This window comes from Lathyrus oleraceus, chromosome 7 (assembly GCF_024323335.1).
Source record: "Lathyrus oleraceus cultivar Zhongwan6 chromosome 7, CAAS_Psat_ZW6_1.0, whole genome shotgun sequence".
NCBI classification, from domain to species: Eukaryota; Viridiplantae; Streptophyta; class Magnoliopsida; order Fabales; family Fabaceae; genus Lathyrus; species Lathyrus oleraceus.
In genome coordinates this window covers 187,524,035-187,596,123 of record NC_066585.1, presented here as the reverse complement: position 1 = coordinate 187,596,123, position 72,089 = coordinate 187,524,035, and the positions used below count along the sequence as shown (strand labels likewise).

General features: G+C 36.9%; 2 protein-coding genes across 4 annotated transcripts; both read left to right on the top strand.

Annotated features, from left to right (window-relative positions):
- The first annotated feature begins 7,821 nt into the window (after positions 1-7,821).
- On the top strand, positions 7,822-9,153 carry LOC127102814 (uncharacterized). The gene has a single exon (XM_051040145.1). It carries the CDS (start codon positions 7,822-7,824, stop codon positions 9,151-9,153), a length of 1,332 nt encoding a protein of 443 aa, XP_050896102.1.
- Positions 9,154-23,908: 14,755 nt separating this feature from the next.
- LOC127101331 (uncharacterized) lies at positions 23,909-40,333 on the top strand. 3 transcript variants are annotated; one of them, XM_051038712.1, is made up of 8 exons: positions 23,909-24,228; positions 35,845-36,164; positions 36,501-36,701; positions 39,021-39,110; positions 39,298-39,352; positions 39,662-39,753; positions 39,898-39,975; positions 40,158-40,333. In XM_051038712.1, exons 2-8 carry the CDS (start codon positions 35,874-35,876, stop codon positions 40,218-40,220), a joined length of 870 nt encoding a protein of 289 aa, XP_050894669.1. In that variant the 5' UTR covers positions 23,909-24,228; positions 35,845-35,873; the 3' UTR covers positions 40,221-40,333. The 3 variants fall into 3 exon arrangements, with proteins under 3 accessions (XP_050894669.1, XP_050894667.1, XP_050894668.1); XM_051038710.1 differs by having other exon boundaries at positions 23,912-24,228; positions 39,294-39,352; positions 39,603-39,753; XM_051038711.1 differs by having other exon boundaries at positions 23,913-24,228; positions 39,294-39,352; positions 39,603-39,753; positions 40,150-40,333.
- The last annotated feature ends 31,756 nt before the right edge of the window (positions 40,334-72,089 follow it).

Sequence of the window (72,089 nt, the reverse complement as noted above, 5' to 3'; positions counted from 1 at the left end):
TATGTTTCGTGTTTAGGTATAGTGAATTGAAGAAGAAATAGGAGCATGCATCAATGGAAAAGAAGGGGAAAGAAGCTTTCAGAAAAGCATCCATGGCTGCGATGCACACATGCAGGAAGTGAAGAAGAGGAAAAAGGATTGTCAAACCCTAACCAAGACAACCTAGCCTTTCAATCTGTTTCTGCTTTACCGTCCTTCACTATCTTCCACTTTTTTTTTTGCTCATTGTTTTATTATAATAAACGCAATTTTTTTAAAAATATTAATATTGGAAAATTAGTAGGGGTTTAATAACTGGGATTCCTCAAATAGTTCGTAGATTTTTATATAGGTTTATTGTAACTAATTTGTTTTAGTAATTTATAGTAAAAAATATCCTTATACCTGTAAGACCCCAATTTTGTCCCTAAGATCCCTCATGGCATCATATCATATCATATCATTGCCTCAAGGATCATTGTGCACCTTGCTTCCCTCTAGTGGGTGGGTTATCTTGTGAGTGCGGTTCTTGATCACCAAGCATGTCTAGCATTTGTATATCATTGCTTTTCATTTGTTTACTAACCAAAACTACAAAAATATTGTCATCTAACCATGTTACTTGCAGATGAAGCAAACTAGGTCAGAACAGTCAATACATTCATTGAGCAATGGATGGTGGCCATTCTTGAAGAATTTGGGCACCATGATCATTCATAAGAGATTCATATGAGTTGTGACATCATTTTGAATCAAGATCTCAAATGGAAGAGGCTTGAAATTCATCAAAGCATGGCTCAGTCAACCAAAACCCTAGCAAAGTCAATTGTGGTCAACTGTGCATTTAATCAGTGATTTGATGGTGGGAAATGGTTTGAGAGGTCTCGTTCATGTCCATACAAGCCTCATATAACATGTCAAACATCATCATTGAGGAATTGAAGGTCAGACAAAAAGTTTCCCAAAATAGCAAATGACCTGTAATTTCCAACTGCCAAAAATGGAAAGGTCTTCTCCTCAACTTAACACCATCAAGAAAGCTTCAAATCAAAATTTGTCCAACATGAAAGTTGAAGATCTTGCTCTTGCCTTTCCAAAAAGTCCAAGAACACTCATTTCTCATGTGTGGTTGGCAAGTTGTGATAAAATCATTTTCAAGAAAAGTTGAACTTCAAGGAGGCATAACTTTCAAACCATTTGGCCAAATTGAGTGAGGTTTCTTTGAGCAAATCCCATTTGACATGAAATATCATAATCCATCATCACATTTCATCAAAAATCATCACATAAAAAGGTCATTTTTCAAGTGAACCATTTAAATTTTGGTGGGAAAAATAGTGAATTTGGAAAATACACATGATTTTCACTCCAAACCAATGCCAATCATTTCAAAACAGAAATTTGGACTTGCTTCAACTGGTTTTGCACTGTTCCATTGGTTCTATTTGAAAAAGGGCATTTTTGCCAAATTGCATAACATGAGCATTCACTAATCCATTTCCATTTTGCTAATCATGATTAAGAAACTGGATTAAGAGGTGGTATATAGTCTTAATTGTAACAGAATTTCGAGATCACCAATCACAATCTCAGATCCAAACTGAAAATTTCTCAAATTCTCTCAAATCTTCTCAAAACTTTTTCTCATTTTTTCATCAAATTTCACGATTCTTCTTGCTTTCTTTTGTGCTAATCATCATTTACAGATGTTGTTGAAGAACTGTTGAAGCAATCGTGGCCAAATTCATGCTGGATCTTAACTGTTGAACATTGAAGTTTCACATGGCAGTTGAAGATTTCTGTGCATTCAAGATTTGTTGAGTTGTTTCCTTGCCTTCATTCATCTTCCTATTGATCATAGAAGTTCTGTTTTCACCATTGGAGCTTGGAATCCAACAATTCAAGATCTGCATCTTCCAATAGGTAAGAATTCGAATCCTTCAATTCTTGAAATCATGATATGGCTTTTGTAGATCCTAGTTCATAGATCATGTTGCAACTTGAATCGTGTAAATTCATTAAGTATTGATGAAGATATCTTGATTTGAAGTTTGAACACCAAAACTTATCTGATTCGAATCTTTTGCTGTGCATAAAATTAGATGAAATCATGATTAGATTAGTGATGTGTGTTGAATGCTGAGTCGATCCATATACGGTTTGCAAATTTCTGTGACTTTTTGTTCTTGATGATGATGAATGCTGAAGAACATGATGAACTTGTTTGCATTTCGTTCCCAGCGCGCGCTTTGATCCATATTGCCTTGCGTTTGCATGGGAATCGTGTTTGTGTAGCCATGAGCGAATAGTACTGTGCCACGTCCGTTAATGAAACGGAGCGTTTCATCCTAACGCGCCGTATTTACAAAATTGCCACTCGTTCATTTAATTTCATTTGTTTTCTCAAATTTTTATTTCATTTCATAATCAAACTTCAAAAAATCATAAAAACTTCATGGATAATCCAAATTGAGTGGGAATTTTGCATTGATCTCCATTTTTCCTCTAGTTTTTTATAGGCATGATAGCAAAAGTTGTGCACGGCTTGTTTTTACTTTGGTCTAATGGTTTTGATCATGTATGCTTTTTGCCTATGTTTTACCATTTTGATTGTGAAATCTTGATGCTTGCTCCAAAATGCTTGAAATTTTATATGCATGATCTAGACTCACTCCTGGTCATTTTGGTATATGGTTTGCTAATTTTGCATTTCTGGATTGTGAGATATGATGTGATCTTTGAAGGTGTGACAATGTATGTCACACCATGTCTTGTTCATGATCTTGATTTTATTTTCCATGCTTATGCTATGCCAATTGCTCTGTATTTTTTCATGCTAATACTTATGGATGTCTATTTTGCTTGTGATTTTTCCTGGAATTTTTGAATGCATTTTCTATTTGTTTGAGAATTTTTCCCCTATTTGACCAATTGTGAACATTTTGTGAGTCATGATACCATATGTTTTGGGAAATCCTTGGTGTTTATTGGATGACTTTGAAATTTGGCATGTGTATTATAGACATCTTGAAGTTTGCCATGGCTTTGATTTAATTCATTTATCATGTTTGGTTGCTGTTTTATGATTGCATGAACTTGATGTACCATTTAGTGACTTGTATGAGCTTGCTTGAACATGCTTTGATTTGTTGATTTTAATTGACTGGCTTCCCTTTATCCAAATGCCATGAAATTTGGTGTGTTGCTCATTCAATGTGTTCTGTTTGAGCATGATTTTTCCTGGAATTTATTGAGCCATTTTGGTATTGATATGCTTGTGTTCATTCTGTTTACATCATTGAGTTCTCAACTTGCCTAGTTTGACATGATTTGCTTATGAAATGCAATTGGTGTATAGTTTTGATATGGGACCAGCTGGAATTTGTTCTTATTTGATTAATCTTGATTTTGATCAACTTTCATGTTCTGTTTTAAATTTTTTCTCCTCTTGTGACCCTAGGCTTTGGCCTAAGGGTTTACTTCTCACATTTGAGTTTGTTTTCAGGTTGAAGAAGCAAATGCTTTAAGGAGATTAATTCAAGTTGATTGAGTTTGGTTTATTTGATTGTCATGAACTAACTTGGTTTGTTTTGTAGGATGCTAGCTCATTTCATTTGAGTTTGTGCTTTGCACATGTGATTGATTGTGTTGACTGTTGGTTCATATCTTGTCTGTTTTGACTTTGTGATTGGAATACTGATTATATTTGATTGATTTCAGGTACCATAGTTGCTTTAGTTCCTTTGTGAACTTGCTATTGCTTTGCTTTGCTTAAGCATTGAGGTAGAATCTCTTGTCTCCATGTAGTCTGGAAGACCTGGCTTGTTATTTAGCCAGGCACCTGTCTAAAGTCCTCCTTAAGAGGCAATGTTTGTGATTGTTTAATTTTTGTCCCCAAGCAGGTGAAGTCCTTTTAATAAGGCAATTGGTAGACAAAAGAGATGTATAGTCCATCTCCTACTATTCTGTGAGTCACTCACCTTGCTCACACCACATGTGTTGATGCATAGTGAGTAAAAGCCCAAGATCTATCGAGTCATTAACTTGTGGAGAGAGTTCCAACTTTCTGAACTCCCACACCTTCTGATATTCAATGCTCTCCCTGACCAGGGATAAGAGTGATGAGGCACACCCCTCATATCCTTTCATCTGCTTCACCTTGGCTCTCAATGTCAAGGTTAAGAGCACCATTTACCCTATTCCAGTTGACTTTTAAGTCTAACCCTTTGATTGAGCCTAATTGTTTGGTTATAGTGGGTGCTAAATGACTTTGTGTGATTGATTGATTACTTCATATGTACATGTTTGCTTGCATACCTTGGTGCATCTATCATCATTAATTGTTCATTATTGCATGATCATCATTTCATATCTTTGTGATCCATCTTTGGTTTACCCATTGAGGACAACAGTAAGTCCATTAATTGGCCATTGTTCCTATGATTTGGAAGGGATAGAGTGTAAGACCATTTCATTTGGCCACTTATGTCCATTGCTTACATCTTTTGATTTGTTTGTTGCATGTGAGGATGCAATTGTAAGACCATGTTGTTGGCTTTTGTACTCCTATGATCATCCTTTGGAGGTTGGTATAAGTCCAGATAGATTGGCATCTGACATCCATGTTTTGTTTTATTTTAGGAGATTGGTGTAAATCCATTTATTGGTATCCGGTATCCGCTTTTGTTTGTGAGATTGGTATAAGTCCATTAATGGCTTCCGGTATCATTATTTTGTTTTAGGAGATTGGTGTAAATCCATTTATTGGTATCCGGTATCCGCTTTTGTTTGTGAGATTGGTATAAGTCCATTGATGGCATCCGGTATCACCTTGCTTTTATTTGTTATTGCTCATTTGTCTATTCCTAAGGACGCACTTGAATCATCTTCTATATGATTTCAAGAGGTGAACCTTTCTAGGAAGTTTTACACTCCATTATCCATTCACCCTCTTTGTTCCTGAACCTTTTCACACTTTGCTTTCAAAAACTTTGAATTGTTGTGCAAACATCTTCATGTCTTTTTCAAATTAGAAACCTGGACCCTAAGTCCTTGACTTTTCAAACTCCATTTCATAACACTTCTTTGAATCAATCCTAATCATACCTTGACCATATTTTGTGAATACTCATAATCAGTTAACTTCACACATTCAATTGTTTTGTGGCTTTGTCCATTGTTAATACGTTTTCATACATTAGCCGTAGGTTTCAATTACCATAGTGGTTGATGTAAATCTTACCTTATCCTTAGTGAGTTGATTGTAAATCTTCCATACTTATTATAGGGTTAACCCCTCACTAGTATGTAGAAGCCGTCCTCGCATGGTGGATTGTTGGTATTGGTTGAGTTTTCTCCCATTGGTAATGAAAAGCCTTAGTGCTTGTGTTTTAAAATGAACTCACCAATTTTTGGAAATCTTTTAGCCGAACTACGGCGTTTTGATCCTTACCTTTGATGGAAGGTACGTAGGCAACGGGTTCATCCGTTCAAACACAAAAATAATAAAATTGTATATTCTTTTCTCATCTTCCCATTCATGTTTTCACAATATGTCATAAACAAATAAACATTTTCATACAACAAGTGTGAAAAGGGCTCCCTAGGAGTACCTAGGACGTGATGGGTGCCTAACACCTTCCCATTGCGTAATTTACCCCTTACCCAGACTCTCTGATCTTTTTATTGGTTTTCTACGTGTAAAACTTCTTAGGTTTTTGTTCGCTTTTTAACCATTCCTTAGGATAAATAAAAGTGCGGTGGCGACTCGATTTCTTTGTATGCTTTGCTTATGGTTTAATCAATAAATCATATAGCGACGAATACACCGCTACAATACCATTAACATGTTTTAACAATAAGCTGTAGTTAGTCTTATTAATTTACTAGCTTTTAAAAAATTTGTTTCATTAGCAATATGAGTCGTTGGTCAAAGTTAGATGAATGGTGAGGATAAAAGGTCCACTTGTTAGAAATCTTTGTTTTAAATTAAGAATTAGCTTTTTTTCTAAATAAAACTTAATTTTCTTTCTTATCGTTAAAATGCAAAAATTAAAATTAAAATAGATCTTCTTTTTTTTTGTAAAATAATTAAAAATATGACATGGGTTTTTCCTTAAAATAATAATAAAACCATAAAAAATTCAAAAATTGTATTTTTCTCTTTCAATTTAGCAGTTTCATTTTTGCCGTTGATTTATGTCTAACTTTTCACTAATGTTCTCTGTGTTTCTCCTCAGATCATGCTTAAATTCCGATTAATATTTATTCAGTTTATTTTGTTCTATGGATGTAATTCACGCGAGGCCATGGTCGCGGTTTATTTTATTTTGCATTTTTTTGGGATTTGTAATTTACGCGAGTGATCGTCGCGACAGCTTTCTGTACTTTCAGCACTTTATTTCTGCCATATAATATTTTGCCATGTTTGCATGTTTTACCGTTATTTTCCCTTCCGAAGGAATTAGGTCTAGCCGTTTGACCGCCGAGTCAATAGCCTTACCCTTTGAATGTTTCAAAACCCTAGTCAGCTTAGGCGTCCCGCCGCAGACCAAAATGCCCTTTACCTTAGCTTTAGGTCAAAGAGTCGCTGTACTCTGTTGTAGGGTTTCTCGCCGTGGAATCCCTAATAATTTCAACCCTAATTTTAATTACCAAGTTCAACGTAGATATTGGAGTCTCCGCTCTCCACGTAAGCGTGTCCTTAAGATACGTTTATTCCCCATTGAAACCTTGACCACATTCAAGACGTTTCTAACCTCCCTTACGAGGGGAACTACAATTACTCTGATTCCATTCCCGTCAGGATATGTAGGCACAAGATGCGACGTCTTGCCGAGTAAACTTAGGACTAACCCTTAGGTCTCTTTTAGGTCACTCTATCCTTTAGCTCAATACATATTCCAAACCGATAATAAAAATAAAAAGACAGACAATAAACAAAAGGTTCCTGTAGAGTACTACAGAAGTTTAGGGTGCTAGTACCTTCCCTAAGCTTAACCAACCCCTTACCTAGGTCTCTCCCCGCATTGTGCTTACGATGCAAGAATAGGTTTTTCCTCTTTTGACCTTTTCCTTCGGATAAATCAAAGAGCGGTTGTGAATTAAGAATGGGGATTCAAGCTAATTAATACTTTGATATCCTATTTTCACCGCAACAGAAAATGGCGACTTCACTGGGGACAAACATAATTAAGGGTTGCCCCTATTTTGTTTATTGTTAATTGTCTGTATCTATTATTTATTATGGGGGGTATCTTTGTTGTAAGATAAGTCCTACACCCGGACTTGAGTGGACTTATTATAGGAGGTGATAGATTCAACGAAGCTTATAGGGAGTTGAATCCCGACCAAGCCGACTTGAGAATCACCGCTCAGTTGAGGCCCTTTTGAAAGGTAGTTCTGTTGAACGAGTAATCGTGAAGACACTTACTATCTTCGATGGGAGCCTATGACACTGGGGACCGTAGTTACCTTAACACCACTTTGGTCTTATCTAGGACGTAGTGCGGGGACTATGAGGGAGTAATCCCAAAATAGTTGCTACGCGATACCACACTCAGAAGAGGTTCTCTTGAGAATATTATTAACCACCGAGTCAATTGGGAAATTGATAATATCCGAAAGATGGACTGATGACTTTGGGAACCAATTTAGAACCCTTGTTCCGCAGGTACAATTAACCCTATAGTATATACCTCTGTGGGATGGGTAGACCTTGACTTCCGCTCATATACCTTTAACCTAGGACTTTGTGTGTTTGTGTGCATTACATCCATAAAACATCACATTGCATTACATCTCATGGAATTCAAACTTTATTTATGAACATCGCAGGCTACCATGGATTACAATAAGAGAAACACCTTGAAATATTCTTTTAAGAATTTTAAGTTGGATGACCTAAGGAAGCTAGGAGCCTTGGTTGAAGATCAAGAGAGGTTCAAGGACAAATACGGAAGGCTTTTATCCTTATTGAGAATCCAAGTGAAGGATGGGCTTCTTTCTACGTTACTACAGTTCTATGATACGGATTACCATTGTTTCACGTTCCCAGATTATCAGCTATTACCTACCTTAGAAGAGTACTCTCAGTTGGTGGGGTTACCTATTTTGGATAAGTCCCCGTTCCCTTTCTTAGAGAAGGACCCTAAAGAGGAAGACATTGCTAAAGCCATATGCTTAAAGGTGTCCGACATCAAAGGCAATATGATCACCAAAGGCGGAACTGTAGGGTTACCTACGCATTTCTTAATCAAGAAAGCCCAATATTATGCCGATCATTTAAGCATGCCTACCTTTGAGACAATCCTTGCTTTGCTTATTTATGGAATGCTACTCTTCCCAAGTTTTGAAGGATTCGTTGACATTAACGCCATCAAAATATTCATGAAGAACAATCCAGTACCAACGTTATTGGGTAACACTTATCATTCCATACATCTCCGGAATTTTCATGGTGGAGGAATGATCACCTGTTGTGTGCCTTTATTATACAAGTGGTTTATTTCGCAGTTGCCTAAGTCTTTCTTGAGTCTTGACAAGGGATTTTGGTCACCAAGGGTCATGGCGCTGACACACTCGGACATCGTTTGGTATAATCGTGTGTATGATGGAATACTAATTATTGACAGCTGTGGAGACTTTGCCAACGTACCTTTACTTGGTTTTAATGGAGGAATCAGCTACAATCCAGTCCTAGCTCGCCGACAGTTAGGGTATCCCTTGAAAGAACCGCCTAAAGGTGTTCATGTGGAGAAAATCTTCTTTAAGGGTGACAAAGAACTTCAAGATCAGATTGTATCCGCTTGGCGTCATTTGCACAAGAAGGGCAAAGAAAGTCTGGGAAAGCCAAATTGTGTGTCTATGGAACCTTATCTTTGTTGGGTCCGGGAAAGAGCCATCAAGCTGAAGATGCCTTATTCGCGCCAAGATCCTTTACCTCCGAGAAGAGAACCTGTTTTAGTATTCATGTCTGAAGCTGAAAAGTTGGAAATCACTTTGAAGAGAGCACAACATGAGGCAGAAACGTGGAAAGATAAATATCAGGTTCTCGTCAGTGAGAATGAAGAGCTACAAAGGCAGCTGCAGGCGAAGAATGAAGAAGTGCTTTCCTACAAAAAGAGAAGAATCTACGAGGATTTATTTTCCTCCGACTCTCCGCCTACTCGTTGAAGTCGTGGGCTATGCTTCCTTAGGGCTTTCGTAGCTTTTATTTAGCTATTTTCTTGTTAAGATTTTTTAAGAATATTTATTTGTAATCCATTTTTCAAATCAATAAATAAAGATCCCAGTGGTATTCCGCGATATTCATAAATGCTTGAATTCCATGAAATCTTTCATTCGCATTTTGCATCACATTTTGCATTTCATGTGTCTCCCGGTTGTCTCATACTCGGTTCTCCCATCAACAGTTTCGTCACACTGAATCGATACAACACTAGAGCTCAAGCTCGAAGAAGGATGGAAGAGCACGCTCAAGAGATGGATCACGTTAACAATGAGCTAGCAGACCTTCGAGGGAATGTAGGAACAATTATGGAATTACTCCAGGTTATCAATGCAAAGATGGATACTCAGCCTACTGTGGTTTCTGAGATCAACACTACCGCTGCCGTAGATCCTCCGGTTGTTTCAGTTGAGAACCCGTTTCCTTATGGTCTTTCGCAGAGTTTCATACATCCGCCTGTTGTTACGTCAGTTCAACAAACTATGCCGGTTGCACAAAGTGGTCAACAAGCCATGCCCGTTATACAGAACGTTCAACAGACTGTGCCTTTGGTTCCCGAGCCTCCAAAGGCGATCCCTACCTTCACACAAGCTAATGTCCATACTCATGTGCAGCCTTATCTTAATGAGCCTGTTTATGAAATTCTGGATGATAATGATGAAGGGTACCAGCCGCGTGATAGGCTCCATGAGGAGGTTGTTACTATTGATAAAAGATTAAGAAAGATGGAAGGAGACCAGGTCTTTGGTGCTGCTGCTAGAGACATCTGTTTGGTTTCCGGTTTAGTTATTCCGCCAAAGTTCAAGACTTCGAACTTTGACTGCTATGAAGGGACTACATGTCCGAAAAGCCATTTGATAATGTACTACCGTAGGATGGCTGTCCACATGGAAAATGACAAGTTGATGATCCATTGTTTTCAAGACAGTCTTAAAGGTGCCTCGTCGAAGTGGTATTTAACATTGGGCCAATCTAGCATCAAGTTTTTTCAAGATTTGTCTGATGCTTTCATTAAGCACTATAAGTACAACATGGACTTGGCTCCTGACAGGAAACAACTTTTGAGTATGACGCAGAAAAATTCTGAAACCTTTAAGGAATACGCCCAACGATGGAGGGAAATTGCTTCCCAGGTTGAACCTCCATTGACTGATAAAGAATTAGCTGACTGGTTTGTTGACACCGTTCGTCCTGAGTTCTATGAAAGGATGGTGGGTAGTGTAACCACGAATTTCGCTGATATTGTTGCTGTTGGAGTAAAGGTTGAATTAACTATGAAGAGTGGAAGGATGTCCAGTGGTTCTAGCAGTATGAGTTCGAAGGACCAAGCTAAGAAGACTGTCGTCAATCCTCAGAGAAAGAAGGAAGGAGAGACTCATGCTGTGTCTTCAGATAGGAGAAGGAATAGGCAGTATCAATATCCGCCACAGTATGCCCAGCCACAGGGATACCCGGTTCAGTACGCACCACCGCCATACGTGGCTGCTGTTGCACCATCTTTTAACCAACAAGCTCCACAAGCGCCAGTTTATCAGCCCATGCAACAGATTCCTGGTTATCCGCCTCCGGTTTATCCTCCTCCGAATTATCAACAAGCATCCAACGCTCAGGCGAGTCAACAACCGAGGAACCAGGCACCTCGCCAGAATGCTCCAAGGAGACTATACAAGACTTGTCCACCGATTCCGATGATGTTCACGGAGTTGTATCCTTACTTAGTGCAACGCGGTTTGGTCACTACTCGAGCTTTGGGACCGCCTTCGAATCCTTTGCCAGCCAACTACAACGCCGCCGCTCATTGTTTATTTCATGAGGGTGCGCCAGGTCATGATTTGGAGAACTGTTATGCTTTGAAAAACCTTGTGAGGGATCTGATGGAAAGGAAAATCTTATCTTTCAACGATCCACCGCCCAATGTTAAGACAAACCCTTTGCCTGCGCATGAGGCTGCTGTTAATGCCGTTGATGACTCGTCCGATGAGAATCTTATCCTTGATGTATCCCAGATCAAGACACCTCTGAAGATGTTCAACTCGAAGTTGTTTGAAGCCGATCTGGTATCTGTGTCTCACATCCGTTGTGCAAGGTGTAAGGATTGTGATAAGGGTTGTGTTATGGTTCAGAAAGATGTTCAGAAATTGATTGACGACGGCTTCCTGCGAGTAGGTAACAAGGTGAAGAAGGCAGAAGTTGTTGCAGTTGAACCTATCTTCGATTTGCCCGAACCAAGAGGCGGGGTGCCGGTGTTTAACATGACAGGGACAATTTCTGCCATACTGGTATTCAGTATACCACAACCTGTTACTCCTAGGCCATTGATCATCCAAAAGCCGAGTCCGTTCCCATTCAGTGATCCCAAAGCTGTACCTTGGAAGTATGACATAACTGCGATTGACAAAGGATCTGGAAATGTCATCCCAAGAGAAGAGATGAAGGTCGAAGCTAAAGAGGTAACCAACATAGCTGGGGCAAGCAGGATGACCCGCAGTGGTCGTGTCTATACACCCCGGTTTGATGAAGTTCCATCTAAAGAGCCAACCACCAATACGGCCGTGCCTGCTAAAGATATAAGTAAGGAAGTTGTTACTAATGATGAGGATGCTGAGTTCTTAAGGATAATCAGGAAAAGTGATTATAAGGTTGTTGACCAGCTGCACCAGACTCCTTCGAAGATCTCCGTTCTGTCTCTGTTATTGAATTCACCCGCGCATAGAGCTGCCCTGCAGAAAGTCTTGACCTAGGCTCATGTCGCTCAGGACATTACGACCGGTCAGTTCGATCATGTAATTGCTAACATTACCGCCTGTAACACTCTCAGCTTCAGCAACGAGGAGTTACCGAAAGAGGGTCCGAATCATAACCGTGCCTTGCACATATCAGTGAAGTGTGAGGAGGATAATTTGGCAAGAGTGCTCGTGGATACTGGTTCTTCTTTGAATGTCTTACCTAAGAGAGTTCTCTCTAAGTTGGCTTACAAAGAAACTGTGGTGAAGCCTACCTCCTTAGTTGTTAAAGCTTTTGATGGTTCACGTAGACCAGTAATGGGAGAAGTTGAACTTCCAATTCTAGTTGGTCCTCATTTGTTCAATATTACTTTCCAGGTCATGGATATCAACCCTAACTATAGTTGTTTGCCTGGAAGACCTTGGATCCATGCCGCTGGGGCAGTGACGTCTACCCTGCACCAGAAGATGAAGTTTGTGGTTGATGATAAGCTGGTGATTATTCATGGTGAGGAAGATTTGATGGTTAGTAACTTGTCATCGTTTCGGTATATTGAGGCTGATGAAGACGCTTTGGAAACTTCTTTTCAAGCTCTTGAGATCGCTAATGCTGTTTTAGTGGAGGTTGAGGAGACTGTAGAAGGCCAGAGTAATCCATCGTTTGCATCGTTGAAGAGCACCAGATCAACAATTGACAGGGGCATTCCTGAAGGTTGGGGGGAGGTAATCAACGTCAAGACGAAGACTAATCGCCACGGGTTGGGTTACAGACCAACTCATGAGAAAGTTGCTACCTATGCCGAAGGGCGTCCGAAGATCTTCCAAGAAGTGTTTATCAGCGGAGGTTTTCAAGTTAATGCCATCAGCGATGGTGGTGAAGATGACGATTTAAGCAACCTGGTGTTCAAGAGTAGTGCAGCATTGAGCAACTGGGAGGCTATAGAGATTCCTGTTATTTTTCCAGTGTCAAAGTAATTTAATTTTTCATTTGTGTTTTCAAATCCATAGCTCTGCCCAAGGTTATTGGATCGCTTTGTAGGGCCACCTTTCATTTCAAACAATTATTAATAAATGCATTTTGTTCTGTTCCAAGTTGTTCCACTGATTTTTTTTTCACCTTTAAAAATGAAATTGGCAATCTTTTCAAAAACAAACTAAAATACATTTTCACTTCTCTCATTTTCATTAAACATTTAATAAAATAAGCCTTTCAACATGCAGTGACATTACAAACCTTGTTGAATCCAATGACGATACTGTCTCTCCTGATTGGGATTCACCCATTTATCAAGCTGAAGATGAGGGTGAGGAAGATTCGGAAGTACCCACCGAACTGACAAAGTTGGTCGAGTACGAGTACACGGAACTTCAACCATATAAGGAGCAGGTAGAATTGGTTAACCTTGGCACAGACGAAGACAAGAAAGAGGTCAAGGTTGGTACAATACTTGGGGCTGAGATCAAGCAGGGGTTGATAAAGCTTTTGAAGGGATATGTTGATGTGTTCGCATGGTCGTATCAAGATATGCTCGGGTTGGACCCAGATATTGTTGTCCACAAATTACCACTTAAGCCAGATTGTCCGCCTATCAAGCAGAAACTTCGAAGAACCAGACCTGATATGTCTTTGAAGATTCGAGATGAGGTTAAAAAGCAGTTGGATGCAGGTTTCCTTGCAGTTGCGAAGTATCCTGATTGGGTTGCCAACATTGTCCCAGTACCCAAGAAAGACGGTAAGGTCAGAATGTGTGTAGATTACAGAGATCTGAACAAAGCCAGTCTGAAAGATGATTTCCCTCTACCACATATTGATACACTTGTCGACAATACAGCTAGTTTTGCAATTTTCTCATTTATGGATGGTTTCTCCGGTTATAATCAGATCAAGATGGATCCAGCCGACCGAGAAAAGACTACATTTATTACCTTTTGGGGGACCTTCTGCTACAAAGTTATGCCTTTAGGTTTGAAGAACGCAGGGGCAACCTATCAGCGGGCCATGACTGCCCTCTTCCATGACATGATGCACAAAGAAATTGAAGTTTATGTAGATGATATGATCGCCAAATCTCGAAACGAAGAGGACCATTTGGATCATTTGATAAAGTTATTTGAACGACTCAGAAAGTACCAGTTGAAGCTGAATCCTGCTAAGTGTACCTTTGGTATTCGATCTGGAAAACTACTTGGTTTTATTGTCAGTCAGCGAGGAATTAAAGTAGACCCTGATAAAGTCCGAGCCATTCGAGATATGCCAGCTCCACAGACTGAAACACAAGTCAGATGTTTTCTGGGGCGTTTAAACTATATTTCCAGGTTTATCTCTAATTTGACTGCTACTTGTGAACCGATCTTCAAGTTGCTATGCAAGGGGCAGACAATTGATTGGAATCCCGATTGTCAGCGAGTGTTTGAAAAGATCAAGGATTATTTGCAAGAGCCTCCTATCTTGATTCCTCCTGTTCATGGAAGACCATTGTTCATGTACCTTACCGTTCTTGAGAAGTCTATGGGTTGCGTACTTGGGCAACATGATGAGACGGGAAGGAAGGAACATGCCATATACTATCTAAGCAAGAAGTTCACTGATTGTGAAAACAGATATTCACCCTTGGAGAAGACTTGTTGTGCGTTAGCATGGGCTGCCAGACGTCTCCGGCAGTACATGATTTATCATACCACAGTATTGATTTCGAAGATGGATCCAATAAAGTACATTTTTGAAAGGCCGGCTCAAACGGGGAGGCTTGCCCGTTGGCACATGTTGCTATCGGAATATGACATCCAGTACGTACCGCAGAAAGCTATCAAAGGAAGTATTTTATCAAATTATCTGGCAGATCAGCCAGTAGAAGATTATGAGCCTCTCAAGTTCGACTTTCCTGATGAAGACATCCTATTAATAAAGAGAGATTGTGAAGAGCCAGGTCCTGAGGAAGGTCCGGAACCGGGTCTCTAGTGGAGGATGATGTTTGATGGTTCTTCAAATTACAGTGGGCATGGCATAGGCGCAGTTCTGATGAATCCGAAAGGTGGTTTCACCCCTTTTACAACAAGGTTAGACTTTGAATGTACAAACAATGTCGCAGAGTATGAAGCATGCATTTTTGGCCTTGAAGCAGCTATCGACCTCCGAATCAAACTTCTCAAGGTAAGTGGAGATTCAACCTTGGTTATTTGTCAAGTAAAGGGTAAATGGGAGACGAAGCATGAGAATTTAATCCCTTATAGAGCCTACATCATCGAGTTGATTAAGTATTTTGACGAGATCAAGTTCGAACATGTTCCGAGATCTGAGAATCATGTGGCTGATGCTTTAGCCATGTTAGCATCCATGTGGAAGGTCAGATTGGTCAATGAAGCACCTCTCATTCGAATTGAACGCAAGACCGAGCCCGCGTACTACCAGGTGGTCGAAGAAAATGAGGTGGATGAAAAGCCCTGGTTTCATGATATTAAGAATTATGTGCTCAAACAGGAGTATCCCGAGGGTGCTTCCGGTCTTGACAAGAAGACGTTGAGAAGACTGGCATCCCGTTTCTTCATCAGCAATGGTGTGTTATACAAAAGAAGTTACGACATGGTTTTGCTCAGATGTGTTGACAAGCATGAAGTAGACATGTTCTTTCAGGAGATTCATGAGGGAACCTTCGGGACTCACGCCAATGGTTATGCGATGTCTAAAAAGATGTTAAGAGCTGGATATTACTGGTTAACGATGGAGTCTGACTGTATCCAATACACCCGGAAGTGTCACAAGTGCCAAATCTACGCTGACAAAATGCATGTTCCTCCTGCACCGTTGAACGTTCTGACTTCACCGTGGCCTTTCTCCATGTGGGGCATTGACATGATTGAGGCAATTGAGCCAAAAGCTTCCAATGGTCACCGGTTCATCCTAGTTGCTATTGACTACTTCATCAAGTGGGTAGAAGCTGCTTCCTACGCCAATGTGACCAAGCAGGTGGTTGCCCGCTTCATCAGGAAAGAAATTATCTGTCGTTATGGAGTTCCAAGTCGGATCATAACTGACAATGGTACCAATTTGAACAATAAGACTATGAAGGAGTTGTGTGATACCTTCAAGATTGCACATCATAATTCTTCTCCATACCGTCCTAAGATGAATGGAGCTGTTGAAGCTACAAACAAGAACATCAAAAAGATCCTACAAAAGATGGTTAAGACTTACAAGGATTGGCATGAGATGTTACCATTCGTTTTGCATGGATACAGAACTACTGTTCGGACTTCAACAGGGGCAACACCTTTCTCACTAGTATATGGAATGGATGTCGTTCTCCCCATCGAAGTTGAGTTACCCTCATTGAGAGTGTTGATGGAATCCAAGCTAGATGAAGCAGATTGGGTTCAAGACAGATACGACCAGCTGAATCTCATCGACGAGAAGCGCTTGACAGCGATGTGCCACGGTCAGCTATATCAGAATCGAATGAAGAGAGCTTTTGACAAGAAAGTTCGACCCCGAGAATTCCGCCAAGGAGAGCTCGTACTCAAGAATGTCTTGCCTGTTCACAAAGACATGCGGGGGAAATTGATGCCCAACTATGACGGCCCATTCGTTGTTAAGACAGTCTTTTCCGAAGGTTCGCTAATTCTTACGACCATGGACGGTGAAGAGCTCGCTCATCCTGTGAACTCCGATGCAGTCAGAAAATATTATGCCTAAAAGAAATATATATATATATATATATATATATATATATATATATATATATATATATATATATATATATATACAGCTCGCTAAGTCGAAAACCCGAAAGGGCGGCTTAGGCAAAAATGAGCGTCCCGGTGGATTGAAAACCTGAAAAGGCGATCCAGGCAAAAGTTAGGGACAAAGGCATTTCACTGCATCGGAAGACGCCGAGCATTGCAGATGCATTTTCAAACAAGATCCATTCCAAATCCAATCACTCTCTTCAGAAGCAGGGTTTTTGGGTAGTCTTAGTCATCAGAAGTCAGTAGGTCATTGGATTCAATGTAACCTTTCCCATATTGCCAATTTCAATTTGTAATTTTCCATGGAGCTATGCCTTTAGCAAGATACCATTCTTTAATAAAATTTGCCTTTGATATTCGATTTTCCTGTTGCATATTATCTCCATCTTATTTTGTTATGCAATTTGCTTTTGTTAATAAATGCTGATAATGAAAAGTGTTTTCAAAACCTTAAAATATTTTTCTCGAAAATACACTTGAAAATGACAGTTGCTTTGACCTATGGAAATCTATGAAGGATCTCTTCGTTCCCCAGTAAGTCTCATTGTCGCATAAGCATTGTTCATCGCCCACATCTTCCTCTGCTAATTATGATCCATACTCTCCCGTGAGGCACGCCGTATCCCCATATGAAAGTCCTGATACTATACCATCAAGTAGATTGTTTTCTCCCCAGAGAAGTGGGGATTTTGGAGGCAGGAATGGGTTCTGCCAGAGGTACCGTTGCAGAGGTCGCCAGGGTATACCCGTCGAGATGTTTATTTCATCTCCTGTCTCTTCTTGGGTCGGTTTTGTCAGTATATGCATAGGCCTTAGCCTGAACATAACATACTCATTACACGACATTTTCATACACAGGGACATACTCATCAGCATTTGCGTGTTTTCTATTTATACTTATCCGTTGTTGTTACCGCCAAGTAACTGGGTTTGTCTGCTCTCTCCAAGTAGTCATAAGCCCTAAGCATAAAAGACTATCTGGTTCCAGTTAATCCCCATCGAGTTCGACCCTCGTGAACGATGGTTATTTCTGTTACCTTTCCACGCTAAGATAAGGTATTCCCCATTTGAGCTCATTTCCTCAATGGAGCCTTGTTTGTCAATTCTTTCTAGCCCAATTCTAGATTGAACTTCGGTCCCGTTGGTCGACAAACATACCTGGATGGTCATTTATTTTGCACTATCTTTCAAGAAAACCCATTACAATCCTTTGTCGGTACACGACAGTTCACACCTGGGAAATCTATCAGTACATCTCGCAGCAACCGGTACGCGGTTGTTCTCACCCGAGAAGCCTATCGGTATATCGCTTTACAATCCTACACTTTACAATCGATCAACGACAACTCTCATACAAGAAGCTTATCAATTCATTGCAACTTTCATTACAATTTATATTACATGTTACAACCTCTACACGCAATGGTCATCCGCGAAACTTATCGTCGCTAATTTGGCGTATAAGTCATTTTTCTCGCCTGAGAAGTTTATCTTATCTTTATCATGGGTAGCAGCAAGTGGCCATCTCCATAGAGCAACTTGGTTTCCATTTCCTATGTCGTTAAGGAAGAAAGGAGAGGTAGGAACTGAATCATATTCAGGGCACCAGATCTTGAATTATGAAGGAGTTTGTTTCATCCTTTAGTAAAAGAAGGAGCTGAATCATATTCAGGAGAGCACAAAATCTTGAATTATGAAGAAGTTCGTTTTATCCTTTAGTAAAAGAAGAAACCGAATCGTGATCAGGGAGCACAAACCTGAGATGTGAAGAGGTTTAATTTTAATTTCCAGTCTATTATCCTCAGATAAGCAACAGTCTCTTTATTTGAGAGCTTGTCCGGTTTTGGCATCTAAGTCCCTTCCAACGATAAGTGACAGTTCTCTCCCGAGAAGCTTATCAGGGCATTTCCTATTTAAAGTCCATTTATTTTAGCATACAGTCGGTTTTACCCTAGGTATCTTGTTACAGATTCCCAAAATTCTATTTGATCCTGTCACGAGGGAAAGTTTCCAGAAGCTCGGATGTTATTCTTTACTCAATGCTCCGACAGTCTGGTATTCGATCCTACAGTCGTGCAGATCCAGTTTTATTTCTTTATCCTAGAAGTATCAGCCGGTCACGCCTGAACCTGTTGAACAATGACTCTTAGATATTCCGCCCAGTGGAGCCCGTCTCGCCGGTGCCATCTCCATTTGAGGATCCCTTTTCTTACCGTTTATCTCAAAGTGACAATTGGTCGCGCTCGCACCAGTTGACCATCGTTTTAGAATTCCCCAGTGTCGTGTTGTCATCCCCGCATGTCGTATTCCCCAGAGTGGTTTATTTGTCGCGTCTGTTACTTATGTCGTAGTGTCGTCTGCATCATTGCAATTATCATGCCATCATACACATCATACTAAATTCATGGCGTTGTCAGCATTATAGTCTGTTGTTTTGTCCATAGCATTGCATATCACTGCATCTAAGGGCAAAATTTTCGGTTATCTATATTTAAATCCCTTTCACCATGATTTCTCGAGCCTGCGTCGCTCAAATCATTCGACGAAGTTATTTAAATAGGGGCAACTGTAATACCCCAAATTTTGCCCTAAGATTAGTCGAATCATCTTGCATTCTGTTTCATTTTTGCATCTAACTAGTTACTAACAAGTTCTTGTAGTTGGTTGATTTTTGCAGGAAATATCGCGTGGTGTGCTCTTTAGCTTATGAAGGGCAAAACGGTCATTTGTTTACAGCCGGCCGTCAAGTTTGAATTTGAGCTGTAATCAGGAACTTTGGTTTGTTTGATCTGGTTGGGAGATTTTAATCGGAAATGGTGTCGGAAGCGAAGTTAGTCGGATAACCATATTGCATTGTACCGTCATTTTATTTTAAATTAATTTTATTTAATTCTATTTTATATTTCATTTCATTTTTAAAAAATAGATCATCTCATTTTAAGTTTATTTCATTTTAAAATAACTAATCCCGTTTTAAGTTTTCATTTCATTTTAGATAACTTCATTTAAAAAAAAAACTTTATTTCATAGTTTTATTTTAATTCTATTTCCAATTTTAAACAAACAGCATATGCAGTAGTTTTCATTTTGTTTTGCATAATCATAATAATAATTTTCCACAAAATAAGGAATTTTTATTAATTCTTTACACAAAAATAATAATACATAAAATTACAAAAATAATAAAGTATATTTTCTACAAAAAGAATCATAAAATTCTTAAGTTACTAAACTGTCCGATGTCTATTCGCTCCGATTCTCCTACTTTTTCGACATATCTTCAAACCTGCAAAATGAGCAAAACAAGTAAATTGAATCGGTTAATTTGACACCCTCAGAGATATCATCATCGGGTGTCCGGTTCGCGACCTCGGCCAGAACAGGGCAGATGTTTGTTCTTATCGAAAGGCACCGAAAGATGAAGAGGAAAATTGCATTGTGAGATTGCTTGGCCAAAAAGAGATTATACAGAAAAGAGCTTATTTGAAAAGCCGGTTTGAGAGGAAAATTGCATTTTGAGATTGCTTGGCCAAAAAGAGATTATACAGAAAAGAGCTTATTTGAAAAGCCGGTTTGAGAAGTGATTTTTCTCAGGAGGACGGTTTGCCCCAAATGGGACCTTAACTCCAATCGTCCTATGAAAAAACACAATTCCAACAAAAAGTCCAACAAGCTGAAATAGTTCAAACAAAACCAATTCAGAAAAATAGTTCAGAAAGCCAGTCCATCGAACCGGTTTAATTAACAAGTTTTCAAATCCAGTGGATCCGTTCAACAATCCAAGCAATAGTATTTTTCCAAAGAAAAGCAAGCAAATCTAAAAAAAAAACTTTAGAAAACCACACAAGATCCTGTCAAACTCAGCACCAATATCTCCTGAAAAAGAGGCGTTAAGTTCGCAACGGCATCGCAAAAATCGTCCAGGCCCATCAAACGGAAGTATAAGAGTTTCATATGGTTCTTCAAAAAAGGGGGATCGAAGAGAAGAACTCGCCGCAGCGGCTCAATAACAGAGGTTCAGAGGAGCCTCCTCTCCTTCATCATCACCTCGGATCACAAACGGAGAAAGAAAAATAAGCAAACCTTGAGAATAACGATCCGACGGCGCAAGTAGGAGTGAAGGCTCAGAAACTCTTCTGAGTTCATTATCATCATCACACGAAAGAGAAGAGGATCCGAACGGAAACGGCGCCAAACCCATCAAAGGAAAGCCATCGAACCGTCACCGTCGAAGCCGCAGCCAGAGGCCTCAGAAAGTTCTCATCACCGACCGCTCTTCACCATCAACAGGTATAGATTTTCGGTCATTAATAATTTCCGGATGATTTCTTTATGTTTCGTGTTTAGGTATAGTGAATTGAAGAAGAAATAGGAGCATGCATCAATGGAAAAGAAGGGGAAAGAAGCTTTCGGAAAAGCATCCATGGCTGCGATGCACACATGCAGGAAGTGAAGAAGAGGAAAAAGGATTGTCAAACCCTAACCAAGACAACCTAGCCTTTTAATCTGTTTCTGCTTTACCGTCCTTCACTATCTTCCACTTTTTTTTTTGTTTTGCTCATTGTTTTATTATAATAAACGCAATTTTTTTAAAAATATTAATATTGGAAAATTAGTAGGGGTTTAATAACTGGGATTCCTCAAATAGTTCGTAGATTTTTATATAGGTTTATTGTAACTAATTTGTTTTAGTAATTTATAGTAAAAAATATCCTTATACCATTAACATGTTTTAACAATAACCTGTAGTTAGTCTTATTAATTTACTAGCTTTTAAAAAATTTGTTTCATTAGCAATATGAGTCGTTGGTCAAAGTTAGATGAATGGTGAGGATAAAAGGTCCACTTGTTAGAAATCTTTGTTTTAAATTAAGAATTAGCTTTTTTTCTAAATAAAACTTAATTTTCTTTCTTATCGTTAAAATGCAAAAATTAAAATTAAAATAGATCTTTTTTTTTTTTGTAAAATAATTAAAAATATGACATGGGTTTTTCCTTAAAATAATAATAAAACCATAAAAAATTCAAAAATTGTATTTTTCTCTTTCAATTTAGCAGTTTCATTTTTGCCGTTGATTTCTGTCTAACTTTTCACTAATGTTCTCTGTGTTTCTCCTCAGATCATGCTTAAATTCCGATTAATATTTATTCAGTTTATTTTGTTCTATGGATGTAATTCACGCGAGGCCATGGTCGCGGTTTATTTTATTTTGCATTTTTTTGGGATTTGTAATTTACGCGAGTGATCGTCGCGACAGCTTTCTGTACTTTCAGCACTTTATTTCTGCCATATAATATTTTGCCATGTTTGCATGTTTTACCGTTATTTTCCCTTCCGAAGGAATTAGGTCTAGCCATTTGACCGCCGAGTCAATAGCCTTACCCTTTGAATGTTTCAAAACCCTAGTCAGCTTAGGCGTCCCGCCGCAGACCAAAATGCCCTTTACCTTAGCTTTAGGTCAAAGAGTCGCTGTACTCTGTTGTAGGGTTTCTCGCCGTGGAATCCCTAATAATTTCAACCCTAATTTTAATTACCAAGTTCAACGTAGAGATTGGAGTCTCCGCTTTCCACGTAAGCGTGTCCTTAAGATACGTTTATTCCCCATTGAAACCTTGACCACAGTCAAGACGTTTCTAACCTCCCTTACGAGGGGAACTACAATTACTCTGATTCCATTCCCGTCAGGATATGTAGGCACAAGATGCGACGTCTTGCCGAGTAAACTTAGGACTAACCCTTAGGTCTCTTTTAGGTCACTCTATCCTTTAGCTCAATACATATTCCAAACCGATAATAAAAATAAAAAGACAGACAATAAACAAAAGGTTCCTGTAGAGTACTACAGAAGTATAGGGTGCTAGTACCTTCCCTAAGCTTAACCAACCCCTTACCTAGGTCTCTCCCCGCATTATGCTTACGATGCAAGAATAGGTTTTTCCTCTTTTGACCTTTTCCTTCGGATAAATCAAAGAGCGGTTGTGAATTAAGAATGGGGATTCAAGCTAATTAATACTTTGATATCCTATTTTCACCGCAACATAGGTACAACACTCTTTGAGGCCTAAATCCTTCAAAAAATTTGCTTTTAGTAACTTTATGAAGATCATGGTTTGACCTTGGATTGCTATTAGCTGCCAAAGCATATAAAGAATTCAAATCTACCATTGATTTGTCAATTTCCAAGTATAGCCAACCAAATGTTTCCTTGTTTCAACGTATAAGTTTTTCTTTGAGTAATTTCAATTTTTCTTTAATAACAAACCCTTTCCTTTTTGAGATCTTAAAGGACTCCCAACATTCAACCACAAAATCATGAAAGTTGATGTGATCGATCTAACAATTATTAAATTTGAACGATTTTGACCCCTAATTTGGAGCATTCACCTTAAGCCAAATTGGACAATGATCGAAGATATCCCTATCTCCAACAAACTGACCAAAAACTTTTCAAGACTCTATCACTCCTTTTAGAAGTAGAAAATGATTGAGCCTACTCATTGAAATCCCCTCAAAGCCAAAACCATGTAAATTTCTTCCTTAACATCGATAAGTTTGATAATAAAATATCACTGATAACAGACTAAAACCTTCACATTCTTGCTTGTTGATTTGGCTTGACATACCTTTTCTTTCATTGTTGGTAGTAATGACATTAAAATCATCTCATATACATCATTCATTTTGAGTAATTGCCCTTTTAAATTACTTTAAGTCATTCTACAACTTCACAGTTTTAAATATTTGATTAAACCTTTGTAAAATTTTAAGTAGTAACAAGATATGTAAGTTACATGTAATTAAAAAGTAGACACGTCATTAGTTTTCAATATAAAAAATGTAAGTAAGAGATAAAATAACCTTTGTTGATCATAAAAAATATAAATTACACATTATTAAAAAGTTAAATATATCATCAATTTTGAGGTAAAAATACAATAAAAAAAATAAAATTAATAAAATTTAAAATAAAAACTACTTTAATAGATAAGATAAAAAATATATAAATTAAATTTATAAATTATCCAAAATAATACATTTAAACATGATTGAAATATTTTTCTCTATAACATACAAATTTACCTTTTAAAGAAGATATATATTTCTTTAAAATAGAAATGATAGTTAATAATAATGTTTTTATCAAATAACTTAATTTAAAAAATTATAAAAATTTCATTTTTAATCATAATCCAAGCCCAAATTCTCAATTTCTTTTTTAGAAACAAATTTAAAAGCCCATCATCTCTCAATCTACAAATTTAACCCATTTTTAACAGTATAAATTGAAACCCTAAAAGGCCAATGCGATCAAACTCATCATCTACCATCCAAAAATTGCAGCCGCTGCCGCCATTTTAGTCCTGTGTAAGAGCCAAGATACCGGCAGGAAAACGCAGCACCATCTCACGTAGTGGGCGCAAGGATGCGATTTCGCTGATTGCTTCTGCGATAGCCGCTCCTGCAATAGTCAATTCGACAGTGCTCCATTTAGGTTGCAACGGTTCAGATCTACCCTCCACACTACCTTTGTGGTGTGTTTTACAGCATAAACTGTACGTTCAATCTCTTGTTTTCATTTTCTCTTTTGCATTCATCTTCTTTGTTTTCAATCATGGTTTTAAAAATTTATCGTCACAAGTTCGGTCGGTATGTGTCGTGATATGGATTGTGGTTGTAAATTAACTATAATTTGTTTGGTATAGATTTCAAAATCTACGGATACCATTTTGTCGTAACTCTTTTCACTTTCGAAAACCTATTTTTAAAACCTTTTCTATTTAAATAGATATGAATCCTCTCATTTGGTTTTAATGTTTGTTGTGGTACACAATTTTCCATCTTAAACATTTTGATCACTTATAAAGTGATTCTCATAGAATCAAGAGCAAGTTTGTTTTAGCTTTAAAAAAATAGATTTTTTTTTTGTATTTTTAAAAATGGATTTTACAAAAATATTTTTGATAAATTAAAAGATTGAATTGTTTATTGTATAATATAAATATACATTATTGAAGATCAAAACATAATCAAAATCACAATTAAATTGTATCTCAAAAATAATTTTTAGAAAAAATTATTTGAAATAACTTCAAAATTAAGTGATTTTTTAAAAATTTGATATCTAAAATTTTTTTTGATAAAATGATAAAATATCTAAGATAACATTTTAAAAAAAACTATTTAAACAAAATTTTCATTTAAAACTTTTATGAAAAGTTTCTTTGTAAATTTTTTTTACATTAAAATATATAACACTATAAAAATCATTCTTAAAAAAAATCAAAACAAACGGACCCCAAATGGAATGAATTGATATTCTATTAATTCTATAAAGAAGGGTATCAAATGGAGTGAAACATTATAAAATGTACTTCATTATTTTCCCTTGGTGCAAGTTTGAAATTCTATCATGTTTCTCTCTTTTCCATTCTTTTGTTATTAATTTACCAAATGATTTGAAAGTACAAAGATAAAGGTAACTATTGAAATACATTCCATCATTTTTCTCTCTATTTCATCTAAATTTCAATCATCTTTCTCTTTATTCCATAGGTTTTTCTATGAAGTAGTAATAATCACTAGAAACACATTCTATCATCTTTCTTTCTATTTATCTATTTTATTTACAAAGTAGTAATAACCACTCTAATCTTTCTCTCTATTCTATTTCATCATATTCCATCAATGCCAATTCCTCTATCATCTTAGTAAGAAATAAACTAATAAGTGGTTTGAACTTTAGTGTTTGACATCCAATTTAACAATATAACTTTTGTCAATTGAGTTAGGATATGCTAAATTTGTTCTATACTTTTTATTGCTCCAGTAGCCTAGTGATTGATATTTCACCTCTTAAATGGGAAAAAGTAAGATGTTGTGGATTCAAACTCGCGCCTTGGCTTAACATGACCTATGTTGTTAATCTCGGAAACACGAAGAACCCCAAAATAGGAGTGGTGTGGGCGCTATTATAGCGACGCAGACACTAAATGCATACTAGAAAATAAAAATAAACTCAAATTTTATAAAGTCTTAAGCAATAAAATACTTTCAAATACATAATAGCATACTTCTAATTCCCTAAGTCTTAAGCAAAATATTTTAACATACTTCTAAATAGCAATATCCATAAGTCTTATGCAAAACATTCCAAACATACTTTCAAATAGCAATAAATTTCAAGAAAACAAACACTTAAGCATCTAAATCTTAAAATAACCAAACATCAAAATTCAAATGAAAGTTCAAGAATCATTAAAATCTAAGTCTTCATCATCACTTCCTCCGCTACTAGCGTCCTCTTCATCCTCTCCAATATATTCTTGATCACCAAACTTATCATCTAATACTACTACTTCTTTTGCTTTTGACTTAGATCTAGATGAAGAAGGTGGAGGTGGTGGAGGTGCAACTGCCTTACCAATTACTTCAACCATCAATTTAAATTTTTTTGAATTTGTTACATTAAAATCAATTCCATTTCAATAAAAGAAACGAGCTATGTACGCTCTTGCTTTCCTATCACAAGCATCATTCAAGCTTATTTGCTTTCCTGTTGTATTCTTCTTGGATGATAATGGTTGAGTAGAATTAGTAGGAGGAGGAGTTATCATGAGAGTTGGAAGAAAAAAACAGAAGAGAACAATAAAATATAAAACAGAGCAGGAGAGAAGAGAAAGCAAAGAAGGAAAGAAGCAGAAGAGGTAAGAAGCAGTGAAACAGAGCAAAATTCCTGAAGGCTGAAGCAATGGGGGAACATAGATGATGAGTAATGGATGAGGAAAAGTTGAATAGGAATCGAGATGATGATGATGAGCAAAGAGGAAGAACGAGGAAAAGAAAAAAAAGCAACTGCGATTGAATGAATAGGAACAGAAAAGAATTAGGATAAAACGGTCCGACCCGACCCTCTTTGAACCAAACCAAATAAACCGTCCGCTCCACTCGCTTTGAACTGCACCCGACCCCGCTACCTGACCCGAGATCGTGGCCACTCCTATCGCTTCACCATTTCGCGCCGTACCGGTACCATATGAAACAACCATGCCGGATTTTCCGCATCGCTCTGCCATTGCGGCCGCGCCGGCCGCTATTAACAACAGAGAATGTGGCAATTTATTCTATTCTATTTTATTATATTTCATTAATGCAAATTTACTCTTAAATTTAGGTAATCTAAACCTCTCTTTTTTATTTCTTAATGTTTTAATATTTTGTTTTGTACTTTATTATTTGAAATATTTATTATTTGAAGTATTTGAAATGTATGTTTGAAAATTTTAAGAATTATTTTACCTTTTATTTATTTATAATGTAATTTGATGTTGGAGAAATAAACTATCCTATTAAAAAATTAATTTCATTGTAGGGATGAGAGAGGGACGAGAATAGTTGAATTAACCTCGAATCCGTTTAGGACAAAACTATATAATAAAGTACAAGAGTCCCTATTTCTTGACCCGTCCCCATTAGGGGTGTACATGGGTTAGGTTGCACTGGATTTGGTGTAACCCGTTATCCAACCCGCTAATATTTTAATATTTTGAATTTATCGTTTAATCCGCAATTTAAAAGTCAAAATTGAACTTAACCAACCCATTTATTTATGGGTTGGGTTGGATTCACATGTTATGTTTTAAATAAAAAATATTATTTTAAATAATTTTTTCAATTTATATTTTTTTAAAAACATAATTCAATATTAATGCACAAATTTTTAACACTTAAATTAGATTAAAGACATCAATGTCTAATAGAATCCATCTACATGACATAACACTTAATAATAGAAAATTTCACAAAACATATAATTTTTATAAAATACATAAGTTGAAAATGATAAAAAAATAAGTAAGAAACAACACTTACTCTTAAAATTACATAAATTCATTGATCTAGTAGTATTATTAGCGGTGAATTAAAAACATTCTCATTGATCTAGTAGTATTATTGGTGGTGAATGAAAAATATTGGAAAAATTGTGTTTTGTAATGATATATTAATTTCAAACCAAAACTACACAGGTTGTTGCAGGTTGGGTTGGATACATCCGTAAATGAGCGAGTTCAGATAATTAGTGGGTTGGTTCGGTTTGGGTCGACGAGTTCACATGTTCGATCTGCACCCATGAATACCCTTAGTCCCCATACTGATGGATTAGAGTTAGGGGAGGGTTGGTTCGGTTTGGGTCGACGAGTTCACATGTTCGATCTGCACCCATGAATACCCTTAGTCCCCATACTGCATGGATTAGAGTGAGGGGAGGGTTTGAGTGGATATGAGTTCTGTTGTCATGTCTATTAATGACACTATTTTTGGATTTGCCTCAATCACCAACATATTCAAAATTACGTGTAGAGACAATAAATATCCAAATCGCCAGATGTCAAATGTCTGCTTCCAACATAACCTGCGATTTGGATCTTTATTACATCCACTAGGTTGTTGTTGACAAAAGCATTATGGATGTTTACTATTTAGCAACCAATTCTCAAAAGTTTGACTAGTCCACCACCTTGACCATAATTGCTTGCAACCAAGGTTGTCAAGATTCTATCTTATGATTATGCAATCTCACTCACCCCAACGATCTTGATTGAGGTAGAATCGTGTATTGGAGCAAGTTTGTTGCAAAATCTTAACCAAATTGAAAAAATTGTGATATAATTGATTTTGTGATCCTAGCCAACTCTAACCATGATCACCCGTTTTTTGGCCACCTCATTACAAGTCGAAAAAAACTTGGTAACTAGAAGTGAGAAAAATAAATGAAGGGTCAGATGACAAAATGCATAGGCATGTCTTTTGTAACTATTAAGGTTCTCATGTAAATACATTCCCTATTGTAACTATTGTGCACGAATTGCACAGGTAGATCCCATAACCTAACTAACTTCAACGGTAACTACTAAGCACGAATTGCACAATAGATCCCATAGCCTTACTAACTTCAACGGTTCCTTATATTCAAGGAAACTAATCCCTAGATTCTAGAACCTGACTAATAGTAGAAACACCCCAAGGTCCTGAGTCTCAGGTACTCCATCTCCTATTCAACTCATAAACCTTTTTTCTCCAAAGCAAGAACATTCCTTTTTGTAGTTTTTGTGAAGCTTGATTCAAAAGCTCCTCTATTATGGTGTCTACAAGTGAAACCTAGGATCAAAGCTCACAAACTCCATCATTTTCTTTTAATTTTTCACATTCCAGTGAAATTCACTTGATTGAAAACACGAATCACAATCACATCTCACATGAATTTGAAGCTTAGGAACAACAAGATCAACTTTTACTTGTATGGCTATAATTCACCATTTCCCATGACACGCTTCAACGTGTTATTGGCCTCAAAAGTTCATGGATGTTGTGGGACAAAATCCATGCCTATTTTCAGCAGTCCATTGCAGCGAAGCTCTCTCAACTTTGTTCAGAGCTCAAAGACACAATTGGAAAATTGCAAGAATTTAATTTCAGAGTTCTTGCTACAAGTTCAATAATTGATTAGTGCCATTAATGCGATTGGTGAAACTATCTCTCCACGCGAACACCTAGATGTGATTCTCGAAGGCCTGCGTCAAGATCACGAGTCCACTATCAACTTCATCAATGGCAAATTTGGCTCCATCTCCATCGAAGAAGTCGAAACTCTTCTTTGTAATGAGTGGCATTTGGATTAGTTTCGTAAAAACATGATAACTTTTGCAAATGTGAATGTCATTACATCTTCTACACCATCAAACACATCAACCTACTCAATTGATCCTCAAACTAATCTTACAGAGTTGACTTAGCATGCTTTAGATCTAGCGCAACCAGTCGACTTCCGTGCCCATGGTGGACGTGGTCGCATTTGGCGTAGCAGTGCAATGCAATGCAATGCCAAGTGTGCAGGAAATTTGGACACGAAGCTTCCATTTGTTTTCATCGGATTAAGTGTGATTTTGTTTCGTCCATCTTACAGGATGAGTCATGAGCGCCATATATGCTCCATTGTTTCCTACTTAGTTGTGGTCCATTTCAAGCGCCTCTTACACAAGAGCTTCAACTCAACGACATCGCTCTAAACCTCTACCATGGTCTTACTTTGCTTGCACCATTTTTGGCCCTCAATATCATGTTCCTTATCCCTTAATGTCTCTACCTTCCATGCCTTAACTAATGATGCCTTCCATGAACAAAACACATCAGGCTCCTTTGATTCCTGCCAATTTTAGTCTCCTCAAATGCGCTCCACGCCTTTTTCACAAGTTTATCACACAACTCCTGCCACGACACCTCGACTCTATATCTCAACTTTGATTGATCTCACTGGATCCACAAATTTTTATCCAAACTCTAGTGCATCGCATCATGTGACATCTAATGGCATAAACATTCAACACCATATAACCCTTTTTGAAGGTCTATATCAAGTCTACATTGGCAATGAACAATGTTTGTGTGTATCTTTCTTTGTCTCATCTAAATTCAAATCACCACTACACACTACACTACACTTCATAACTTACTTCATGTACCTAAAATCACAAGAAATCTTTTAAGTGTGGGCAAATTTGCCAAAGATAACAAGGTTTTCTTTGAGTTCCATCCTGACACGTGCCTTTTTAAATCACAAACTATGGCCTCTACATGTTCCTTAATCTACTATCTCCACCAACACCTATTACTTGTTCCATATCTACTATAACATCGGTTGTTAATTCTGGTTTAAATAAGAGTAGTAATTCTTACTCTTTGAGGTATAATAGGCTTGTACATCCTTGTCCTGAAATCCAAAAGTTTGTGTTTAACAAATGTAATATCCCATTTACTAATAAAGGAATGATGAATTTTTGTTCTTCATACTGTTTAGGGAAAGCTCACAAGCTCCCCTCCCACTCTTCTACCACAAATTACACTTAACCATTTGCACTTATATTTAGTGATTTATGGGGTCCAACTACATTAACTTCCACAAATGATTTTCAATACTATATCACTTTTATGGACGCGCACACCTGTTTCACTTGGATTTATTCTTCTATCCATCATAGAGTAATATGCCCTCACACTTACCATCAAAATGGAGTGTTGGAGCGAAAGTGTAGGCACATTGTTGATATTGGGCCTTATACGTCACTCTCGAGCCTCACTACATTTAAATAGTGAGATGCTGCATTTGGTACAACTATGTACCCCATCAACAAGCTCCCTGCATCATCTCTTAATTTTGAAATTCCATACACCAAATTGTTTTGCATTTGGTACAAGTGTGTACTGCATCAACAAACTCCCTTCATCATCTTTTAAGTTTGAAATTCCATACACCAAATTGTTTGGCATTGCACCTGATTACTTATTCCTCAAGACTTTTGGCTGCTCATGCTATCCCTTACTCAAGCTTTATAAGAAGCACAAGTTGCAAATTGTTTGGAATAGGGAACACATTTGCAAGTTCAAACACATGGGTTTGAAGTTGTGTGAGGATAGTAGTGAAGAAGACGGGGAAGAGTTGGTGACTGAACTAAGGAGTGAAGTGAAGGAGGTGGAGGAATTGAAGACACTGAAACTTTCATTACAAAGTCAGGCTGACTTCACCTCTAACAAATCTTTTAAGGTGTGGGTACAGATGGGAGGAAGATGCGTGGTGACCTTAATTGATTCAGGAGGTACATGGGTTGGATAAAACCAAATCCAAACCCAAAAAATCCACTTGACCCTCTAATCAGACATTTATTATTACAATTTTAATGATTTTGATGAATATTAACTTAGTTGTTGTAATTTTAGTCTCTTGAACATTTACTATTTTAGTGAACCATGACTTTAATTAATTTTGGATATTCCACTCTTTGGTTATTTTGATACTAATACGTTTTTATGTCATGCAATTTTAGTTTGTTGTTAGTATTTTATGATAGTTTTTATTAGTTGATGTATTATTTATTATTTTATGATGTTAAAAAATAGTAAAAATATGTTATCTAATTTTTTTAAGATAAAAATGTTAGAATAATTTTTATGAAAAATATGATGACTCATCATTTAGTCATTTAATATTAGTAAAACAAAAAAGTTTATTTGGGCAATCCATTATCCAATCAAACCTAACCCACAAATTAGTGAGTTTGTCCAAACTGATCCATTTATGTAGCGGGTGGTTATTTTACCTCCCTTAAACCAGAGTGTCATATATGGATGGGTATTGGGTTTGACCAAACCCAACACAAACCGGTCCATGTACACTCCTAGGAGTCACTATCAACTTCATAGTTACAAAACTGGTGGAGTTCGGATTGAAAGTAGTGGACACTCCTACTTATGTGATAGAGATAGGCAATGGAGAGAGGGTGAAAAATAAGTGAGTATGTAAAGGGTTGGAGTTCCAAATCCAGGAAGTAAAGTTCCGATAACATTTCTTCATTATGGATTTAGGAGGATCTGAAATGGGCTTAGGCATGAATTAGCTACCCAGCCTTGGTAATATTGAAGCAAATTTTGGCAATCTTTGTTTGAAGTGGGGGATGGAGGACAACCTTATTCAGGGTGATCCCACTTTGTGCAATAGGAAAGCTTCATGGAAAGCAACGATGAAAACTTTGAACAATGAGGGACTGGGATTCTTTGTTCAGGATGTTGGTGGAAGCAAGACTGTAGAGGTCAAGCCAGAGAAGTGGAGTTTGAGGATGTGTTCAAAATGCCACCAGGATTACCAACTATTAGGGATCATGATCATGCCATCTTGCTTAAACCTGAAGCAGAAATCCAAAATTTGAGGCCCTATAGATATTATACCCTTTTTTATCAGAAAAATGAGATAGAAAGGATCGTTAAAGATATGTTGCAAGCTGTAATCGTCAGGCACAACACCCGTCCTTTCTTTTTCTAGCCCAGTTCTTTCAGTAAAAAAAGAAAGAGGGGACTGTCTATGGCAAAAATTGCTTTTAGAACTCATGAAAGTCATTATGAGTACTTGGTTATGCTGTTTTGTTTAACCAATGCACCATCAACCTTCCAAGCTCTAATGAATGAAGTATTTAGGCCTTATTTGAGAAAGTTTTGTTTAGTTTTCTTTGATGTCTTTATCTATAGCAAAAACAAGGATGATCATAAAGAGCATGTGAGGAGGATAACGTTAAAATTAAAGGACCAAAAGTTGTATGTTGTTGACCCCAGAAAAATAGAGGACGTTGTAACCTTTAAACTTTATTTGACAGAGCTCAAAATAAATCAGTATATGAGAGGGAATTGATGGCCATTGTAGTTTCAATTCACAAATGGAGACCTTACTTGTTAGAGAGGCGTTTCAAGGTGGACACTAATCAAAAGAGCTTGAAGTTCTTAAATGAATAGAAAACTATGGGTGAAGACCAACAAAAGTGGATTTCTAAGTTGATGGGGTTTGACTTTGAGATCAAGTATAAACCTGACATAGATATCTAGACAGATGCAATGTGCTACAATCACAACTATGCAATGTGTAGCATGGGAGAGGCTAGTAGAAGAAATCCAAGGTGATGACAAGCTGATGGAGATAGCGAGGGATCTACTCAGTGACCCTCTCAGCCACCCAGGATTTCAATTAAAAGGGGGGAGATTATATCATGAAGGCATGACTGTGATTCCAAAGGGGTCACCAAGGGTGGATTGGGTTCTACACGAGTTCCACGACACTGCAGGGGTCATTCAGGGTATCTAAAGACTTACAAAAAGATTGCTAGAGTCATCTACTGGGGGGGATAAGGAGAAAAATCCAAGAGTATGTACAAGACTGTGAAGTATGTCAAAGAAATAAATACCAAACTTTAAGTCCGGGGGGGCTGTTACAACCTCTGGCAGTTCCCACTCAAATATGGAGTGATATCTCCATGGACTTTATTGGAGGGTAACCTAAGGTGAAGATCTTTGACACTGTTATGGTAGTTGTTGATATGATGACTAAGAATGCTCACTTCATACTTGTGAGTAACCCTTACTCAACTAGAGACATATCTGACTTGTTCATCAAGGAAATAGTAAGGTTACATGATTTCCATAGTTCAATTATGTCAGACAGGGATAAAGTGTTTCTAAGTAACTTTTGGTCAGAGATTTTCAAGCAAAGCAGACACTAAGCTGAAATATAGTAGTGCCTATCACCCCCAAATTGGTGGACAAACTTAGGTAGTAAATAGATGCTTGGAAACCTACTTATGGTGTGTGATTGGGAAGAAACCTAAGCAATGGCCACAATGGTTGGCATGTGCCGAGTACCGGTATATGCTTCACTGAAAACAATCCCTTTTGAAGCATTGTATGGGAGGGGTCCACCAATATTGGTGTGGGGTGATGTAAATATTTCAGTTGTAGAAGAAGTTAATAAGTTGACAGCAGAGAAGAATGAGATGTTGAAGGAGATGAGGGAACAACTATTGAGAGCATAGGGTAACATGAGAAATTAGGCAAACAAGCATAGAAGAGAGGTGGAGTACAACATAGGTGACATGGTTTATTTGAAGATAGTAGCATACAAATTGAAGAAGTTGGCTAAGAGAAATAATCAGAAGCTGAGCCCCCACGATATTATGGGCCTTATGAAGTGATTAAGAAGATATGCCATAGCTTATGAGTTAAAACTGCCAAGTGATACCAAAGTCCATCCATTTTTTCATGTGTCTTTATTAAAGAAAGGCATAGCTCCTAATGTCGAACCACAACCAATGCCATCCTGCATGAATGAGGAATGGTACTTGAAACCAAGCCCTGAGGATGCCTTAGATACTAGAAGGAATGCACATGGGGTGGTGGAAGTACTGGTCAAATGGAAGGGGTTGTCAGAGTTTGAGAACTCTTGGGAGCCGGTTGATAAGATGAGGAATGAGTTTCCATGATTCCTCCTTGAGGTCAAGGAGCATTTTAATGGGGGAGGAATTGATAGTTTTAGGAGGGTGTATAGGAGAAAACGTGGGCGCTAGGCTGTAGGGGATAATTCCCCTCGTAACTAACTTGAGGGAAAGCACATGACTAGTGTCAGGTGGCATAGGAGAGAGAAAGAAGATCTGAGTATTATATGCAAATAGAGTATTCAGTTGGGGGAGTATGCATGAATTGTGTAATCATTGCTTTGGGAGAGACTGAGCCTCTCGAAGAGCTTAGATTTATTTTCAGCATTTTACTATCCTATTTTACGACTGTATTCCCAGCTAGATCCCATTTGAACTCTAGCTATCACTGCTGCAATTCTTTCCGTTAATCAAACACCATGATACATTTGTAAGGTCGGAGATGTCATGATCGGACATTTGGAGCGTGATAACTTTAATGCTTGTAGCCCAACAAATTTGAGACAGGCTCCAATACCATCTCTTAGAATTTGATTTGTTACCATCTTATAAGCTTGTCTTCAAACTTATCTCATCCAATGTGAGACTCTCAGCACAAATAGTGTCAGAGATCATGACATCTCTGATTATTGTAGGGTTTAAGGTTTAAACCATGCTCTACATTATATTTCTTTGTACAAATGACTTTTATAGAACGGATAAACAATTCCTAGAAAAAGTCAATTTGAGGGGGATCAGCTTTCTCATGATCAAAGTTACAATTTACAAGAATGTGAAACTACACGGAAGAGGCAGAGGAATGAGAATTATGCTTCATGGCATTTTATGAGAGGCCTAATATGTTAAAATTAATCCCATAGCTCTTAATATGATTTTCTTAATTGAAAAAGTAAAACTACTTGCATTTTATCTATTTGTCTCTCGATGGCTTAGTTTGTATGTATATATCCCACACATAGTTAATGTGCCATTTAAATATTTCATTATGTAAATTTTCACTTTAAGGGTGCCTTTGTATATTTTTTTTACTAATGAATGTTTCACAATATTCCATGTTTCATAAAATTATTGTCAATATATCATTTACTTGCCATGAAAAAGTAAATTTTCATTGTGAATGACAACTGACCCAAATTGGTGTTGTCTCAGCTGTGAGGTGGTTGATATTCAAAATAGAAATATTTTTGCCAGAGTATAATAATTTCTATGAATATTCCATGTAACAAACAATTGCTTATATAAACTTTTCTTTTCTCTATCCAAATTTAGTTTAATTTCCTCTTTGATGTATTTTTGAAGCCCTTTCATTGACCAAATATTATTTGTCTCTGCTCGTTTCCCTTTAACTATGTTTTGTGTTTAATGCAGTTACTATTTGTTGTATTTCAAAATTTGCCATGTCAAATGCCCCTAGAAGAGTTGGGCCAGATTTCTTTGGCTATTATTCATCTGAAGTAGTAAATCTATTGTCCCAAGATGAGGATGTTTTGCCTGTCACTACCCAATTATCTGAGCTACCACAGAACAACTGTGGCGGGGGAGTAAAGAACCTTGTTAATCACAGTTATGATTTTTCTGGTCCATTATATAGCAATGTTGTTGGAGCTGGGCTATCGGACTTTGAAAAGGACAGATTAAAGTCACTGCTCAGACAGAGTGCTGTTACTCTTTCATCAGAAGTTGACGAGGTATGTCATGCATCTTGGTCCTGTTTGGTTGTTACTAAATGTTGGAACTGTCAGCATGGTCAGTGGTAGCTACATCTGACATTAGTAAAACTCTTACAAGATTTAAAATTGGACATGCAAATCACATGGTATTAATCAGCAAGCTTTTAATACATGCCATTGATGGAGATTGAATTTATGTAGTTATTGAATGTGCTAATAAATCAATTATAATGCTTTCTTTATTCAAAATTTATGCCTGTGCTTAGGTGCTTCAGTTGGCACACGGCATACTTTGCTGTCTTGAGGAGTTAATTTATGGAATTTAGATGTGTTGCTGACTGTAAACAAAATCAGGTGGTGGGCCCTGTTTTCACTATGTACGACTTGCAATCTGGGCTAAGAAGTAAAACACATTCCTTGAGTCTTGCAACAATGACATCTGATGATGCACTGCAAATTCCTTCTAAAAAGCAAAAGGTGTCCTCACCTTCTTCTTCAGCTAGGCCTGGTCCTCATGCACAAAATAGTGATGTCAATCCCCAAAGCAGTATGAAGGTATACTTTTGCTCATGCATTTGATTTGATTTATCCCCTGTCCTTGAAATCATAAAGTCTTAATAAAATACTTCGCTAACATATATAGGGATTCCTCCTTTTTGTCTACTTTATGCGTTTTGGAAAACCTAATGTTTTGTGATTGCTGTAATAGATATAAGAAAAGAAATACATTCAAATTGACTCTTTAGGCCCATTATATAAGTCATTCTACTTTTGGGTTGGGGGAGGAGAGGGGAAGGAAAGAGAATGATTTTATTAGATATTATTTTTTGTTTAGCCAAGGAAATGGGAGGGAAAACAATCATATCCTTGTTTCGTTCACGAGGGGAGAACTTTTCATAACATCTCAAGTTGCATTTTATGTAGGGATTCTTAAATAAGTCAATGAATTTAAAATATTTTGAAACTATTTTCTCTTCCTTTTGAACCCTTTTAACATTTGAGAGAACCAAAATTGAGTGAGAAATGTTGCTCTCCTCCAAAAATTTGTGTTAGATTTACTTGTTAACAAAGACAAAAGAGAGTATTGAAGTAAACAATTGTCACGCATTACCCTAAACAATGTAAATGTTAAAATAGCTATTTTCATGATTTCTAAAATCCATAGTGACTCATTTTAAAACCGTCACCTTGTTATAATGAACAGGTTCGGGAATGATTTGTAACATACAAGACAATTTTTAAGTATTGTCAACTATCCTCACAAATTAATGAGTCTTTTCAGTGTGCTCTGTCCTCACTCGCAAACTTACCGAGAACTTTCCATAAGGCAACCCAACCTAGAGTGCTCCAAGTCAAGTACACTTTACTCGCCTGTCTTTATGGCTTCCCTCATTTCTCCTCTTGTTTTCCTTTTCAATGGCCAATTTTCTTTAGTCACCTTGTTTCACCCGTGGGAACGATTGAGAAGAAATGTTTTGGGTTTAGATTAAGGAAAATGAGAAATGGTTGAGTAATTTGCACTATAAGCTATATTTATACTCTTAATAAGAAATAGATATAAATATAATTTACATTTACATTCACAAGAGTATGTTACTCCATAAGTGATTGTATACCTTGGTACATGGGTAACTATGTACATGAATGTATTTGTTACAACTCTAATCAATTTATGATTAGGTGATTACTTCTTTAGAGGAAACTTTCTCTCATGACAATCAATTTTAATGTTTAGTTCTCTCTTATAGTACTTGATTAGGGGCTATAGGCGGAGATGCCTGATTATGGCAACATAATTTCTTAATATTCCCAAACTTAATTTCTCGAAGAAGTTGCCTATTCCTAATAAGCTCACATGTGGTTGTAGTTGTAGGTCTATATATTCAGCTTCTTCTGCATCTTGCACCAACATTTTTCTTTTTGTTCTTCCTAAAGACAAGATTTCCTTTAACACATATACAATATCCTAAAATAGAACACCTATTAATAGATGAACCTTTGTGCATCATAGAATCATACAACTTGAGTGTAGTCCTTTTCCCCGTGCCTTAATGTACCTCAAAATTCAAATCATTTTCCAATGACCATCTTGCCATGTAATATTGAGATATACGAACTTTCCAACGAATCTCAAATATCTCTCTGGATCTCAATAAGCCTCTGGACCATCTTGCCTCCGGCATACTGTTTTCCTTAGGCATGTCATAATTCCTTTGTGAGATGATGATCCCATTCTTTGGTTGAGCAACATCAACTCCAAGAAAATATTTTAAATTCTCCAAAGTCATTTTGGTTTGAAAATGGTAAGTGCTCACCTGGTCAGGAAATTTTCTCTTGATCAGATCTTGAGATGACTACCCAATTTGAGTGATTGATGAGTGAATGTTGTTTGTTGTAGATGTTATGCAACTTTTAGGAGATTGAATTGGGATAAATAAAAATGGACCAATTACATCATTATGATGATAGGAGGTGGAAGAAATGTAGAGATAGCTTATGAAAACAATTTATAGATCATACGAAAACTTTTTTACTTTATTTTATTTTTTGCTGTAGAAATAACTTTTACACAAGTGCTTATCATGATAAACGTTTATGTTATAAGCTGCAAATAAGTTGTTATCCAAACAGGGCCATAGTAACAACTACTAACAACTTACTGAAGCTTCTAGTATAAGCTACTTGGAGATACACAAGCTTTGGCAAACAAACTGAAAATAATGAATGCAAACTGAAAACAATGAATGCAAGATATATAATACAATGTATCAGATGATAAATACTGGCAGAAGATACTTGAAAGTATGGTTGTGTTTATGCCTAAAAATGCAACATAATGAATTTCATTCTTCATCCCTTTTTCTTAATGTTTAGGTGAGGAGTGATCTTCAGTTCCTGTTGGAGAATGATAGTGTGGAGGTTGATAAGATGGTGATAAAATATTCCGATGAACTCTCTGGAACAGTAATTTTCTTAACCTTCTCCATTCAAAAGCTATGACTATCTTATTTAATGTATCTTATGTTCTTATGAAAATCTTTGTAATCTGTATATATGTTTTTATCTTTTTAGGAATATTGAAGTTTTGTTTTACATGATATATATGTAAAAACACGAAATTAATCAGTGTTTAATGTTGGCTTTTAGCTAGGGTATATGGAACAAGAACTTGAGATACTTCTTGATGCAGTTATGTCAAAGTGCAGGTATGTTGTGATACTTTATGTGGATATAAGCTATAGAGGATGTGATCAGTTGTAAGGTTGTCTGCAAGGTCGAAACCTCGTAACTCAAGACATTTTCGATCCGGTGGTTGTTGTGTTGGAGACACATACTTCCGAGGCCTAAAAAGAGTTTCTAACATTCATGTCAATCTTTTATCTTTCAAGTATATTATGTAATGTTGGATTTTCTTGCATTAGTTTAACATTCTGAGTTTCTGATACCTATATAAAGGCCAATGGCCCTTGTTGAGAAACAGCAGCTACAGAGATTAATTCAGAGGCTACCTGCAGAAAATCTTGACCGTGTGGTGGAGATAATTTGTCGAAGTAGGCCAGCAGAAGAACAAAGTTGCGACAAAATATTTGTTGATTTGGAAAAAGAGGTAATACTCTAATCAAAGGATATTATGTCTGAACTTGATTTGGAAAACGATTTATAGTATTGAGACAGAAGAGTATATAGGAACAGAATTTGTCAGCATTATAAGTACCACTTGATTAACATTATAAGTACTGACTTTGTGTAGGATAATGCTACACTGTGGAGACTTTATTACTATGTTGAAGCTGTTGAGAAAGCCAAAAGTCTTTCTTGTAGTGAAGAGGTATAGTTTCATTGGAACTCATTAAATGCCCTAGAAAAGTCCTAGACTTAGCAGAAGTCCTAGTTTCTTCTAGCTCATCAATAGATTTTTCTTATGATGATTGCTTTGTCGGCCCTCCAAAAATACGACATTTTGATCGAGTGGATCGAATTTTTTTTTTCTCTTCGCTGAAAGAGATGCAGATCCTAAAATTGATGACCAGTATCTACACCGTTGGCAAAGATTACGTTACTATAGAAGTGTAAATTTTGAGAAATTATTCACCATGTATATCTCCTTACATTTTAAATCTTTGTATGTTGACAGCAAAACTTGAGTTATTTTTATAGAAAGTTCATAGTAAAATGTATATTTTCTATAGGCTGTTTTTGTCTTATGCATTGTTTAATATTACAATGCTTAAAACCCTAAATGGACATATGAGAGCATAATTTCAACATCATGCGTAAATAATATCATATCACATTTTACCTATGGTAGTATTTGACATCACTTGGTAGATGGCTAACCCAAGAGCTCATGAGTCCCATTCTCTTCCACAAATGATGTCTGAGTTCGATCACAGTGATGACAACACCAATGACAGAACCACCACCTCTTCTGTTAGTCGTGATACCAGGAAGGCGACAAACTCTTATTCCTCATTGCCAGTTACAAAGATGGAGTTTCATTTCGTTCTTGCAACTTCAAACATCAAGATCCAAATTCTATTATATTTGAGATAGAGAAAGATCAATATGACACATGGGCCAAGCTCTTCTGCATCCATGCCCACTCTCATAGGATTTTGCATCATATTGTTCCTTTTACGGATAAGAAACCATCGACAGATACCTCAAGTGTTGAGTATAAACAGTGGACCACACTTGACTTTATCGTTCATCAACACAATTTCCACTGACATGTTGACCCCATCATGGAATCAGGCTTCACTGCTATGGAAGCCTAAAATCGTTTGACTGACATTTTTTAAGACAATCAGAATGCTCGCGATGTCACTCTCGAGCAAGAGTTCTCTAACACTCACATGGAGAATTTTCTTAATGTTTTTGCTTACTGTCCGCGTCTTAAGATGCTCCATAACCAGTTGAGGAATGTTGGCCTTCCGGTTAACAATCACTGTCTGGTTCTTCAACTGATATCTGGTCTTCCATAAGCTTATTGTAGTGCTACTACCTTGATTCGTCTGAGTAATCCTCTTCTTGCCTTCTATCAAGCCCGTCCCATGCTCACTTTGGAAGAAGCCGATATAGCTAATAAAATGACTTGCACCAGTTTGCATTCTGTCATGCACACAACAATGACCTTCTAAAGACACCTCTCAGCGTGGCAACCCAAGAAACTGTGCCAACTCTCGGGGCAACCAGGGTCGAGGAATGGGACGTGGTAACTGTCAAGGTTTTCAGTCTGGAGTTCCCAACGCCCTTCCACCATGGTCATTTCCTCTTTGACAACAACGACAATACTCAACCCGTAAATCATGGGGTTAGACTCTACCACTATGGACTATGCCTTCGTGCCTGTATCCCACCTCTCAGTGGACATGTCCTATCGGTCCACCGAAGCAGCCAAAAATTCTAGGACAGTGTTCTCAGACATATGCAATTACTACATCATCTCAGACACCGACATACATTAAGACCGTTATGCACACATGTATCTCCACACTCTTGACAATAAGTGGTACATGGATACTGACGCAACATCTCACACGAAGACATCACAAGGAAATCTCTCGTCTTATTCTCCTTTAAGCAATTCAAATCAGAAAATTATTGTTAGAAGTGGCCATGGAATTTCAATTCACGACACCATACATAAATAACCACCTATCACCAACCCCTTAACTTAAAGTATATCATGTATGCTCCGAAAATTATTAAATATTTAATTTCTATGAAACGACTCACCACTGACTACAATGTCTCTGTTTTCTATGACCTTTTTGGTTTTGTTGTATCTAATTTTCAATCGGAGTTTCCTCTCATGGGATATGACAGTCGTGGCGATCTATATCATGTTACCACTCCCTCCATTTTTATCGGTCTTACGTCCAGTCTCTGGCACGATCATCTTGGTCACCCTGACGTGTCTGTTTTAAATTCCCATCACAATAATAAGTTCATATGTTGTGAACCTGTTAATTCTTCTGTTATTTGTAACTCTTCTTCGATTAATCAACCATTAACTTGTCCAATAGTTCCATGGATGAATGAATGAATATAATAGTAGTGTTTATTCTAATGATCATGTACACATCTGACAACTAAAATACTTTATTTTCCTGCGGATTTTGACAGAATTTTCACAGGAAATGTGTTATCTATGATTTTCCATGTCGATATTGGTTTTCATCTAAAACCTTCTTGAGTAATTAGAGTTGTAGGAAAATCTCATAAAAAACGCAGATAAACACGAAGCAAGTAAGTTATGCAGGTATGTCCTTTGGTATAAAGATAGTTAAACTTGCAGATAATTTTGCAAGAAAACCAATAATTCGTAGGTAATCTTGAAGGAAATCAAAGAATCCGCAAGTAAATCCGCAAAAAATGTATTTCTAATTTTTTATTTATTATAATCATTTTAAGCTAAAAAGAGAACAATTATTGAAATCGCAAGTCTCAAACTTATGTCAATTTTCAGACAATACTACCCACCTACAAGGAAGCTACTATCAAATTGCAATACTTATGTCATCTTTACATGACACATTACTAAAAATACTCTTGTTTTCTATGAAAGCAAGTTTTGCGGCGAATTTATTACATAGTTTTCAGGAAGATTGAGTGTACCTGCGGTTTTTCCTGCTATTTCTGCAAATGAATACACTTTGCGGTTTTTCCTGCTATTTCTGCAAATGAATACACTTTCCTACGAAATTTTATATTGCAACAAACTTCGCAGGTCACCTGCGGATATTATATTTTCAACAAGAACCAAACCGCGATTCAAAATCCTAGGGAAAATCCGCAGGTAACTATTTGCAGATTTTGCTGCAGATTTTCTCTAATATTTTATTAAATATAAAAGAAAATATCATTTTTTTTTGTATAAAAGTTTAATACATTTAATTTTTTTTATAAAAAATGATAATAGTATTTATGTAACTTTTAGCAAAATTATTTTTTATTTAATTTTTAGTTTTCAATTCAAACTTATTTTCTTTAAGATGATTTTAACACATTAATCTCATTTAATACAATTTTTTTAAGATTTCATTATCGTTATAAGAATTTATAAAAAATATTTATAAATTTCTATTGTTCTATTTTACTAATTATTTTTAAGGTGTTTTAAAGTTATTTTTTAATTTTTGTTTAAATCAGTTTTTTTAAAGAAAATATTAGTTTGACTTAATATATATATATATATATATATATATATATATATATATATATATATATATATATATATATATATATATATATATATATATATATATATATATATATATATATATATATATATATATATATATATATATATATATATATATATATATATATATATATATATATATATATAAGTTTAGGAATATAATTTGGTATGAAATTCTTCAACTTGGATTTTAATAAAAGGTATGAAAATTTTGAAAAGTAAAATTAATAAAAAGTATAAATTTTTTGAAAAATAAAATTAATATAAGCTATAAAATTTATGTTTTACTGAATCTCTATGTAGTGTCTATTGTCTAGGTAGAAAGTGAAACTCAACATATTTAATTTCAATTTGTTTGAAAGTTAGTACATGTCTATATTGTTTTTCAAGGTATTTCAAAACTTTCCTATGCAATATATATCATTTTATTTTAGAACGGAAATAAACAGGACATACATACTTATTTACTACTTCTAATCAGAATACATATATTGACTAAAGTCTCCACTATCATATTTTTTAATATACCTTTAATTACTCCATGATTTCTTACTAGTGACATCATGAGTTTTATTTAGGGCATATCATCTAGGACTTCATCAAGAATTTTCAAAAACTAAAAAATCAAATAATATTAGTAAGTGATCAAATATTAAAAAAATATTAGAATTAGACGAAATAATACGTGTAGTGCGTGACAAGTGATTTGTTTTAAGAATTGTAATTTTATTATCATTTTCTTAAGTTTATTTTTTTGGGGAATTTAATAAAAAAAATTAAAAATGTAGAATGTTGAAATAAATTGTCAACATATACGTGGAGCCTAAGACCTTTTAAAACTGTTAAATAAATTTTCCATTGAAATAATTATAATAATTTTTTGAAAATCCGGGAAACTTAGGGTTTATAGTCACTCTCAAAGTTCACACCCTCTATGAATCTCATACATTCACACTCATTTGACTGTGGGATGTATAAGGTTAGTTTGATTTGCAATATCCATGAACAATGTTATTTTGTGATTTCCAGAAAATCCCTCATTTTTCTTGTATATTTATAGAATCAGGTATATAAGAGATGTAGTCACTTCGTCTGGTACGATGAAGAAATGTCCCAACGAGCCAAGGAAGTAATATCTTCAATGCACCAAAATTTAAACCAAGAAAATGTTAAGTTGAATGTAGCCATTATCAGAGAGGATCAACTGAAGTTGAAGATCAAGTTCTTGAAGATGATGAACAAGTTTACCATGAGAATGACATTAATGTTGTTAATTGGATTGATTGTATCAAATGTAATAAATTAGTTGATTATGATAGGTTGTTTGTGTTAGGTTTGTTTGTGTTAGATTTGTTTATGTTTGGTTGTGCAATGTAATGTTCTGTTAATGCTGTGTGAACTACAATGCAATGTAATTGACTATATTAAGTTGAATGAAGATTTTTGTTGTTGAATATTGAGTGCAATGTTAAGATTGTTGTTATGATAGACCTGTAAATGTTGAATATGACAGACATGTAATTTTTGTTATGACATAATGTGTAATTGTTATGACAAACCTGTAAATATTGAATATGACATACCTGTAATTGTTATGACAGACATGTAATTGTTGTTATGACATAATGTGTAATTGTTATGATAGACCTGTTCATGACAGTTTGTAATTTGATCATGACAAACCTGTAATGTTAATTTGAGTGCAATGTTAACAAATGTAAACCTTGAACAAAACACAATTCAATACAATTTTTAATTTGTAAGATAGACCTGTAATGTAACAGTGAAATTTCAAGACTCAAAACATCATTGACATTTCATAAACTTGTTCATGACAATTACAACTTTGTTCATGACAAACCAAACCAAAACACCAAAATATTGAAATACTTATTTCATGACACACCAAAATACATAACTGTAAGACCCTAATTTTGACCCTAAGATCCCTCATGGCATCGTATCATTGCTCATTGCATTTGCCTCAAGGATCATAGCATCTTGGCTCCTTAACCCTAGGGTTAGGACTTGTGTGAGTTGGTTTGAGACCACCAAGCATGCTTGAATTGTATATTATTGCTTTTCTTATTTTGTTTACTAACCAAAAACACAAAAATATGTCACTTACATCTTTTGTTTTGAAGCATAAGCAATCATGAGATCCCTTGCTCCTAGGAGGCTCCTATGCTTAATGAAATAGCCAGATGAAGATGAAAGCAAGCATGACAATGGTTCCCAAATCTCTCAATCATCATATATGTCTCCCAAGTATCTCAATTTTCCAATTTGATCAAGATAAATCAAAGGGGCTTGAGGATTATTTTCCAAGAAACCCTAATTCAACTGTGCATTGACTATGCATTGCTCATGAAGCAACCTCAACCTATGATCAAATTCAATCAAGGTAAGTTCTTTCATTCATAATTTTATGCATATATGAGCTTATGTGAGTATCCTCAATCATTCATTCATCAAGATTTGAAGTTTGACCTTGAGAAGTTGACCAGTCAAGTCATCTAACTAATCTGAAATCCACTGAGACCTAACTTTTGATGTGTTTATCAAATGAAGATGACCCCAAGAGAAAAAATGTTCTTAAGAACCATATGAACAACGTTCATGTTCATAAAAAATCCATTTGAAACTTGGAAGGTCATCATTCATTTCAAAACATTATAGGTCATTTTGACTGAAACCCTAATTTTGGGTCAACTTCCCAAAGACCTAACTTCTTCATTTTTTATTATTTTTAGGTGAGACCAATTGCATTGGAAATATTAAGATGTCTACTTCAAATGTTATGTTGGACAAAATTTCATAATCATAAAAGAAACACATGTGATAATACAAAACATTATAGGTCACTTTGGACCAAAACCATTGAATCTTGAAAAAGTCCAACTTCAAGTGCCCATAACCTTCTCATCAAAAATCCAAATGATTCAAAATTTGAGTCTAAGTTGATCATATTGAAAAGGTATACAACTTTTATGTTAGAGGTTTTTCCATTTGAGACTTGCATCATTGAAACAGAAGGGCTTGAAATTGGCCACTTTTGGCAAATTTTTCAAAGATATGTTTTGTACATCAAACTTCATGACCAGTTTTCACAATTTTCCAAACTCCAAATGGATTTTTTCCCAACATATATTTTGTTCCTTATGTCAAGACCTTTCCAACCATTACTCACACGCCTATGTTTGGATTTTCCATGAGTGACTTTCGAAGAGAGGAACATTTATGCCCAATTATGGAATTCACATTGAATCTTCATGCACAAGCAATTGCCATTTAAATCACACGTCCATTTCACTTCAGAATCAGCTTAGCTTGCATTTCCAATTGATTTTGGGCCTCACATGCGCCTGTACAAGCCCATGCATGGAGGACCCAATGATCATGCACACGAGTATTTTCCCTCCTTGCCTTGCAGCTCAGCTATAAATACCATGCTTGCTCCATTCAATTTCAACCCTGGATTCAACCTAAAGCTCTGCAGAAATTTAAACCCAACCACACTAGAGGAATTCTGATTTTATTTTCTCAAATTCAAACTTGAATTTCAACTTCCTTGGTTGATCTTCAGTTTCTAATTCCTAAGCCTATCATCATCATCATCATCTCCTGATCAAGTTGGAAGCTAGAATTGGAGCAGATCGTGTTGTTTAAAGCTGCACTTCAAAGGTTTATGCTCAAACTGTTTTGATCTATATCTCTTCATTTCAGTTTGAACACTTGGATTTTCCATCTCAGATTTCTCATTCCATAGAGATCTTGAAGATAATCCAAGGTTACAGGGGTGATGTACATCACCCCAGCTTCATTTTGGTATAAGGATCATGAATTTTGGTTGAGGTTCGAAAACCTGCAACTGGTGGCCGGAAACAGTTGGCTCACCGGAGAAGACAGTGGTTTCCACCACCGTCCCCACGTGGATGCACCATAGCCTTCAGATCTGGCTCATAGGTTCTAATCCTGGCCTTTTGTTTATTTGACTTTTTTAAATCCACTTTGCAACGCGCTTGACTAATGATCACCATGGAAGCGCGCCTCTGAGCCATTGGATTGTCCACGTCAATTAATGAAACAGACCATGCGGTCCTGGATTTTTCATATTTTTCAATTTCTGTTTTATTTTCTTTTATTTCATTTATTTTCAAAAATTCATAACTATTTTATTTGGAATCACAAAAATATGAGACCAATTGCAAAATTTTTCTTTTAAAATCTAGTTCCATAATCTGATTTTTAATCATTTTTGTGATTCCATTTAATATTTTTTGTGAATTATTTTGTTTTTAATAGGTTTTAATTCATTTTAAATACTTTTTGATATCCAAAAATTCCAAAAATATTTTCTTAACACATATGGATTATGATAAGTCTATGAAAAATATTCTCATCAATTTCTTAATTGATTTGAGATTTATTTGAGATTTTAATTCATTTGTGTTATTTTTCTTGATTTTTAATTGTTTAAAAATAGTTTTTGTTTTCAAAAAATGTTGAGAAAATTTGTCAAACCTTGTTTGACCATGTTAGACTTATGATAATTCAATTGGACTTATCCAAGTTGATTTAAAATAAATTTGAAGTTTGACCATACTTTGTTTATTTTATTTTATGCATTTATTTTAATTTCAAAATTACCAAGAATATGTTTGACCTTTATTGACTTCTAATCTTCATTTCACTTTTGTTTACCATTGGTTGATGTTGATTTCATTCACATTTGATCATTGTGTTTTGTTTATGTCATTTGAATTCTCATTTTGTCCATTTTATTTCACCTTCATCTTCTTCTTTTTATTTTGGCCAATGAGTTAATGATTTGTGGTTAGCCTTGACATATGAGAGGCTTAAGATTCTTTGATCCAAATCAAACTCAACTTGATCAAAGATCAAGTGAGTTGTTTTGTGTCCAAGATAGGTTGCTTCTTGGTCAAACAAAGAACCTGAAATCCATACAAGGCCTTTCTTCTTTTCTTTTGGCATGGCAAGTTGTAGGAGCTTGGCTTACTAGTCATGATCTCTAACTTGTGTTTATTTTCCTATAGTTTTATTGACCGGCCTCAGATAGGTGTGACCACTACATTAGTCCACTTACGATTGCTTAACATAGCACTAAATTACCTTATGACACACTAACACTAACCACTAATTACTAACTTTTAATTCAAGCATTTAATTCTTGCAATTTACTTTAATGCAATTTAATTTCTTTCTCATTTATTCATATTGCCTTTTCCCTTTGCTCATTTGAGCTCATATTTTATGTTTATGCCATTTTCCTTTTGCTCATTTGAGCACATTATTGTGTAAATATATTGTGGCTTTGTGCTTGTTTTGTGATTGTTTGTGTGAATCCAATGCAAAAAGGAGAAAGGACTTAGAATTAGGACCTTACCTATGCTTAATGGAGTTCAAGAGAAACTATGCCTCATGCCTTTAGAATGCTAAATTTGTCGAAGAGCAACTAGGCCTCATGCCTTTAGAATGCTAAATCTTGAAAGTTGACTTCAAAGGACCTCTAATTCTAAACTCATTCTTTGTCCATTCCTCTTATTGCATTGTGAACTTTTTGATTGTTTGTTCTTGTGTGATAGGGATTCCAAACTTGAGATAGTAAGAAGGACCATTGTCATGAATAGCCAAGTTAAGAGATGACAAGTCAAATGGAGATCCTAGGAGCTTGATTGAATATTTGTTTGATTGTTTGAGTTAATTGCTAAGTCCAAAGGAAAGGAGAATCTTGAATCATCTCTATGATCTCAAGAAAGGAACTCCAAGGGTTTTATCTCTTCTCTCATCTTTGCATGTTTAGGACTAGCCCTTCTCTTCTTCTCTCCACTCTAACCCAAGCCAAACTCATTTTGTACAAACATTAACATTGTTTTCAAATTAGAAACCTAGGCCATATGCCTTTGATTTTTCAAACTCTTTTCATTAATACTTATTTTGAATTGAATTTTAAGTCAACTTTGACTTCATTTTGTGAATACTTCTAATTTGTAAATACAACTCACTTCAAGTGATTTTTGTGGTTCCAATGGCCACCTTTGTTAAAACTTTTCATAAACATTAGCCATAGGTTTGAGTTATCATAGTGATTGATGTAAACCTCACCTTATCCTTAGTGATTGGACTATAAGTCTTCCATACTTATTATAGGGTAGATCCCTCACTAGTATGTTGAAGCTCTCCTCACATGGTGGATTGTTGGTTTAGGTTGAGTTTTCTCCCTTTGATAACAAAAGACCTTAAGGCTTTTGACCAAATCAATTCACCAATCTTTTGAGATTTTTACCCCGAACTACGAGGTTTTGATCCTACCTTTGTGATGGTACGTAGGCAATGGGTTATCCATTCAAACAACAAAATTGTAAATAATATGTATATTCTTTTCTCATCTCCCCAATCTTGTTTGCACAAATCTTTTCACAGATACCAACCTACCATGCAACTTTGCAAAAAGGGCTCCCTTAGAGTACTAAGGATGTTTTGGGTGCTTAAAACCTTCCCATTGCATACCCAACCCCCTTACCCAGATCTCTGACATTTTTATTAGTTTTTGATTTGATAAAATTTCTTGGTTTTTGTTCACTTTCTAACCTTTCCTTTGGATAAATAGAAGTGCCGTGGCGACTCGAATTGTATGATTTACTTTTGATTTAGTCAATAAATCTAAAGGTAACGAATACCCCGCTACAATAACCATTACAAATTGTTCATGACATACCAAAATACATAAACAAAACATAATTTCTATTCTTGAGTAGCTGGAGGTTCTTGTGAGCAAGATCCAACTTCTTGGGTAAGCTGTGTTGCACTCTTTGAATTCTTTTTCTCGCCCTTTCCCTTTGTAGTATTTTGCTTTTTGGTCTTATTGCCTCCCTTTCGAATGGCCCTATATACTTCCCTATTTCCTTTAAATTTTTTTTTATCTCTATTGGATCCATAATTTTGACATGTGACAGTTGCTAGCTTCCTTGGTAGAACATGTGGGTTTTTTTATTCATCATTGGTCTTGTTCCTCATCTTTTTGGGATGTCCAATTTCCATTCTCATCACTGGTGGATTGACCATTAATGCACCATCTACAAGCCATAATTGAGGATAATCTGTAGGGTAGATGATGTGTGAGTATGTTTTTTGAGAAGTTGATTTCCTGCACAAAATACCAATACTAAAAAATATATTCAGAAATAACATGACAAACCAAATAACATGACTTAGCTCATGACAAACCTGTAATACTCAGAAATATATTCTTCAAGTTGTTTTTTGTTATGCCATATACATGTTATGGCATGGCTGCAAGGGATCCCAGATAAGTCTCATTTCCTACAAGCGCAAGTACCTTATTTGATGTTGACACAATAAGTTTCTATACTATTTGTTACACAAAATATAGCCATGTTATCATCACCATGCCAAGTTGGAGTCCAACTTTTAGCAAATTTCTTATTCTTCTTAAGTATTGATTGGATTATAAGGCATATATTACCAACATATTATGTTGGCACCTCCTTCATGTTAGACGAGGACAATGATCTATAAGGGGGGTTGAATAGATCGCTAAATCAATTTTTCTTATTAAAAATATTGCTTTGAAAAGAATATATTTTTCTATGGAAAGCAGAAGCGAATTCGGATCGACTCTCATTTATCCAAATCGTTATTGGTAGAATCGGATATGCGTATAAATCCTAGTATAATGTATGCTAAAGATGGGAAAATCAAACCAACACGTTCAATATAATTTGTTTGAATATAAACCACACTAAGACCAACGATTTCCAATGAAATGTAAAAATAAACTTGACTAAGGAATTTTATCGAACACTTAATGTACAATTAAAATATCAGACACTTGGTGTGAAATACACCAAGCTTAATTCTCTTTGTGTTGAATATGTAACAAATCAATTGTAATGGTTTCACAAAACAGTTTAAGACACTTCAACACAACTAGAAATTTTCAACACAACCATAATTTTTCAACTTAAACAAGCACTCACATAGAATTATGTGAAATTTAACGAAGCTTAAACATAAATAAACAACCAAGTATAGGCAAAAGAGATAATATCCATTACACATTTATCATAAAAGGTTGCAACAAAATAGCACAATAAACAAAAAGGACATGAAAACATAAATGCATTTTTCATATAAGAATAAGATAAATAACATGCTCAACCGCAAATATCATAGAAATTACTTCAAGAACAAGGAACTTAATGATGTGAGATATATATAATGAAGATATTAATCAAGATGTCACTATAAGCATATAAATTAAAAAATTCATGTGTAATCAATTGAAATTTTTGGAAGTGAACACATAAGAAATTCTTCATACGTCAAGTATATCACATACTCTTAAATTATAAGCATGCAATCAATTTAGTCATAGATAAGCCACATATATCATAGAAACTTTAAGGGGAAAGAGATAAATTGAGAATGATATTATCTCATAGGATGAGACAGAAAATGCACTTCACAAGAAAATAAAATCTATACATTTTAACGTCAACATCCATACCATTTTCATATCTATCCAAGTTTTCATTTGTGGGCATTGGAGTGTCAATTGACTTGGCATCTTTCATTCCGAAGCGTTTAAGCAACTCGTGACAGTGTTTTGTTTGAAACACAAATGTCCCTTCCTTGAGCTGCTTGATTTGAAGTTCAAGAAAGTAATTTAACTCCCCCATTAGACTCATCTCAAATTCTCCCTACATAAGCTTAGAAAACTCTTTGACAAGTTGCATGTTGGTAGAACCAAATATTATATCATCAATATAAAATTTCAACTAAAAGATGTTTTCTTTGACATTTAATGAAAAGTGTAATATCTATATTCCTTCTAGAGTATCCTTGATCAAGTAAGAACTTACTAAGTAACTCATACTAAGCCCTAGGGGATTGTTTGAGACCATACAAAGCTAGTTTTAGTTTATAAACATGATTAGGATACTCATGATTTTCAAAACTGTGAGGTTGTGAAACATACACTTCCTTATTTATATAGCCATTAAGGAAATCACTTTTTATGTCCATTTGAAATAATTTAAAGTCTTTAGAACATGAAAAACTCTCATTTTTCATGAATGAAATGATAAATAACATGCTCAAACATGACTACTTCAAAATATAACTAATTTTTAATGAAATGCATATGAGACAATATCATGAAGCCACTATACACTTATAGGTTGAAAAACATAAAGTTTTTCACTGAAGTTTTTGGAAGTGGCCAAACATGAGGTTGATCATATAACATATTTATCACACATTTTAGAGCACAACAAGAAATAACATAAGACCTGACATATAAGAAGTAGATGTAGTTTAAAATAAACTTACGCACAAAGAAATAAGTGAAACAATATTACCTCATGGACAAAAGACGGAGGAAATGATCACCTAAACTTCTTTTACTTATATAGCCAATGATGAAATCCCTTTGTTATCAATTTGATTTCGTCCAATTTGTTTTCACAAATACACTTGGTGCCTATATATTGATGATCTCGCGAATTCCGGACAAAGTCCCACACAATGATTTTAATTCAAATAACATGTCCTTAGGCCAGTGCTCATCAAAGAGGACAACTTAGTAATTTAAGATAAGAATTGAAACACAATTTAAAAAATAACTGTAAATACTTATCTAAAAGCATATAGTCATACTTTTGGTCAAGTTTCTAAGATATTGTAGAAGGCTTATCTTCTCTTGACTTGATGGTCATCTTTTCTCCTTATCAAGTTATACAATTTTCGGGTGATCAATACATCTTTGGTGACTTTGAGTATGTCTTCTGAAGATTCATCTGCATCATGAAAAATAAAAACCTTTCCCGATGATTCTTAGATACAATACATCATAAGTGATGTATTTGTGAGTGCAACTTCCGTTAGATGTGTTTTGTATGATGTCAAAACTAGGATACTTTAGCGTTAATGTATATAGAACGATATCCTCTGATTCTCTATTTACATCTTAGCATTAGGAAGCATAAAAGTATTTGGAAACAACTTGGAAAAGGTATCATGCATTAAACATGCATGAAAAATAAATTTTTGTGAAAAATAACATTACAGGTCGACCTATGGAAAAAATTTCTTGCCTATAGATCGACACATGGATTCTATAGGTCGACACATATGGTGTAGTATTAAAGCATGTAGCTTTTGTCTCATGTGCTGAGTTTTCAGGTCGATATATAGGGAGCATATAACAGTCACAGGTCGACACACGATTTTAGACAGGTCGACCTATGCATCAAACAGGTTGACACATAACTTTTATAGATCGACCTATCAGATGAAAATTTTCAAAAATTCATATTTTTCTCAAGTCCTTTGCATTCCTTTTTACCCTAAACCACCCATGCATATAAACACTTCATACATACATCATTCTCAAGTAAGGGTTTCTAGAGTGAGCAAAACTACATGAATCCAAGATCTTTAGGGTTTGAAGGTTTTGGACAAGATTGTGCAATTCAGATTCGATCGAGTGAAAGCCTTGGGATTATGTGTGTCGTGCAAAGGAGTAGCGTGAAACGATGGATCGTGTTGACAAATCTTGGGTTCAACAAGTGTGCGCTTGGGATTAATTCATCCAGGTGAAAGACTTGAGACAAGGAGGTCTTGTAAGGAAGTAGCAACAACAGGTGAATTTAAGAGGGATTGTTGGTGTCTTGATCAAGCTTTGATCAAGGTTTTTGGAGGTGCTAGAGTCAAGAACAAACTTAGGGTTTGTGGGATTTGATTTCTCATCTCTTGTATACATACATTTTCAAAGTAAGATTTATTATAATAATATCTCAATTCGAATTCGAATTGAGGGAAAACATACCCATAGCGAGGTCGATTGGGGAACTGCCTAAAAAATCCTTGTATATTCTCTCTCTCTCTCTCTCTCTCTTTTATTTTTTGGTTTGCAAATTATCGATTACTTTAATCTCTTGATCAACATTGTTTGGATACTAATTTTTGAATCACTGTGAAATTTGTGATGTTGTAGTAATCACATACCATTTGGTAGTGATTGGATTTCTAAGAACTACAAACACTATACAAACATCCAAACTTTGTTAATCATGTAACACCCTTCTAAAATACCCCAAATATTTAATTAAAATAACAACAACAAATATCAGAGTAATTATGCACCAAGGGTGTCACACAACACTTAACAACATAATAACTGTCATGCTCATTATTTAATCAAAATAATATTTTTTTGCACAATTCGCAGCGGATATAAATCAACTCAACCACTCCACAAACATATAACGTATTACATGAAAAATGGTTCAACAACCGACAATAAACAATTAAAACATCCCGTCCCGATGTTACATCTATCAGAGCATGACCCACTACGGTGACTACACTAGACTCCAAGCACTAGCTTCTACTCAACTCATTGCTCGTTACCTGAAAAATAATTGTAAGGGTGAGTTCCTCAATCGATGTAACAAATGTAACACCCTTCTAAATACCCCAAATTATTATAATTAAAATAACAATATATTCATCAGAGTAATTATGCCCCGAAGGGTGTCACACAATCATTTCATAAAAATCATTAAAATATCCTGTCATGCTCATTTATTTAATCAAAATAAGGTTCTTTGCATAATTCGCAGCGGAATAAAATTCAACTCAATGTAAAACATGTAACACAATACATGTAAATCATCAACAACCAATATCAAATCAATTAAGACATCCCCTCCCGATGTTACATCTATCAGAGCATGACCCATAAGAACTACTCTAGACTCCAAGCATTAGCTTCTACTCAACTCATTTCTCGTTACCTGAAAAATAGGCGTAAGGGTGAGTTCCTCAATCAATATAACAAGCATTATAGAACAACATGTAATGCTAAGTAATTAACACATTAATTCACCCTAACCAGACTACACACTCAGCAATGGCAGTATCCGTTCAAACATCATATTCAACAATAACATATAGCATATATATAATCTCAACCATACTCAACATCAACAACACAACACACAACACACATATAATACTGGAATACATCCATTCATATTATATGCCATACATTTATTATGCAATGAGACTCTATGCATGCGGTACCGACTATTTGTGAACATATAGTTCAACCTCACCGTCCAAATCCAGGCACGGCTACCAAGCTCACTAGTCCCACTCATTTGAGACATAGTGACTCACTCACTAATTCCTCACCATGGGAATTAGCTACCACCCCAAATGGGCCATGAAATGCACGCTAATCACCTAGCATGCAAACATCAACAACAACAATCAAAATGATTTACTCACTAATTCCTCACCATGGGAATTAGCTACCACCCCAAATGGGCCACAACATGCATGCTAATCACCTAGCAATGCAACATCAACAAAAATCAAGAATAGACACATGCTCACACTCTAAGCCATAATACAGTCTATTCACACATGTATACATTCACATCATCATGTATACCATCACACATTATCAACATAATTAATCACAAAAGCATATCATATCATGCCACATAATCAAACACAGTATTAGCACACTCTACTAATACCTATACCACTCAAAACAACGGAAATTGATTCCTACAACATCATATCTCAGCTAAGTACATCACTCAGCCTAAACAACCAAAAACTGCACAACAACAGTTCAGGAAAATCCCAACTCTGCCCATACGCGTACTGCCCATGCCATACGCGTATTGCCCAAACCTGGCCAACTCCATACGCGTAATGCCTACTCTCTTACGCGTATTGCGCATTTCCTCGCCCAACTCATACGCGTACCACCTATCCCATACGCGTACGCTACGCGTAACAACTTCCCATTACGCGTACCAACAGAGACCAATTCACGTTCAAAATGCCATCTTTTCCACCCATACGCGTAAGGCTTCCCCCCATACGCGTACCAACATCTCATACGCGTATTGCCTAGTGCCATACGCGTATGACCAGAGACCAGAGCTCTCAGATCTGCAATGGCTTTCTCTGCTACGAGACCTATCCAATTCAACCTTCTACAGTCCAAATTTCACACACAATTCATTCATATCATCTAACACGAATCATACACTTTCGATTTCACAAATTTCTAACCTTTCTACCTCTAATTCCTACGAATTTCGTCAATTATAATCCAAATTTTCGTTCATCTCAAAAGTTCACAAATTCAACATATATCATCCAATCATAGGTAAAACAATGGTCTATCACTATCCAGTACATATCGTCCCATAATACCCGTTAATTGATGATAAACCCCCCTTACCTGAGTTAATCCGGCAGCTTCCGAGCTCCAAGCTTCTCCTTCCTTCAACCTTCGTTCTCTGGCTTTTTGCCCTTTCTGCCTCTTTTCCCTTTCCACGTGAAAACCTTTTTCCAAAAAATTGGGACTTTTTATTATTCCAGCTTATATACTCCAATAATATTATTCCACTAAATAATTATCCCAATAATTATTATTCCAAAATAATAATAATAATTCAAATATTCTAATTAAATTAATAAACATATTATTAATTTAATTTAAATAAATACATATTATTATCGGGGTGTTACAACTCTCCCCCACTAAAAGAGTTTTCGTCCTCGAAAACATACCTCAAGCGAACAACTCCGGATAAGACTCCTTCATCTGGCTCTCCAGTTCCCAAGTCACATTGCCGCCTGCTGGTCCTCCCCAAGCTACCTTCACCAAGGCAATCTCTTTACCCCGCAACTGTTTCAACTCTCGATCCTCGATTCTCATAGGTGATGTTTCAACAGTCAGGTTATCTCTCACCTGTACATCATCTACTTGGACTACATGCGACGGATCATGAATGTACCTCCTCAACTGAGACACATGAAAAACATCATGCAAATTCGCAAGCGACGGCGGTAAAGCGATACGATAGGCTACCTCTCCTATCCTCTCCAAAATCTGATAAGGACCAATAAATCGAGGTGTCAACTTCTTCGACTTCAAAGCCCGACCAACACCAGTTATCGGAGTGACACGAAGAAATACATGATCTCCCTCTTGGAACTCAAGTGACTTCCTCCTCTTGTCATGGTAACTCTTCTGACGACTCTGAGCAATTCTCATCTTCTCCTGAATCATCTTAATCTTTTCTGTAGTCTGTTGAACAATCTCCGGTCCAACCACAGCACTCTCACCGGACTCATACCAACATAAAGGTGTCCGACATCTCCTACCATACAAAGCTTCAAACGGTGCCATACCAATACTCGAATGAAAACTATTGTTGTAGGTAAACTCAATCAAAGGCAAATAACAATCCCAAGCACCTCCCTTTTCCAAAACGCAAGCTCTCAAAAGATCCTCTAATGACTGAATCGTCCTCTCAGTCTGACCATCAGTCTGCGGATGATATGCAGAACTCAATCTCAGCTTAGTTCCCAAAGCCTTCTGCAAACCTTCCCAAAATTTCGATGTAAATCTAGGATCTCTGTCCGAAACAATACTAGACGGAATACCATGCAAACTTACAATCTTCTCAATATACAACTCGGCTAATCTCTCTAACGGATAATCCATTCTGATCGGAATGAAATGAGCCGACTTTGTCAATCTGTCAACAATCACCCAAATAGCTTCAAAATTCTTACTTGTCCTCGGTAAACCAGAAACAAAATCCATACTGATACTATCCCACTTCCACTCTGGAATAGCCAACGGTTGCATTAGCCCAGACGGCTTCTGATGCTCAATCTTCGACTTCTGACACGTCAAACAAGAATACACAAAACTCGCGATTTCCTTTTTCATTCCAGGCCACCAAAATAACTTTTTCAAATCATGATACATCTTCGTAGCTCCAGGATGAATACTCAAGCCACTACGATGTCCTTCCTCCAGAATACTCTTCTTAAGTTCGGTAACATCCGGAATACACACCCGATTACCAAATTTCAAAACACCATTCTCATCAACTCTGAATTCACCACCTTGGTCTTGATTCACTAAAGTCAACTTATCAACCAAAAACACATCGGATTTCTGACCCTCTCTGATCTCATCCAGAATACCACTTGTTAACTTCAACATTCCCAATTTAACACTATTGTGAGTACTCTCACACACCAAACTCAAATCTCTAAACTGCTCAATTAAATCCAATTCCTTAACCATTAACATAGACATATGCAATGATTTCCGACTCAACGCATCAGCCACTACATTTGCTTTACCCGGATGGTAATTCAAACCAAAGTCATAATCCTTCAGAAATTCTAACCATCTCCTCTGTCTCATATTCAGCTCTTTCTGATCAAACAAATACTTTAAACTTTTATGGTCACTGAAAACCTCAAATCTTGATCCATACAAGTAATGTCTCCATAACTTCAGAACAAATACCACAGCTGCCAACTCTAAATCGTGCGTCGGATAGTTCCTCTCATGAACCCTTAGTTGTCTCGAAGCATAAGCTATAACCTGCTTATTCTGCATCAACACACCACACAAACCCAACAATGAAGCATCACAGTAAACCTCAAATGATTCCGACGAACTCGGTAATATCAGAATAGGAGCACTAGTTAACCTTCTCTTTAATTCTTGGAAACCTTCTTCACATTTTGAGTCCCAGACAAACGCTTGCCCCTTTCTAGTCAACATTGTCAACGGTAACGCCAACTTAGAAAATCCCTCAATGAACTTCCTATAATAACCAGCCAATCCAAGAAAACTTCGAATCTCAGCAATAGACTTCGGAGCTTCCCACTTAGATACCGCTTCTATCTTAGAAGGATCAACAGCAACACCTCCTCTTGAAATCACATGACCAAGAAAACTAACCTCTTCTAACCAAAATTCACATTTAGAGAGTTTAGCAAATAACTTCTTTTCTCGTAGAACTTCTAAAACCACTCTCAAATGCTCAGCATGCTCATCTTCAGATTTCGAATACACCAAAATATCGTCAATAAACACCACAACAAACTTATCTAGGTACGGATGGAAAATCCTATTCATATACTCCATAAATACTCCAGGCGCATTAGTCACACCAAAAGGCATTACAGAATACTCATAATGTCCATACCTTGTTCTGAAAGCAGTCTTCTGAATATCCTCAGTTTTCACACGTATCTGATGATACCCAGATCTCAAATCTATCTTGCTGAACACACTCGCACCAACCAACTGATCCATCAAATCATCAATCCTCGGCAAAGGATACCGATTCTTGATCGTCACTTTATTCAGTTGCCTGTAGTCCACACACAACCTCATAGTACCTTCTTTCTTCTTAACCAACAACACTGGTGCACCCCACGGTGACACACTCGGACGAATAAATTTCTTATCCAACAGATCTTCCAACTGACTCTTCAATTCCGTTAGCTCAACAGCAGACATACGGTACGGAGCCATCGATATCGGTCTAGTACCAGGTACCAAATCAATCGAGAACTCAACTTCACGCTCTGGCGGTAATTCATTCACTTCTTCTGGAAACACATCAGGAAAATCACACACCACGGCTAGATCGCCAATCGCCAGTTTATCTTTAGCCTCCAGAGTCGCTAACAGCATAAACAACTCCGCCCCATCTGCTACTTCCTCATTCACCTGCTTGGCTGATAGAAACAAACTCTTTCCTTCTTCAATCTCAGGAAATATCACAGTCTTATCAAAACAGTTGATATAAACTCGGTTACACACCAACCAGTTCATACCCAGAATAACATCAATCTGCACTAGTGGAAGACACACAAGGTCTATCCCAAAGTCTCTACCAAAAATACTCAAGGGACAATTCAAACAAACTGAAGTAGTAGTCACTGAACCCTTCGCAGGAGTATCAATCACCATACTTCCAAGCATCTCAGATATCTCTAACTTAAGTTTCACAGCACAATCCAAAGATATAAAGGAATGAGTAGCACCGGTGTCAATAATAGCTACAAGAGGAAAGCCATTAATATAACACGTACCTCGGATCAAACGATCATCTGCAGAAATCTCAGCACCCGATAAAGCAAAAACCTTGCCTCCTGACTGATTCTCCTTCTTCGGCTTAGGACACTGTGGACTGATATGACCCAACTCTCCACAGTTGAAACAAGTTACAGTCTTCAACCGACACTCTGCAGCCAAATGACCACCTTTTCCACACTTGAAACATTTCTTCTCATTACTGGTACACTCATGGATACGATGTCCAGCCTGACCACATCTGTAACACTTAGCAGGAGCACTAGAGTCTCCCCCACTAGGCCTCTTCATCCCACTCTGTCTCTGAAAACCTTTGCCAGCTGCATACGGTTTTCCACGGTCATTCTGACTCTTACCTTTCCTATCAACCCTTTGCTGATAGCTCTCTGCTCTAGCCTTGGAATCCTGTTCGAAAATCCTGCAACAGTCAACCAAATCAGAAAACACTCTAATCCTTTGATACCCAATCGCCTGCTTGATCTCGGGACGCAACCCGTTCTCAAACTTCACACATTTGGAAAATTCCCCAGCAGCCTCAGCATAGGGAGTATAATACTTCGACAGCTCTGTGAACTTAGCAGCATACTCCGTAACAGACCTGTTACCCTGCTTCAATTCCAAGAACTCTATCTCCTTCTTTCCTCTGACATCCTCGGGAAAATACTTCCTCAGAAATCTCTCTCTGAACACAGCCCAAGAAATCTCAGCATCTCCAGCAGTTTCCAACTCAGTACGGGTAGCAACCCACCAGTCATCTGCTTCTTCTGACAGCATATGCGTACCGAACCTGACCTTCTGGTTATCGGCACACTCAGTTACTCGGAAGATCCTCTCGATCTCCTTCAACCACTTCTGAGCACCATCTAGATCGTATGCCCCCTTGAACATTGGAGGATTGTTCTTCTGGAACTCACTCAGTTGACGAGCAGCTCCCATTCCCACAACATTCGGATTTCCTCCAAGTACTCCAGCTAGCATACCCAGAGCCTCAGCAATCGCAGCATCATCTCTACCTCTTCCAGCCATCTCTATTCTGATAACCCAAACAACTAAAACAATAAGTACTGATAGGGTTACACAACACCTATACCGTAAAGGGGAATTAGAATAATTACGACTCGACTCGATCGACTATGCTCTGATACCACTAATGTAACACCCTTCTAAATACCCCAAATTATTATAATTAAAATAACAATATATTCATCAGAGTAATTATGCCCCGAAGGGTGTCACACAATCATTTCATAAAAATCATTAAAATATCCTGTCATGCTCATTTATTTAATCAAAATAAGGTTCTTTGCATAATTCGCAGCGGAATAAAATTCAACTCAATGTAAAACATGTAACACAATACATGTAAATCATCAACAACCAATATCAAATCAATTAAGACATCCCCTCCCGATGTTACATCTATCAGAGCATGACCCATAAGAACTACTCTAGACTCCAAGCATTAGCTTCTACTCAACTCATTTCTCGTTACCTGAAAAATAGGCGTAAGGGTGAGTTCCTCAATCAATATAACAAGCATTATAGAACAACATGTAATGCTAAGTAATTAACACATTAATTCACCCTAACCAGACTACACACTCAGCAATGGCAGTATCCGTTCAAACATCATATTCAACAATAACATATAGCATATATATAATCTCAACCATACTCAACATCAACAACACAACACACAACACACATATAATACTGGAATACATCCATTCATATTATATGCCATACATTTATTATGCAATGAGACTCTATGCATGCGGTACCGACTATTTGTGAACATATAGTTCAACCTCACCGTCCAAATCCAGGCACGGCTACCAAGCTCACTAGTCCCACTCATTTGAGACATAGTGACTCACTCACTAATTCCTCACCATGGGAATTAGCTACCACCCCAAATGGGCCATGAAATGCACGCTAATCACCTAGCATGCAAACATCAACAACAACAATCAAAATGATTTACTCACTAATTCCTCACCATGGGAATTAGCTACCACCCCAAATGGGCCACAACATGCATGCTAATCACCTAGCAATGCAACATCAACAAAAATCAAGAATAGACACATGCTCACACTCTAAGCCATAATACAGTCTATTCACACATGTATACATTCACATCATCATGTATACCATCACACATTATCAACATAATTAATCACAAAAGCATATCATATCATGCCACATAATCAAACACAGTATTAGCACACTCTACTAATACCTATACCACTCAAAACAACGGAAATTGATTCCTACAACATCATATCTCAGCTAAGTACATCACTCAGCCTAAACAACCAAAAACTGCACAACAACAGTTCAGGAAAATCCCAACTCTGCCCATACGCGTACTGCCCATGCCATACGCGTATTGCCCAAACCTGGCCAACTCCATACGCGTAATGCCTACTCTCTTACGCGTATTGCGCATTTCCTCGCCCAACTCATACGCGTACCACCTATCCCATACGCGTACGCTACGCGTAACAACTTCCCATTACGCGTACCAACAGAGACCAATTCACGTTCAAAATGCCATCTTTTCCACCCATACGCGTAAGGCTTCCCCCCATACGCGTACCAACATCTCATACGCGTATTGCCTAGTGCCATACGCGTATGACCAGAGACCAGAGCTCTCAGATCTGCAATGGCTTTCTCTGCTACGAGACCTATCCAATTCAACCTTCTACAGTCCAAATTTCACACACAATTCATTCATATCATCTAACACGAATCATACACTTTCGATTTCACAAATTTCTAACCTTTCTACCTCTAATTCCTACGAATTTCGTCAATTATAATCCAAATTTTCGTTCATCTCAAAAGTTCACAAATTCAACATATATCATCCAATCATAGGTAAAACAATGGTCTATCACTATCCAGTACATATCGTCCCATAATACCCGTTAATTGATGATAACCCCCCTTACCTGAGTTAATCCGGCAGCTTCCGAGCTCCAAGCTTCTCCTTCCTTCAACCTTCGTTCTCTGGCTTTTTGCCCTTTCTGCCTCTTTTCCCTTTCCACGTGAAAACCTTTTTCAAAAAATTGGGACTTTTTATTATTCCAGCTTATATACTCCAATAATATTATTCCACTAAATAATTATCCCAATAATTATTATTCCAAATAATAATAATAATTCAAATATTCTAATTAAATTAATAAACATATTATTAATTTAATTTAAATAAATACATATTATTATCGGGGTGTTACAACTCTCCCCCACTAAAAGAGTTTTCGTCCTCGAAAACATACCTCAAGCGAACAACTCCGGATAAGACTCCTTCATCTGGCTCTCCAGTTCCCAAGTCACATTGCCGCCTGCTGGTCCTCCCCAAGCTACCTTCACCAAGGCAATCTCTTTACCCCGCAACTGTTTCAACTCTCGATCCTCGATTCTCATAGGTGATGTTTCAACAGTCAGGTTATCTCTCACCTGTACATCATCTACTTGGACTACATGCGACGGATCATGAATGTACCTCCTCAACTGAGACACATGAAAAACATCATGCAAATTCGCAAGCGACGGCGGTAAAGCGATACGATAGGCTACCTCTCCTATCCTCTCCAAAATCTGATAAGGACCAATAAATCGAGGTGTCAACTTCTTCGACTTCAAAGCCCGACCAACACCAGTTATCGGAGTGACACGAAGAAATACATGATCTCCCTCTTGGAACTCAAGTGACTTCCTCCTCTTGTCATGGTAACTCTTCTGACGACTCTGAGCAATTCTCATCTTCTCCTGAATCATCTTAATCTTTTCTGTAGTCTGTTGAACAATCTCCGGTCCAACCACAGCACTCTCACCGGACTCATACCAACATAAAGGTGTCCGACATCTCCTACCATACAAAGCTTCAAACGGTGCCATACCAATACTCGAATGAAAACTATTGTTGTAGGTAAACTCAATCAAAGGCAAATAACAATCCCAAGCACCTCCCTTTTCCAAAACGCAAGCTCTCAAAAGATCCTCTAATGACTGAATCGTCCTCTCAGTCTGACCATCAGTCTGCGGATGATATGCAGAACTCAATCTCAGCTTAGTTCCCAAAGCCTTCTGCAAACCTTCCCAAAATTTCGATGTAAATCTAGGATCTCTGTCCGAAACAATACTAGACGGAATACCATGCAAACTTACAATCTTCTCAATATACAACTCGGCTAATCTCTCTAACGGATAATCCATTCTGATCGGAATGAAATGAGCCGACTTTGTCAATCTGTCAACAATCACCCAAATAGCTTCAAAATTCTTACTTGTCCTCGGTAAACCAGAAACAAAATCCATACTGATACTATCCCACTTCCACTCTGGAATAGCCAACGGTTGCATTAGCCCAGACGGCTTCTGATGCTCAATCTTCGACTTCTGACACGTCAAACAAGAATACACAAAACTCGCGATTTCCTTTTCATTCCAGGCCACCAAAATAACTTTTTCAAATCATGATACATCTTCGTAGCTCCAGGATGAATACTCAAGCCACTACGATGTCCTTCCTCCAGAATACTCTTCTTAAGTTCGGTAACATCCGGAATACACACCCGATTACCAAATTTCAAAACACCATTCTCATCAACTCTGAATTCACCACCTTGGTCTTGATTCACTAAAGTCAACTTATCAACCAAAAACACATCGGATTTCTGACCCTCTCTGATCTCATCCAGAATACCACTTGTTAACTTCAACATTCCCAATTTAACACTATTGTGAGTACTCTCACACACCAAACTCAAATCTCTAAACTGCTCAATTAAATCCAATTCCTTAACCATTAACATAGACATATGCAATGATTTCCGACTCAACGCATCAGCCACTACATTTGCTTTACCCGGATGGTAATTCAAACCAAAGTCATAATCCTTCAGAAATTCTAACCATCTCCTCTGTCTCATATTCAGCTCTTTCTGATCAAACAAATACTTTAAACTTTTATGGTCACTGAAAACCTCAAATCTTGATCCATACAAGTAATGTCTCCATAACTTCAGAACAAATACCACAGCTGCCAACTCTAAATCGTGCGTCGGATAGTTCCTCTCATGAACCCTTAGTTGTCTCGAAGCATAAGCTATAACCTGCTTATTCTGCATCAACACACCACACAAACCCAACAATGAAGCATCACAGTAAACCTCAAATGATTCCGACGAACTCGGTAATATCAGAATAGGAGCACTAGTTAACCTTCTCTTTAATTCTTGGAAACCTTCTTCACATTTTGAGTCCCAGACAAACGCTTGCCCCTTTCTAGTCAACATTGTCAACGGTAACGCCAACTTAGAAAATCCCTCAATGAACTTCCTATAATAACCAGCCAATCCAAGAAAACTTCGAATCTCAGCAATAGACTTCGGAGCTTCCCACTTAGATACCGCTTCTATCTTAGAAGGATCAACAGCAACACCTCCTCTTGAAATCACATGACCAAGAAAACTAACCTCTTCTAACCAAAATTCACATTTAGAGAGTTTAGCAAATAACTTCTTTTCTCGTAGAACTTCTAAAACCACTCTCAAATGCTCAGCATGCTCATCTTCAGATTTCGAATACACCAAAATATCGTCAATAAACACCACAACAAACTTATCTAGGTACGGATGGAAAATCCTATTCATATACTCCATAAATACTCCAGGCGCATTAGTCACACCAAAAGGCATTACAGAATACTCATAATGTCCATACCTTGTTCTGAAAGCAGTCTTCTGAATATCCTCAGTTTTCACACGTATCTGATGATACCCAGATCTCAAATCTATCTTGCTGAACACACTCGCACCAACCAACTGATCCATCAAATCATCAATCCTCGGCAAAGGATACCGATTCTTGATCGTCACTTTATTCAGTTGCCTGTAGTCCACACACAACCTCATAGTACCTTCTTTCTTCTTAACCAACAACACTGGTGCACCCCACGGTGACACACTCGGACGAATAAATTTCTTATCCAACAGATCTTCCAACTGACTCTTCAATTCCGTTAGCTCAACAGCAGACATACGGTACGGAGCCATCGATATCGGTCTAGTACCAGGTACCAAATCAATCGAGAACTCAACTTCACGCTCTGGCGGTAATTCATTCACTTCTTCTGGAAACACATCAGGAAAATCACACACCACGGCTAGATCGCCAATCGCCAGTTTATCTTTAGCCTCCAGAGTCGCTAACAGCATAAACAACTCCGCCCCATCTGCTACTTCCTCATTCACCTGCTTGGCTGATAGAAACAAACTCTTTCCTTCTTCAATCTCAGGAAATATCACAGTCTTATCAAAACAGTTGATATAAACTCGGTTACACACCAACCAGTTCATACCCAGAATAACATCAATCTGCACTAGTGGAAGACACACAAGGTCTATCCCAAAGTCTCTACCAAAAATACTCAAGGGACAATTCAAACAAACTGAAGTAGTAGTCACTGAACCCTTCGCAGGAGTATCAATCACCATACTTCCAAGCATCTCAGATATCTCTAACTTAAGTTTCACAGCACAATCCAAAGATATAAAGGAATGAGTAGCACCGGTGTCAATAATAGCTACAAGAGGAAAGCCATTAATATAACACGTACCTCGGATCAAACGATCATCTGCAGAAATCTCAGCACCCGATAAAGCAAAAACCTTGCCTCCTGACTGATTCTCCTTCTTCGGCTTAGGACACTGTGGACTGATATGACCCAACTCTCCACAGTTGAAACAAGTTACAGTCTTCAACCGACACTCTGCAGCCAAATGACCACCTTTTCCACACTTGAAACATTTCTTCTCATTACTGGTACACTCATGGATACGATGTCCAGCCTGACCACATCTGTAACACTTAGCAGGAGCACTAGAGTCTCCCCCACTAGGCCTCTTCATCCCACTCTGTCTCTGAAAACCTTTGCCAGCTGCATACGGTTTTCCACGGTCATTCTGACTCTTACCTTTCCTATCAACCCTTTGCTGATAGCTCTCTGCTCTAGCCTTGGAATCCTGTTCGAAAATCCTGCAACAGTCAACCAAATCAGAAAACACTCTAATCCTTTGATACCCAATCGCCTGCTTGATCTCGGGACGCAACCCGTTCTCAAACTTCACACATTTGGAAAATTCCCCAGCAGCCTCAGCATAGGGAGTATAATACTTCGACAGCTCTGTGAACTTAGCAGCATACTCCGTAACAGACCTGTTACCCTGCTTCAATTCCAAGAACTCTATCTCCTTCTTTCCTCTGACATCCTCGGGAAAATACTTCCTCAGAAATCTCTCTCTGAACACAGCCCAAGAAATCTCAGCATCTCCAGCAGTTTCCAACTCAGTACGGGTAGCAACCCACCAGTCATCTGCTTCTTCTGACAGCATATGCGTACCGAACCTGACCTTCTGGTTATCGGCACACTCAGTTACTCGGAAGATCCTCTCGATCTCCTTCAACCACTTCTGAGCACCATCTAGATCGTATGCCCCCTTGAACATTGGAGGATTGTTCTTCTGGAACTCACTCAGTTGACGAGCAGCTCCCATTCCCACAACATTCGGATTTCCTCCAAGTACTCCAGCTAGCATACCCAGAGCCTCAGCAATCGCAGCATCATCTCTACCTCTTCCAGCCATCTCTATTCTGATAACCCAAACAACTAAAACAATAAGTACTGATAGGGTTACACAACACCTATACCGTAAAGGGGAAATTAGAATAATTACGACTCGACTCGATCGACTATGCTCTGATACCACTAATGTAACACCCTTCTAAATACCCCAAATTATTATAATTAAAATAACAATATATTCATCAGAGTAATTATGCCCCGAAGGGTGTCACACAATCATTTCATAAAAATCATTAAAATATCCTGTCATGCTCATTTATTTAATCAAAATAAGGTTCTTTGCATAATTCGCAGCGGAATAAAATTCAACTCAATGTAAAACATGTAACACAATACATGTAAATCATCAACAACCAATATCAAATCAATTAAGACATCCCCTCCCGATGTTACATCTATCAGAGCATGACCCATAAGAACTACTCTAGACTCCAAGCATTAGCTTCTACTCAACTCATTTCTCGTTACCTGAAAAATAGGCGTAAGGGTGAGTTCCTCAATCAATATAACAAGCATTATAGAACAACATGTAATGCTAAGTAATTAACACATTAATTCACCCTAACCAGACTACACACTCAGCAATGGCAGTATCCGTTCAAACATCATATTCAACAATAACATATAGCATATATATAATCTCAACCATACTCAACATCAACAACACAACACACAACACACATATAATACTGGAATACATCCATTCATATTATATGCCATACATTTATTATGCAATGAGACTCTATGCATGCGGTACCGACTATTTGTGAACATATAGTTCAACCTCACCGTCCAAATCCAGGCACGGCTACCAAGCTCACTAGTCCCACTCATTTGAGACATAGTGACTCACTCACTAATTCCTCACCATGGGAATTAGCTACCACCCCAAATGGGCCATGAAATGCACGCTAATCACCTAGCATGCAAACATCAACAACAACAATCAAAATGATTTACTCACTAATTCCTCACCATGGGAATTAGCTACCACCCCAAATGGGCCACAACATGCATGCTAATCACCTAGCAATGCAACATCAACAAAAATCAAGAATAGACACATGCTCACACTCTAAGCCATAATACAGTCTATTCACACATGTATACATTCACATCATCATGTATACCATCACACATTATCAACATAATTAATCACAAAAGCATATCATATCATGCCACATAATCAAACACAGTATTAGCACACTCTACTAATACCTATACCACTCAAAACAACGGAAATTGATTCCTACAACATCATATCTCAGCTAAGTACATCACTCAGCCTAAACAACCAAAAACTGCACAACAACAGTTCAGGAAAATCCCAACTCTGCCCATACGCGTACTGCCCATGCCATACGCGTATTGCCCAAACCTGGCCAACTCCATACGCGTAATGCCTACTCTCTTACGCGTATTGCGCATTTCCTCGCCCAACTCATACGCGTACCACCTATCCCATACGCGTACGCTACGCGTAACAACTTCCCATTACGCGTACCAACAGAGACCAATTCACGTTCAAAATGCCATCTTTTCCACCCATACGCGTAAGGCTTCCCCCCATACGCGTACCAACATCTCATACGCGTATTGCCTAGTGCCATACGCGTATGACCAGAGACCAGAGCTCTCAGATCTGCAATGGCTTTCTCTGCTACGAGACCTATCCAATTCAACCTTCTACAGTCCAAATTTCACACACAATTCATTCATATCATCTAACACGAATCATACACTTTCGATTTCACAAATTTCTAACCTTTCTACCTCTAATTCCTACGAATTTCGTCAATTATAATCCAAATTTTCGTTCATCTCAAAAGTTCACAAATTCAACATATATCATCCAATCATAGGTAAAACAATGGTCTATCACTATCCAGTACATATCGTCCCATAATACCCGTTAATTGATGATAAACCCCCCTTACCTGAGTTAATCCGGCAGCTTCCGAGCTCCAAGCTTCTCCTTCCTTCAACCTTCGTTCTCTGGCTTTTTGCCCTTTCTGCCTCTTTTCCCTTTCCACGTGAAAACCTTTTTCCAAAAAATTGGGACTTTTTATTATTCCAGCTTATATACTCCAATAATATTATTCCACTAAATAATTATCCCAATAATTATTATTCCAAAATAATAATAATAATTCAAATATTCTAATTAAATTAATAAACATATTATTAATTTAATTTAAATAAATACATATTATTATCGGGGTGTTACAACAAACATTATAAATTATCATGTTATGTTAAGTAATTTAACTCATTAATCACCCAATATCAACACAACTCATATACATACTTAAGATCAATACCACTGATACACATACAACCAACCAACAGAATGCAACTCTAATGAGACTCGACTCGTCATGCATGTGGTACCATTCGGAGTAAAACTCCCAACTTAAAATCATTGCCATTTTAGTGGGCATCAAGGCATAAGCCTTCAACTTTCAACTTAAAATTTTGCCAATCCAGGCCAACGTGGTGTGAGCAAAGCTCCGACTTAATGCATATGAATGTACATGGCATACACGACTTTAAACTGTCAACATAATAATAATATCAACACAACAACGTATTCAACAAAAATCAACTTATAATCAACTTTGGCTCATCAAGCCTACAACTCAGTATTTTCAACAACTTTAACACAACTGATCAACATAATTGGATCAACATTTCATAACATAAACCCAACAAACTTATTCCTCACAATCAACTAAAATAGGCCAATCACCAATTATGTACACAACATTAAAATACCAATTTTTCTAATTTCCAACAGTGTTAACCGGTTAACGCCCTGGGTTAACCGGTTAACGCAGGACAAAATACATTTTCTGGCAAAACACAACAGTGTTAACCGGTTAACGCCCTGGGTTAACCGGTTAACGCAGGCAAAACAGCACATTTCCACAAAATATAACAGTGTTAACCGGTTAACGCCCTGGGTTAACCGGTTAACGCAGACAGAACAGCAGTTCCTGCGCTAACACAAGGCAGAATGCAGAGTTCCCGCAATTTTCCGCCGTTGGAGGACTTCCGGACCTCCGATTCAATTTCCGTAAAAAGCTACACGTTCGGGGAAACACGACTCGCACAATTACGGACTCAATTACAGCTTAAACCCAGTTTATTCATCACAATTTTTCAGCATTCAACAATCCCAATTAGGGTCAATTCCACGGTTTCTCACTACCCATGACATGTTAATCTATAATACCCATTAAGCGACGATAAACCCCCCTTACCTGGGATAATCCGGCAGTCTCTAAGCTTCAAGCTTTTTCGTTCTTCAACCTTTGCTCTTTCTCCACTTTTCACCTTTCAGCCGCTTTCTCTGTTTCACGTGAAAACTCTTTACCAACAATGAACCTTTTTTTTTCCATATTCCAACTTATATATTTTCCACTATAATTATTATTCCAAATAATAATAACAATAATAATCCAGTAATTCAATTTATTTAATTAAATTATTAAATATATTATTAACTTAATTAAATAATCCTCTTATTTAATTCGGGGTGTTACAACTCTCCCCTACTAAAAGAGTTTTCGTCCTCGAAAACATACCTCAAGCAAATAACTCCGGATAAGACTCCCTCATCCGACTCTCAAGTTCCCATGTCATGCTTTCGCCCGTAGCTCCCAACCAAACGACTTTAACCAACACAATCTCTTTTCCTCGAAGAGTCTTTGTTTCACGATCTTCAACTCGTACAGGCTTTGTCTCTACTGTTAAATTATCTCGCACTTGCACATCATCCATACTAACCACATGAGACGGATCTGAGATATACTTCCGAAGCTGCGACACATGGAATACATCATGCAAATTCGAAAGATTAGGTGGTAATGCCATCCGATAAGCAACTCTTCCAACCCGTTCTAAGACTTGATACGGACCAATGAAGCGAGGAGTGAGCTTTTTAGACTTCAAAGCCCTCCCAACACCGGTCACAGGCGTGACTCTCAAAAACACATGGTCACCAGCTTGAAATTCTAAATCCTTCTTCCGCTTGTCATGGTAACTCTTCTGCCTACTCTGAGAAGCTTTCATCTTCTCCCGGAT

What these genes read in the sequence shown, in the direction of transcription:
- LOC127101331 (XM_051038710.1), top strand. Translation starts at nt 35,874, where the DNA reads ATGTCAAATGCCCCTAGAAGAGTTGGGCCAGATTTCTTTGGCTATTAT. An exon ending in TTTCATCAGAAGTTGACGAG is followed by an intron (nt 36,165 to 36,500) that starts GTATGTCATGCA and finishes AAACAAAATCAG; the next exon opens with GTGGTGGGCCCTGTTTTCAC. An exon ending in GCAGTTATGTCAAAGTGCAG is followed by an intron (nt 39,353 to 39,602) that starts GTATGTTGTGAT and finishes ACCTATATAAAG; the next exon opens with GCCAATGGCCCTTGTTGAGA.
- LOC127102814 (XM_051040145.1), top strand. Translation starts at nt 7,822, where the DNA reads ATGGATTACAATAAGAGAAACACCTTGAAATATTCTTTTAAGAATTTT.